The following is a 72089-nucleotide window of genomic DNA, read 5'->3' as shown; positions in this document are numbered from 1 at the left end:
AATCTTTATCTACCTGAACTGAATCTTTTAGGATGGACATTGAAATGCTTCTTTAAGATAGTTAAAATAAGGGTTGGGTTCTGAGATTCTTTTTCCTCTTTTTAGTTGGTGATGCGGTTCTGAGATCCAAGCAAGCCAAAGCAAAAAAGTCCTATGACTTATGTCTTTGAGAAATTGGATGTTTCTCAAGCAAAGTGCACTGCATCTTAGGCAGAAGTTAGATGGTTAGGATAAGGTTTTATTAAGCTGAGTTGTTAAATGACATGCAGAGCTCTTGCTCAGTTCCTCTTCAAATTTTGTGGATCTCAAAGCAATCACTTTGAGTACTATAAAATTGCAACTCTGATTTTGGCTTGATAAGTAATCTGAAAATAGAGTTGATTTTAAATGATTCGTCACATGGGAAGATCAATTGACAATTTGAAGGATTTTCTCTTCAACGGTTTCCCCGTTTGCTCATAAATGTTCCAGATTCTTCTTCCATATATTATGTCCTCTATGATTTGTTGGGTTGAATAGAAGTTTATTCAAGGGATGAGTTATATTTTATTATTTTTATGCGTAATACTAATCCAGGTTCAGAATTTTCATCTAATGCCTCTAACTATTCTTGGAGTAGGCAGCAAGTTATAAGGGCCCAGACCCATCTACTGGATCTTCCTGTCCTCTGTCCCTAGACCCAAGATGCTTCCTTAAAGAAAAAAGTTTTGAAGTTGAGTGCTCCTTTGCTCATTGAATTGGCCTTGATTTCTCTTTAGATAGACTGTTCTATTTGAGTTATTGTTATTTACTTCTTTATACTGCTCTCAATGCTCAAGTTGTCAACCATGGGATAGGATTATTGGAGATACTTGCAACTCGGTTGCAACTAATGTTGATGATGATTCAATGCTGTGAATGCATTTTTTTTATAATTAATGCTGTGAATGCATTTTTTTATAATTAATGCTGTGAATGCATTTTAACTATATGTTATACAGTTAGGTTCAGTTGGCGATTGACATAATGTGCATTATTTCGTTTTGTTTCTTCTTTTCTTCCTTGGATCATGCTCAGCATTTATTTATTACCACCGGATCATACAAGCAGGACATAAAATGACTTATGTGCTTTCTTGTCGAGTTAAGAAATTCTATAACTATAACATGTTGGGTTCGACTATGATATGGAAAAGATATAATATCCAAAAAAACATCTGACCAATCAAGTAGAACAACAAACGTGGTAGCGAATCGGGTGTAATTTACCAAAATTCATTGGTCCAAACTCTTTCTGTACCATATCTTTTCCCCATCATAGATTTTCCCTAACATGTTTTTATCTATTAAGACTAGCGAGGACCCATGTGATGCATGGGATTTGTTAAGAGAAAGCTAAATAATAGAAAATGGTCATTTACTAAAACACCAATTTCATGGATTTACTAAACATTATCCTACAGTTTGTATTTTACTAAAACATCACTTATAATTTACTATGAATTTAATCAATCTATCATTAGGTGACAGTGCAAAATGATAGTGTTGACCCTAATGTTCATTAAAATAAATTTTGTCAAAGGAAAATAAAAATAAAAAATAAAAATACCATTTTTGCCCCTAATAAGAAACAAGCAACCACTCTATTGGCTATATTTAGTCAATTTTGTTTTCTGTACAAAAAAGTGATAAGGGTATTTTTGGAATAAAAAATCATGGCCCTAATGGCAAAACAAACACTCCTTAATGAAAGGTTGATTAAGTAAATAAATTGTAAAATATATGAGATATTTTATTAAAATGAAAACTATAAGGAAAGTTTAAGTAAATATGTAAAACTCTAAGGTGTGTTCTACTAAATGACCCTAATAGAAACACATAAGAGTATACAACTATTTTATATTTTCAAATTTTCAAATAATTAATAATTATTCATATTTTATATACTATTTTTAATAAAATTTTTATAACACAAAAATAACAATAACTAATTTCATTTAGATTTATTCATTAAATTGATGAAACCAACCAACCCGATCAACTTGACCTGACCATATTGGATCATTTTCACTTTGGCCATTTGTAAATCGACCAAAATCGGATAACTTGACCATTGATATATATTAATATTTTATATTTTAAAAATAATTTTTAATATGGAAAAGTGGAAAATTTCCTATATTTCTTAGTCTAAAATGTTTTATACCATAAATTTCATCTTTAAATTTATTTTTTAACAATTGCACTATAATTTTTTAAATTTAATTTTCAAGTTTAAATCTTTTGAACCAATAGATAAACCAAAAAATCGACCCAAACTAATACTTGAGTGGGTCGGTTTTCACAAATGGTCAATCGGTTTCAACTGACCAGGTCAATTTGGTTGGCAAAACAACCTACAACCGAATCAAACCAATTCATGAATATTAATAACTTAAGATAAATTAATAGTCTCATCTTTGATAAATAACAATATTTTAATCTCCAATAATTGCTGAAAATTTATGGCAAAAAATACAATAATATAATCTCTAATAAATATTAATCAATAAGTTATATAAAAAATACAATAAACACAATAAGTACAATAAAAAATTTAAAAGTTTCAATGATAGTAGTTTAATCTCCAATAATTATTGAAAGTTTTTTGATAAATAACAAAACAAAAATAAATTTATACATAATAATATTGAAAATACAATTATCACAAAAAACAATAAATAATTATTGAAATACAATAAATAATAATATTAGAATATATAATTATATAATAAATATATATTAAGAGTTTAAAATTATTATTAATAAATATTAATTTTTATGATAGTTATTTTCTCAAATTATTAATTGATATAAGTGAAAAATTAGTTACTTACAATATTATGTAAAAATATTAAATTATTTAATTATTAATTTTATAAAATATTAAATTATTATTAATTTCAATATTATGTTATATTTATTTTTCTACTTTTTCATATTTTTTAAATTTATTACATCTTTATTTTAACTAATTTAAAATCTAGTTATGTTAAATATTTTGTTATTTAAAATATTTAGTTACTTAACTACTTAAATAATATGTAAAATATTTAAAATTTAAAATATTAATTATTTATTGAATTTAATAATCCATAAAATTATAATTTATACTATTATTACACAATTTTATTATTAATTTTGTAAGATATTGAATTGTTTTTAATTTCACTATTATGCTATAATTACTTTTCTATTTTTAAGAATTTTTTTTAAATATATTACATAATTTGTTATTTTAACTATTTAAAATCTAATTATGTTTGATATTTAGTTATTTAAATAATATGTAAAATATTTAAAATATTTTGTTATTTACTAAATCCACTAAATTATAATTTATACTATTAATACATAATTTCATTGTTAATTTTGTAAGATATTAAATTATTATTAATTTTAATATTATGTTATAATTATTCTTCTACTTTTATACAATTTTTTAAATTTATTACATATTTTCGTTATTTTAACTATTTTAAATCTATTTATGTTAAATATTTAAATAATACATAAAATATTTAATTTTTTGTTATTTGAATTTTATTTATTTAAAGCTATTAGATATTACTAAATATTTTGTTGTATAGTTATTTATATATTTATATTATTTGTTTATTGAAATATTTAAATAAGATTTTATTTTTTATTGTTAAGTTTTTATTATTTGAATAACGTTTAAATTGATAATCCGGAAAAACAGAATTTAAATTATTGGGACATAATTTCGTGATATATTTTGGAAAAATATAAAATTATTATTTTTTGTATTTTTAATAAATATTTTAAAGTTATTATATAATTTTGTTAGAATATTTAAATAATTTCTTTATTTTTTTAACCCAAACTTTGTTTAGATAGATATAGATAAAAAGTTGGGGAGAGGATAAATAGGAATCATGGATAATTTAGGAGAGAAATTCTCTACTAAATTAGAGATAATTTTTGAGAAAGTAGAAACTAGAGATAATTTTGGAGATAGTGGGGGAGGTAGTTTAGGAGAAATTTTAGGAGATGAGATTATTTAGGTTATTAGGAAAGTGCATCTCATTGGTTGTTTCAAAAATGACATGGAATGAAAAAATCAAAAAATAAAAAAAAAATGAAAAATTTTCTTGACCGCTTTGTTTTAATATATATATTCTCAGAAATGTTCAAAACTTCGTTTATATAGCACTCATGTTATATCTCCTTGCATGTGTCAATCCCTAACCAGCTCGGCGCCTGGGCCCAGGCCCGAAACCAACCTGAATGCATCAGATTACATTGTGGGCTGGGCTCGGACTGGGAATATTAGGCTTAACCTCGGACTCAGGCCTTAAACCCAAATCGTAGGGATGGGTCCGAGTTGACCATAATAAGCCTGACCAAACCCGGCCGACTTGCACCCCTAGTTCTGGATAAGCCATTCAGAGTAGCTCATGTCATGATATAGTCTTTCAGTTGGCGCTCTGGCTTTCCGTGTGGGCCCACTTCGGTATAGCAGAAGCCCCTGCCCGAAACCCTCTTAAACGGGCACTTAGATTCTCTTCATCCTGAACTCTGAACTATTCTGCGGTATGGTTTGGTCGTGTTGGGCCTGCGTTCTACTAGTTGTAACTGGAAGTGTAGTAAAAAAAATGGGTTGGTCAGATGTAAACCAGTTACTGTGTACTAATTGCTAAGATCTTAAAGACAATTGGATGGAATGTTAGAAAAAGACACTCAAGGATGAAAACATCTCCGCATCTTCCCTTGGTTTTTCTGAAGGTCACATTCATGAGCATGATCTATCTGAGTTGAAACCAAGCAGCTCGTCGGCCAAATCCCAAATGTGAACTGAATTCTTGACTCTTGTCTTTGTCCTTTGTCTTGCAAACCTGACAATGAAAAGTTACTTTTCCACCAAATCTGTCCTTGGTCTGCAAGACAATTTATTGAATTGTCCAAGCACTCTCTTGTTTGAATACTGGGACTGGAGCCACTAGTCTTTTCATCAATTTCTCAGGTATTTGCTCATCTTAAGCTATTGCATTAAAGTAATCTCTTCCTGTAATATGATAATTAAGTCTCCCCAACAAAAGAACAAAAAAGGTTCAACCCTGTGACCAGAGTGCATTTATTTTGTCCTGCACATGGCATTAACTATCAAGAGAAGACAAGATCAGAGTTCAATTGCAAAGCATAAATCTCTCTTTGATGAATTTAATATCTGTTTCTCCGAGACCCTAAGAAAGGTTTAAGCAACATCACACCAGCATAACTGCCTCAGATTCAGGCGGTTTGTGAGCCATCATTTAAAGGTTTCCAGCTTGTAGAAATTTCGCCCTTCTGTCTTTTTCCATGTATCTTAATTATCAATATGATAATTAATTGATTTAATTCCCTTGATTTGTCATGAATGATCAACTTATTTAAAAGAAAAAAGAAAAGTACTTAGTAAAGACGAAAAGTAATAAGGCTTCCATTTGTCTCGTTCAATCATTTTCAAAATATCCCAATGTATTGTATTTGAACCCATCAAAATGCTATATACAGGGATTTAGGGGGCTTTCTTTATGTCCAAACATTAGAATTTAGAACCCCTTCTCTGAAAAGATAAAAATAATAATAATAATAATAATAATAATAATAATAATAATAATAATAGAAAAAAAGGACTCATCCCTTCCAATTAGGAGATACATAACATATCAATACTTTGAAGAACCATACGTAGAGGTTTCTGTGCAAATACTTTGATTTGGCATAGAACCGAATGATTTGTTATTCAGGGAGATCTCACTGAAACCCACCCCACAAATTTCACTTTTAGTTGATGGAATAGGCATTGACATATAATAGTATGGCGTGGATTCTTGATCTCAATATTTGGCTAGGTTTCCTCATTTAAGTTAAATCACCTCTGTCTCATGGTATTGGTTGGGGTGTGCTCTTCTTTCTCATGGATGACGAAGAAACTAACTTTTTCTAATTTCTATCGCTTTCAAATTTCAATCGCCACGTCACAAACAATAAGTAAAGGAGGAAATAATTTTGAACCCTAAGCTGCTTCTTTGCCATATCAGACAGACGGCTTGACCCGCCATGAAAGAATGAATCCCTACTACTTTTTTTTGCCAAATCTCTTAGGCGGTGGCAATTATTGACTCGGCTTCCAGGTATCAACCCGCCCGGTTTTTTCAACCTCGACACTTCGGCAGCTTTGTTTATTTTCCCAAGTCCTAGCATGACTGCATGGGGGGTTCGGGTTCAGAACCCGGACCCACCACTGATTTGGATTTGGGCACTGATCATCCCGGCATCGCTTTTCTTTTTCAACCCCACACCCATGTGAACTCTCACTGTCTACTCCAGGTTTGATCCGGGTCCGGGTCCATCTCATCCGGCCCACCCATTCTAAATGGGCGTCCAACCCATGGGCCATTCCTTTTAAATAAATAAATATAAGTCTGAGGTAATGTTAGGGCCCTCTTTGTTTGCTGGTATTTATTAGGGTAAGTTGGTCAATCTGGCAATTGATCACGATTTCTGTATTTGTGTATTACTATACTGGGTCCCATGGTAAGCGATTTTTTTCTAAGACTATTAGGATTAGGGGTGATCATGGGTCGGGCTTTGCACTTATGATCACCCCTAATCAGGATGGATTAAATTGTTTACCCATGCATCAATAATCCCATCTTCCCGCCTCTCCCTTTACCCAGGTAACCTGTTAAGGCCAAGAATGCTGGAACCGAATTTAATCGGGCAAGTGAAATATAGAAAACACTTGCCCAGACCCAGATAAATTCACTTATCCACGTAAATGAAAACAAACGGGCTCTAAATGGTTAGGTTCATTTGATTTGGTCAAAATTTGTTAAAGTATCTCAAAGCGGGACCAATTGATTGGAATTCCATACATGGCATGTGTGAAAAGGAGGGTAAACTACCCATGTTGTGGGCCCGCTCTACACACCATCTGGCCCCATCGTCAAGTAGATCTGTTTTACCACTCAACAGGACTGTGATTCGTCAGACGGCTCTGATCGTCCCATCTGGTCTCTTTTGGGCCTGAAAGAAAAAAAAAAAAATTTGATTGTTTGGGTCCTTATGTAATAAATTTCTATGGTCCACAGTGTTCCCAAACGAAGTGAACAAAACATTGGAGCCAAAAAGAAAAGGGTTAAGGGGATCGTCTTTGGGCTAGGAGATTGGGGCCCATGACTTATACGGGTCTGTGTTGGGGCACTTATAACTTGCCAAGTGTCCTATTTCAGAGCATTCAGGTCCCCAAATATAGTTGGGTTCATCGCATAATTTGCTGCCTGTCCCATATTCCAGGGATCTGGGCCCACTTGTAAATGGGCCTGTCCTAGTAACTGATGATTAGATGGCAGCCGGCAGCCTATACTTGGCTCCGCACTTCTCTTTCTGAAGCCGTCTAGCATAGGACTCCAGAGTCTAGTCTAGCTGCCTAGGCGGCTAGGCTAGGTCCCCTTTTAGTAACATTCCAAAAATGTTTTCTGCGTCCACAGTTACACACTTGCACCCGTGATATTGGGCCAATCACGTTGTACCACGTCATCTGGTTGGACTTCAGACGGGCTACAGAATTCCTCCGCGCGGCAGAAAGCAAAGCCGCAGAGGTGGAGTCTAAATCAAAACGGTTGCAGTTTTTACTGTATGAAGCTATTTTTTGGTCTAAATCCATTTTGGTGGGTCCTCATCTCCTTAGAAGACGACATATGGACGGTCGTCGTGATCTCACACTGTTGACTATTCTGTAGCCGAAGCCCAAGTGACATTGCCCACACAAAAGGGAAAAAAGTAAAGCAGAATAAAAAAATAATAATAATCGCCAAAAAAATTTCACGGGAAGAAACTAGAAGTCTTCTAATTGACCGCACGATTGAGGTCGGCGATGCGATGCGACTAATAGATTGACAAATGAAACCACGATGGTGACCCGCCACGCAACCAGGAGATGCCAAGTGCGCGGTGATGGATCTACCACTTTCAATCGGCGGGGCCCATGCCGTATCGCTTTAGGGTGTGTTCTGAAGTCAGAAAACTGCCCTCATTCATTGCCTCTAAAATGACAACAATGCCATTGATTGGTTGGACGGTGGAGCAACAGGACCGTCCTCGGATCGGATTAAAGGGGGCCATATTGGAACAGTGTCGCATCAGGGCCCACCACTAGAGATGATGGGTGGGACCCAAGTGAGATCTCGTTTCCGCATCCTTTATCCATTATCGGCTTACAGTCGGTGCAACGCTCGTTTCAACAGCCTTTACATCGTTGCATTGGAAATATCTCTGTAGCTACGTATTTTATTTCATGCAGAGATATATCTCCGTAGCTACGTATTTTATTTCATGGAGAGATATTCTTAATGTAAGGCTATAAAAAACTATTAGAACGGTGTGAGCATAGACTGCACTGACCGCAGTTCAAGCGCATGTGAGTGTCTGCTTCCACATCTCAAAACCTTGAGGAAAGCGAAAGCATGTTTTGGGAATGGGCTTTCTTCTTGGTAACACAGCAAAGTGGCAAACAACCCAAAAAAAAACCTAAAATGGGAGCAACCGTGGGCCCCCAGCCCACGTGGGGTAAGAAAATTACATTACAACACGTGTAACCAGTTTATTTATTGCAAGTCATGCTCCTCGTTGAATTTACCTGCATTCGAATTACTAAAATACCACCTAGCAGAAAAATATAATTACTAAAATACCCCTTGTCGATTACCACTTTTTCTTTTTTCGCATGCAGCCACAGTGTATATTGACAAAGAATCCAATACCCAAGGCGTATTCTAATCTGATGGTTGTTAAAGGAGGAGTTGCACAATTTTTACGCACGTAGGGCTGCTACCGGATCGGGTTGGATCGGATTACCTATACCCATTTTTTTGGGTATTTTGGTGATACGCCCCAATCTCCAATCTTGATTCATCAATATTCAATAATCAATAATGGGAATTTTTAAATAGCCAAACTGGGATTCAAATCGACTTTCGTATTTCCCTTCTGATATTATTAATAATTTAATGTCAAAATGATTAAAATATTTATATTATAAAAATGAAATAAAAATGACCATCGAAAAAAATAAAATATGTAAACATAAACATATAAAATTAAATACTATGATATAGAATAAAAGATGGATATTAAAAAATATTTTAGTGGGTATTAAATTTGAACAACATGGCTGGTTTTATTTTTGTAAATCGTGTTGCTGAACACTTAACGCCTTTTAATTTAACGATGGGTATAACATCATATGTAACTGAGTGATAAAATAAGATTCATGTATCTAATTCCATATAGTTGGGATAAGGCTTAGATAATAAGGATGGATCTACATCCCGCTCAATTGTAAATTGATTAATGAAAATCAATTTTAACGGGATTAAATTACAATATTTAATGTCTTTAATTCAATTGTGGATATGACATCAAATAGAATTGAGTGATAAAATAAGATTCATGTATCCAATTTCATATAGTTGGGATAAGACTTAGATGATGATGATGATGACCGATAAGGATGGATTTACATCCAACTCAATTGTAAACTGATTAAATTGGGATCAATTTTAACGGGATCAGATTCGAATCCAGATTTGGATGTCTGTGTGCATCCACATACTTTTTAGAGGGATTCCATGCCTGCCTTTTATTTTTAATGTTTTCTTTTTCTATATTTCCCAAAGTTATCTCTTTTGTTCTATTTCTTTTAGGGGAATTGTGTAAAGTAATAAAGGAAATTATGATGGGGAAGGGCAATAAGGCAGGAGAAATATTGCTTTAAGAAAAGAGGAAGGGGGAGGGGAGGAAAAAAACAAAAGCCTTAGAGGTGAAGCAGAAAATAAAAGGTTTTTTCGGTAGCTAACAGAAAAGCAAAGCTAGGGAGTTCTTTACTTTTATATTTATTCAATTATTCTTCTTCCCACTTTCTTCCTTTCCTTTTCTTTTCCCTTTTATGTACACTTACGTGTGGTAGTGCAGCAATTACCAAATGAAGCTAGCTTTCATTTTATATTCCACTTGAATCACCAAATTCTCTTTTTTCCTTTTGAGAGCAAACACTGTAAAATGAAAGAAATAAAATCTTATTATTGGTTAGCATTTCATTTAGCGTAGTGATCCAACAAGCAACCAGTCACATGAGAGGGTAGGGCTGTAAATAGAATGAAGTTGGATTTGATCTGAATTCTATACCATTTGTATTTGGATTTATCATTTGGGTTCAGATTGTACATGGGTTGGGTTTAAATATTATATACCAAATACATAAATAATTAAATAAATAACCAGAATATTATAGTTTATTGATAAAATGAAAATGTGACTTGAATATTATAGAATTAATAAAATAATAAAAATAATTTCCTTGAAACTTGAACTCATGATACTTTAGTGAAAAAAGCAATACTACTTAAAACAAGTTTACCATAAATATGTGCTTATTGTACCAAAAGAAAATACTTTTATTCTATATAGATATATAAACACAATGCGTCTGGGGTAAAATTATTGGATTCAAATCTTAAATGGATTGGATATGAGGTGGGTTTAAATTTGACAAGATCATAAATGGATCTCATTTTCTGATCTAACCGGATCATCTAAAGGATTGATGATACTGTTAGCAATTTGTTCTTGTGTGTTTACCAAAGGAATTCCATCAATGTGAGAATAGCTTATTAGCAATGTGTTGTTGCATCTTTATTTGGGAAGGGGAATTTGTTGGATCCAGGTTTGCCAAAGAATTAAATCTCAATAAAGTCAATTTGGAGCCTGATGCAATTTAACTTCCAAAGATGAATATATATGCCATGGATCAATCATCCATGCTGGGACCGATCAGTGGTGCCCTAGCTAAAATAAGTGGTGTTAACTCGGTCTGAACTGAATAGTTGAACAAATGTGAAATGACCCAGTGACTCAATGAACTTACTGAGTTTTAGTTATGTGATAATTTTTACAGGCTACTGAACAATCCAACCCACCAGTTAATTGGTAAAACCATGGGCCAGTGAGCTTTCTAATTAATTTTCTGTTCTGTCAAATCTGACTACATTGAAAAAAAAAAAAACAATGTTTGCTTATGTTATACATTATTTATCTAGGTCTAATGTGTCTTATGAGATATATTTAAATAACAGAAGTAAGTTCAGTAAACCCTAAGACTTATTTTTTTTTATAGAAATAAGAAATAAAATACCTTCATTAACCAAGAAATTAAAAAAACACCTAATACTTATTTTTTTATAGAAATAAGAAATAAGATACTTAGATACCTTCATTGAACAAGAAGTTAAAAAAAAAACCTTAGGTTACAACTGCATCATATCATATGTGCAATTGCCTGATCCTGGACTAAAAATGACTGCTGTTGTAGTTTGGCGATTTTTCATGGTAACCGTAAGACTGTTATTGTCGTAGCCACAGGACTAAGAATGACTAAATTCCATGAATGTTTTCCATCTTTGGTAGGCCAAGGTTTGATGCTGATATATCTATCTAGCCTTTCTAGCACCTACCTAGCCCCACAAACTTAATAACAAAGCCATATTTTCTACCGCCCCCCCCCCCCCAAAAAAAAAAGAAAAGAAATTAAGCTAATTAGAAAGAAATGTTAGTTGCCAACTAACAAATCTAGGTGATCTAGAGACTAAGAATTATTCTTATCATAATAAGTTAATGCATTTGGTTTTGTACACTTTTGGTTATATATGCTTTCTACTCTCTTGCCTGAAGTTTTCACCTTTATTTATGTGATAATATCCTATTTTAATTATTTATGCAAATAATTGAAATATACCTTCATTAAAAATTCCTCAAAATTGTCAATTTTTAATAGGGATGGCAATTTCCCCCATCATCGAATACTTGACTTCCCCGATAGGGATGGGGATTGCTTTGGCAGGGTAGGGATGGGGAATGAGATCCCCGCCCCATCCCAACCCTGTTAATATATATTAAATATTATTCATATTAAATATATATTATTATTTATATAATATTATATATATATCAAATAATATTTAAAATACTATTTATATTTTAAAATGTTTATTTATTTTAAGTAAATTTATTTTCAAACAATATTATTAACTAAAAAATTTTCAAGATTTGGGTCCCTATGGGGAGCCCATCCCCGCCAGGGGTTGGGGATGGAAGACAGCTTTTATCCTCAACAGAAATTGGGGTCAAAGACGATGATTTATTCCAAAATCGGGGTTGGGTAGGGGAATATGATCCCCGCCACAAACCTGCCCATTGTCATTCCTAATTTCCAATGTAGATATTAGTTATTATATGAAATAAAAGAATGGTTTATCTGGTCAAATAAAAGAAAACTGAATGTGATTGAAATAGTAAGTTTCAAAATATTACTTTATTTATATTAATAAGAGATTTCAAATACACAAAATGCATATAATTTTTTAATCCTATAGGACTAGGATAAACATTCCTCAAAACTGTCTACTCACATTTGCAATAAATAAGGGTGACCATTGAAATGAGACACGACCCTTTGAGGAGGGCATTAGCCTACTAGAGACACCCCATTGACAGAGATGGTTACAACTTACTACACCAACACCTTGTGTGGAAGGTCACAGGTCCAATCAATTGGAATAGCAAGCTCACTTTACTTCTATTGTAACTTGTACCCGATGCCCTAACATTTGCACCTATTGAGTTTGCTTTTGGAGAACATTTTGATGCTAATGACACACCATATGTATGGAAGGTAATTGGTACACCCAAAAGTATTGGTTGTTGAGTGTTTTAATTATTGGGTAACTAAGATGCTCTAATGTCATTAAATAATAATTAACCTTGGGAAATATTTATCAAGTTGGTAGAATCCATTAAAATTTACACAAAAAAAAAAAAACTTGTTTTTGGCAAGAATATTGTTTAGTGTTGTGCACCAATATAAATCAAAAGGAAATAGAAGAAATAAATGATAAAGGGAAGCTCTACCCCAAATAATTTCTTGCATGGAATGTTGTAAACCATATACCCATTTTGATCATAATCTTCTATAAAGGATTGCAAATTGGCAATCACAATGTTTTCAAGTCTTAAGCCTCATCCAAGAGATCTAATAGTCTAATAAATTGAATGATATTAGCTTAACTAGCCATGTCACGTCAAAATTGACTATAGTCCTAGAAAGTTTCGAACATATAAGGCCCACATAAAGTTTATTTCAATGAAAGTGTTATATTAATTGTTTGGAAAATACAAAATGGGTAGTAGTATACCCAGGGTAATTATGCTACCAGACATGCTTGTAGAAATTTTAGTTCAAGAACCCATTGTCCAGCCCTTTATAGAAAGTACTTTTATGGATGAATGCTATTTGTAAATTCAGCCCCAAAGCAAAAATAAAAAATAAAAAAACTTTTTTACTATTTACCTTTTACCAATATAAGAAACAATAATCAGAATTTTCATTTTTATTTTTTCAAGACTGATGACCGGAAAGCAAAGATTTCACCAGAAAATGGTAGTTATAAATGAAATATTTTAGATTGAAAACTTTTCTACTTCTGTGGTGAAACAAATTAATGGATCCTAAATTATTTTTATGCCTAAGAAATTTAAACAAGATAGAATTGCTCATAAAAAAAACAAGCAAGATTTTACTTTGTTCCTTTCTAGTCGTAGAAAGACAATTGGATTGACCCATCGACTACTTGAAGTTTCCATGGAAATGAGAAAAAACAAAAAAGAAAAGAACTAATGTTGTGACTCTAGTCCATATAGCTTTTCCATATTAAATAATATGGTTTGTGGTGTTTGATTCTTTGTGTTGCGTTTGGAAACAATGCAAATAAGTGTGGTTGTAAATATGTAGAGTGTAAAACAGTTCATATAAATTATGAAATTGGGTTAGTTTTGCATCGATAAATTTATCTTATTGCCAAATATATTTTTAACTATAATGGTTGCAAACATGAATTCCAATAAAGCATATATATATATATATATATATATATATATATATATTTTAATCAAAAGCCCACTTAAATGCAAATTTACTTCTTTTTTATTGATGTACTTTTACATCTTATTATCAATGTAAATATGCATTGATCTGTCATTTGTCAATGCATAAATGTAATGTTGCCAAACACATACAAAAATGAACCAGAGTGTAAATTTACCCTGAATCGGGATTTATACTCCATTTGCATCGTTTCCAAACACAGCCTTGGTAATCGGGACTTTGAAACTGTTGCATAGGACAATATCAATCATGTACATCTTTGTAAAACGCTTAGGCTGTGTTTGGATTGTGTGAGCAAAATGGATTTAAAATTTAGGCTTAATTTGAAAGGAGTACAAATATAAATATGTACAATATAAATCCATACAAAAGTAATACAAAATATAAGATTTTACGTTCTACATATTTGTATTTTTGTACTCATGGAGCCTTAGTATTGCTTTGATTCCCAAGACACGAATTAATTAGCCTTCTAGATGGAATTCTATTCTTCTAGAATACTAAATTCAAGGATTTGTGTGTGTGTTTCTCCGATTTACATGACATGGCAAAAAGTGCCAAATATTAACAATGTCTAGACATTCATGAAATTAATAAACAAATCAAGCTTAATTCACTTAAAAAGTGTAGTTGGATTAGAGGGTAATCTTTTCTTATTTTCTATTTTAATAACCGGAGAATTCAAATAACTGTACTTTGCAAAAGGACAGAAATACCCCGCAGGAAGGTTGGTAAAATGCAATACAGTTTAAAGGTGTTTTGAGTGCAAACTCTTCATTGGTCAAGAAGCATTATGATTCTTGGGAAAATATGAGATAAATTTTATCCTCTACCAATCCCAACGGAATGTCATCATCAGCTACATGATTTTTGTTTCTCCATCCACTTCAGGGAGGACCCATATGTTTCTTCAAATTGTGTTGTTTCCTTTGATGATTTGTAGCAATCCAACCCAATTTGCACGGAATCGTGCTTTATTTTATTAACTTCTAATTAATCCCTTCATGCTCAAGATACATAGAGCGCCTCTTAAGCTTCTGCTTTTGGGCTTTTCGCTGCAGAAACAACAATTGAACCAAAAAAATGTTCTGAGTGTTTGACAAAAATTGCTTTTATCTGAAGTGAAAATACTTTTAAGCCCCAAAGCACAAAACCTAAAATTGGGGCTCTGTATTTTAGAGCTTCGCAAACATGGTAGAGAAGGCATTGCAAGGTTCAAATTTTCTTTTAGCTTTTTTTTCTTTTTCAAACTTTCAGGTCCACCCCAAATAAAGGTATTTAACATATAAAACTTTCAGGTATCGGTAGCCTGCCGATACCTAACAAAATTTTGAACGTTGAAAGACAGATGAGAAAATGTTACAAATAACAGCATTGATTGTGAAATTTATTCGGATGACAAAAGGGCAATCGATTGTCATGTATACTAATAAATAGTAATAGTCTCTTTCAAGGACAAATATTAATGAGGATCAACAATTGCACTGCTGAAAATTGATGGGCAAAATTGCAACTGAAGGTGATTTGAAATCCCTTCGGCTATTGATACAAATATAAGAGATGGCAAGAGAAGTGATAAAATTTTATCTGACGGTGTAAAAATGTGGAAATTTCTCTTTTTTACACCATGTTTCATTTCATTGAATACAACATTCTCTCTTGCCATTTCATGGATTCAAGGACAAAAAAGGAAGAACAATACATACATACATGTGGTGGGCCCAAAAGGTATAGATACCCAACAAGTTCATATTATCTAAAAATCAGACATGTATACGCAATAATTCCTTTAATGGGCCCCCAGCCCAGCATGGTCCTTTTTCCAACCACTGGATTTAAGCAGGATGATGGGACATAAAGGCTCAAAAGAATAATAAAAAAAAAGGCTAGCTTCGGCCTTGGGATGGTTACTCATCGTTCCATCCGTGGATTTTTATAGGGCTGCCCAAATTGCAGTCGACAGATGGGGACTGACTTTAGATTGACACGTGTTCCTGACGTTTTCTATCAAGAAATTTTGGTTATGGTGGGACCTAACAATGAGTGCGGCATCTCGTGCCTTTATTTCATTCCCAAAAATCTTTCACGTTTTCATCTGTAATCTCTGTATGGGAGGAATTTATTAAAGTGCAGCCAATGGATGCTACGCCATTTCCTTCTCTTTTTTTTTTTTTTTTTCCTTTATTATTTTCTCACTTGAGGGGTAATAGCCTAACAGGGTGGTAGCTAGCTAGCTAGGGATTTATGGAGAATGTTGCGCCATTATTTATTTATTTTTTTTCAAAAAAGGAACTTAAGCCGATCATAATTGACTTATAGTACCCAACTAAGGAAAAATGGACAAGAAAGAAAACCCATATAATGAAAGTGAAGTTCAACATAAATAATGGTCTGTAACTTTGGGGAAATTTGTAAAATTTCAGTTTCCTATGGATGGTAACCAGAATGAAAAAGTGACAATTTTTGGTTAATTTATTTCAGTTAAATTTCTTGGTTCCTTTTGAAATTTGGGAATTTTGTTACTTAACCCATAAAAAAAAAAAAAAAAAAAATTGGGAGTTTTGTCTGAAAACTAACAAACACCCTAAACTATTAATAAAACAAGTAAAACTTATCCAATTTTTCAACGAAGAAGAAAATTAGTTTAAGGTTTAAAATGGTTGAGATTTCCCGTGACCGTGGTTGCATGCAACCCCAGTGAATAACCAAGTGCTTTAAATCAAATACCAAATGATGTGATGTTTTAATTTTCACATTATTGGATTTTATTGAGGGGGATCAGTAAATTTTGATGATAGCCTATTTCATTGGTTATTACTTTTATGAAGCGGGTTGATAATTTATTTATTTATTTATTTTGTTTTTTGGTATAATGTCTTTTCCAGCATTATAGTCAATCCCGTCCATTACAAATCCCTTGGTAGGATGGTGATGTTTTGATGTTAATATTTATTTATTTTCGCTAGGCCAACAGAACACTTTGATGATAATATATTCTGATTGGACGACTGGGATGACCTTGGTTCCATGTTCCACATAAGGATAATAGGTCAAATAGTGCTGCGACTGCTGTCCTTTGTGTTAGTACCCTTAAATTTTGATCTAAGAATTGGTTGGGGTTGGGGTTGGCACTTCATATTTGAATTTGAAATCCGTGTGCAGTTGAAGGATTTAATATCCAATGGCTCACACAGCAGCTGAACTCTGTGCCCACTATTTACGGTGCACCCCTTTTTTGTGTTGCTGTGGGTTTTTTACACAGGCATAAGAACATGGGTTTTCTACTATAGATTGTTGCTGAGTTTTGATCCTATTGCCGTTTTTATCCGAAACATTTTTGGGTTTGGGTTACTTTTGATTTCACGGGGCTACACAAGAGGGGTAGTTCATCTCCCCTACCCAATACCTACCCTCCAACCATGGTCGCAACGGGGTTTGATCCAAGTTGATGGTGCGAAAGAGCAAGAGAGTTTAGTGCTAAATTGCATATAAAGTGATAGAGTTTATCCGGTTCAAAGCGGGCAGAAAGAAATTATCTCTAGTGTTCCTTTTCGTACGTATTGGTTTGATACAAGTCTCCTTCTCTCTCATTAATTTTATATTTACTCTTATATTTAAATGAATTTCGTTCTCATTAATTAGTTAATTACTCTTACAATTAATGCATAATTTTAAATTTGAATTTCAGTTTTAGCGTCTAATTGGATTCTCTTCTCATTAATTTTGTTAATTAATAACCCTCTTTCTCATTAAATTCGTTTTGTTAGTATAAAACTATAAATTAGCAATAGTAAGATTCGAACCCTAGACACTAAGCTTTAAAAACCAGAGGTTCACCACTAAGCCACGCCCATTTGCTTGCTATTTGTTTATGCATTTTTATTTTTAAGTAATTTTTCTATTTTTCTTAGTATATGCTTATCAATAAATGTTATAATTAATTATTAAAACTTATGTATTAATAAATATTAAGATAAATTATATTGATTATTTAAAACTAATATATATCAATATACATTTTTGTTTTTTCACGTTTTAGTTATTCCATCATTTGTCAATAGTTACTAAGTGTGTCTCGATATCTCGAATTTTATATAGACCATTAAATTACAACTTTTTACTTTTAAATAACTTATTTACAATCATTTAAAACTTGTAACTATTGTTATTAATATATTTTTTAGGATTTATTTAAGCTTTTTAGCATATTTGTGGGTATCTTGGTTTTTCATTCGTATCCAAAGCGTATCCCAATACGTCTTTTAAAATTATCTTTTCGATACACCTTATGTTTCCGATACTTTAAACCTTGCCAAAAAAGTTAAAGCAAATGAGATGTGCTCCAAATGTTTCTGAAGTCATTGCCTACAAAGCGCTGAATTATAATAAGACAATTCTAAAATATATCATTAGAGGAACTCACCAATTGAGCCACCATTTGTGATCTTTAATTTGGGTTGATAAATACAAATCAACATTCAATTATTATTTGACGTTGGTTCTACTTGTAACGGCATACCTTAAAAATATGTGTGTGGATGCTGTTTGTAAAAGCATCAACTTGATGTTTCAAGTTTATTTTGATACTAAGCAGCGGATGATACTAATCTTTTAGCTGAAGTGCCTTTCATATTTGATGCGACAATACATACCTCTGACCAATATGTATGATCAACCCAAAACAACAATACACAACCTTTATTGACCACTAAGCAAATGAAAATTCTTTGGACGGTTGTAATGGGATCAAATTTCATTTTCACCAAGGTTGGGGAGGTGTTTAACTAATAGCTCCTAAATTGTTTTTAATAAATTAAGAAAAGAGATTAGGTATATAAGCCCCAAAAAGATAGTCCAGATGTGTGGTGTAAGATGGATTTACAAGACATACATTATTCAAATTGCCCGACCTTGAGGATTGAATGTTTTAATTTATTTTTTTTATTAATAATCAAATGACATAGATTATATCCATTTATTTGATGGTTAGAAGTATCTAATCAAGCTGCTACAGAGTTCCTTATATAGTTCAGTTTGAAAAGGATTTTCCTTTAGTTATTTTAAGCAAATTAGGTTAAACCACACTTATGGTGATGAATAAGCTGTTCATCCTCCACAAAAATAACAAAAATTTTGAGAGAACTATATTCTTGATTTGCATTTTGAGTGTTTTAGGGAGAGAATTTTGCATTTCGGGTCTGGGACAAGGCGGGGTACATCCTCTCCTGTTGACAATTTTCAATTGGCCACAGGTTGCCCCTCCACCCGGCAATGTTTGAGCTAAAATAAGCAAGAGAGATGGACATAATATAGGCATCTGTAAAAGGAATTTTGGTAGGAAGTTTGAACCCTAACATTATGGAGCAAGTCAAACGATAACAAGGTTTGGTTAAGCTGTCCAACTTGTGGTAGCTAGGATAGTTGGATTCCCACCTTTCTATCTCTTTATATGATTGCCATGCCACCAATGATCACATTTCATGTGTAGTAAATTCCAAGTTAGATGCCCTTTTAACACTTGATATGGTCATGGGAGTGGATTTGCTAGTTGGAATGTATAGATGAGCACCCTTAGTGATTAAGTAATAGTCTATGTGGCAAACTAACTTGGAATTCAAAAAGAATGCTACTATTCCTCTCTCCGCCCTATATTTATGGAGCATTTTAGGGCTCATAATCCCAAGGCATGTTCTTTTTTGAAAGCAAACAATCATCTAAACACCCCCGAGGGCATGACATTTAGTTGATATTGGATTTTGTCCTCACAAATCATGTGTTTTGTCCCGTAAACATTTCGCGATAAGATATTCATCCGTATGCATTGGTATTTATAAAAATGGGTTTTGATTTATATGCACATTAATCATTGGGGGAACCTTCTTTTTAATTCTTCCCCCAATGGTTGAGCATTTATTCCCTAAACCGTTGATGTGGCGCCTACTTATCAATAAATAGTTTATTAGGTACTTTTTTCAGTTTTAAAGATAAATCAAATATGGACGATTATTTAATAAATCAAAGCTATACCAAACACATGGAAAGTTGGTCTTGATGGTGTCATTACAACACTTGATAGTCATGCATTAGGAACATATCGATGCTTGAATGTTTTCATTAATTGGAAGATGTACTCAATGCTCAGCTAAAAGGTTTGTGAGATGATGTCAGGTAGAGGTGCAACTTGGGTGGGCCCAGCCCAAGCCCAAACTGGCCCAACCCAAAATTTTATATAGGTTGGGCTTGGATTTTCGATCCTCGGGATGGGCACAGGCCTAAGAAGCCATGCTTTTTTATTTTTTGGGCCAGGCTCAGGCTTAGCCCTTCGGTAATCCGAACCCGGCCCATATATACATACATATTTGTATATATAACATTTGTATAGATATTTTGTATACATAAATATATGTATATATATTTGCATAAATACATTTATATATGTATAATTTTAGAGTGGGTTCAGAACTTGGCCCATGCCCAAACCCAACCCCAATGCATCAAATTATAGGGCAGACTGGACTCGAGTTAGGAAAATCAAACTTACCTCGGGCTCATGCCTTAAGCCCAAGTTTTAGGGCCAGGCCTCTATTCATCATAAACCTCGTCCAACCCGCCCAACCCGAGTGCATTAAATTCCATCTAATATAGGAAATATCAAATATCTCCCCACACATTTAACGTACTAGTATGGAAGATTTCCATACTATAGACTGTTTATTTGATCTAATTAGGAAACTTAATAATTTCTTTGTAACAATAGAGACTCTTTGATTGTCATGAATTGAAGTCCTATGAACCGAAAAATACCCAATTAAGGTGGTTGACTATATTTATATAAAGGGAAAATTCGCTTCAACTGCTACATTTTAAATTTGTTTTCTGCTCACAGCTTTCTTATTTAATCATCACCTACATCTGCCTTCGGATTGAATTTTTTTGTTGTTAATTTAAACAGCTGATATTGTTTTGAAAAGGCAAAATACCCTTTTATTTTTATCTAAGACTCAATTTGTAAGGAGTAATATAAATACGTAGAGTGTAAAATCTTGTATTTTGTATGTTTTTATAAGATACATGTTTATATTTGGTTTATTTTAGAAAAAGTAATACATATATAACAAAACAAAATACAGGGTTTTACACTCTTCATATTTATATTTTTACCCCCTCCATACTGAGCCTTCTAAGCAACACCAACTAACACCAATATTTGACTGAGTATCATAATATAGCATCACAAACATTTATTCCATCATAAGAGTTGAATTGGCTGAATTACTTAATGTTTTAGTAGATAAATAACAAATATAAAAAATTCAAAGATATAATAATTTACAATCAATCCTATTTCAGCTTTATGGTTATGTCTGATACTTAAATTTTTTATTTTATATTGGTTAAGGGGTTGGGAAAGAGACATCAAACCTTTTAAACATTTGAAAAAAAAAAACTATGTATCAATATATGCAAATGTGTCTGGATGCACCCATGTAACGTATTGATATTTCAAACCTGCAGGCTGCAAGATCAACTTATTATACGTGACGTCTAAACCGGCTGGCTTGAACTTGGATCGGATTGAGTGGTCCAGGCAAATTTCCGGTTAGCATCTCGGAAAGGGATACTTGTATTTGCTTCAGTTCATACGGGCATTATAGTCTTTTTATTGTCGTCCGTTTCAATTCCTGTTTCCAACCGACGGGTAGATTTGTAATTTCATATGCCCATACCCGTCAGTCAGATGCAGCGAAATGCGAAGAAGTGGGACAGACAGGCACACTTTAAAACCCCGTCGGAAAATTCGAGAACCCTAAAAAACAAGAATATTTACTTTATTTATTTATTTAAAATTATTAATTGACGTGTTTTTATCTCCAAATAGTCAAGCGGGGCGGCTGAGCTGAGGTTTCTTTTTTTCTTTTTTTTTTTATATAATTAAATCTAAAATGTTTTTATCTTTATTTTTTTGTCGTTGGTGCTCCACGCCTTTTCCCCTCGATTTGACTCCACATTTAACCAAAATTGACAATCGCCCTGAAGTCCGCTGGTACCCCCGAGCTACGCTCTGATTCGCGGACTTGACCTGCGATTCTAATCCACCATAATCCACCGTGAAACTTACGCTTCTCCCCCGGCTCACCCGGTCACTCTACTCTCTCTACCTCTCCCAGACAATAGTCACCCTCATCTGTAAACAACCGAAGGCGTCGCTACTTTTCACCGGCTAAACCAGTCTCCACTGGTTTGAATTCTCTCTTTCTCGGATTTAACTGTCATATCGAGTGAATTTGGGGTGAATTTCCATGCGAATTTCGTCGCGCGAGCTCGAGTTAATTTACTCAAATTTATCTGCATTTGAGGGTTTCATTTCATTTTAATTTGAAGACGTTTCGAGAAAGAGCTCTCTCTCTCTCTCTCTCTCTCTCGATCAGAACGGCGAGTTTGTCCAACTGAAAAATGTTGATCGGAGCTCTTTGTTTGGGGTCGTCTTCGCGATTCTCTCGTGGTTGTCGCTTGGTCTTCGAGGTGTCTTTCGTTTCTGGTCTTGGTTTCAGTTTATACTTCTCAGATCGGTGAAGATTTTTGTAGAGCTTGTGTGTTTTTCTGTAGATCTGTGGGCAATGGGGTTCTCTATCGTGTCTTAGCTTGTCTGCGTCTCCAGGTTCTGGAAATCGGTAAGTAGGTTGAACCTGCTGCTGCGTCTGATGACCTGTTTAAGTTGCTATTCGACGCTGTTGCCTGTGTTCTGTGTGTAAAAACCCTATTTTGAGCTGGCTGTTCTCAAGTTAATGGAGAACATTGGTTTTTGTGATTTTAAAGCTTCTAGATGATCCAATATACAGGTAAAACTTCTAATATTTTTAAATGCATTTGTTCAAAACTTTAGCTTCTAAACATTATCTGTTATGAAGAATAATTCGTCACAAAAGAATAGGGAGGTGAGGTTTCTTTTTTATTTCTATTTTCAAAATTACTGTTAAATCTTAATATATTATTTTTAATCTAATTACTATGAGAGATTCGAATAATATAGTGTTTTGTTTGGTTTTTGTTTTGAATCAGTGGTTATTTTTGCAATGATCGTTTCCACCGAGTGTACTAGTTCCATTATTCTGATCTTTTCTAGGGATTATTCGCAAGAGAATGAATGGTTGTATATTTCGTTTTTGGAAACAAAAGAGAAGTTTGAGAAGAATAATAGCGGTTTTCTCTTAGAGTTCAGATTTTTCCTTCATGGTTCCTGAACAGATTCTCTATGATCTTATTTTGCCTACATATTCGCCAGATTCCTCTGTCAATTTCTTTGAAGGGCTCTTTTGTCCTTCATCGAAACTGTCCTTGTAGTCTTATTTATTGGAATCTTTTTCAGCGAATAGTTTCTTTCTTGAACTTGTGATTTTTTCGTCTTAATTTGTTCCTATAAATTGCCCAACTTCGTTTTTGTTTCTTAACCTTTACATAACACAAGGACAAATACTTGTCTATAAGTATCTTTCCGGTGGTCTCCCGGCAATTTTCCGGCAAGATATTCTCCGTCTGTACTTCTCTTTGGTTTTGTAGTTCTGGTGTAGGGTTTTGGTTATAAGGAGGCTTTTGCGGTTTTGTTTTATTAGGTGGATTTCCAGTTAATCGAAGTATGTGCGGTGGACCGGAGCAGTTAAAGTCCACGTCGTCGTCGCCACCTCCATCTTCCGAAGAAAGCAAACCCACCATTAAAAGCATGAATCACCTGACTGTAGAAACCGAAGATTCTTTTTCAAGTTTACTTGAGCTTGCAGCCAACAATGACCTCGAAGGTTTTAAGCGTTCGTTAGAGCGTGATGCCTCTGCTGTTGACGAGATTGGTCTCTGGTATGGCCGCCAGAAGGGTTCCAAACAGATGGTACTTGAGCACAGAACTCCATTAATGGTTGCTGCAACTTATGGTAGTATTGATGTCTTGAAGCTAATCCTTACTCTATCCGAGGCTGATGTAAATCGTTCTTGCGGCCCTGATAAGAGCACTGCCCTCCACTGTGCAGCCTCTGGGGGATCTGTAAACGCCTTAGATGTTGTCAAATTACTTCTGATGTCTGGTGCAGATCCAAATTCAGTGGATGCAAATGGCCGCAGACCTGCTGATGTTATCGTTGTTTCTCCGAAGCTCCCCAACATGAAGATTGCTTTGGAGGAACTTCTCAGTAGCAATGGTTCGAGTATTCCCATGGACGAGGAGAGTCTACGTGTCTCGATAAACACATCTAATTCCAATTCACCCCCTTTGTCATCATCGCCGGACAATGGATCTCCATCATCTCCATCAGATTCAACTTCTTCTCCGACGACAATGAAGTTGAGCGATCTTCCTGCTTCAACCTCAGAGAAGAAAGAGTACCCTATTGATCCATCTCTTCCGGATATCAAGAACAGCATCTATGCAACGGATGAGTTCCGCATGTTCTCTTTCAAGGTCCGACCTTGTTCCCGAGCATATTCTCATGATTGGACCGAGTGTCCGTTTGTTCACCCTGGTGAAAACGCTCGCAGGAGAGACCCTAGGAAGTTTCATTACAGCTGTGTTCCTTGCCCTGATTTCAGAAAAGGGGCATGCAGACGCGGAGATATGTGTGAATATGCACATGGAGTCTTCGAGTGCTGGCTTCACCCGGCGCAGTACAGGACTCGACTCTGCAAGGACGGCACAAATTGCATGAGGCGTGTCTGTTTCTTTGCCCACACAGCTGAGGAGATGCGCCCCCTGTACGTCTCCACGGGCTCTGCTGTTCCTTCTCCTCGCTCAACTGCTTCAGCTGCTACTGCCATGGAGATGGCTGCTGCCATGAGCCTCTTGCCTGGTTCACCCTCTTCAGTTTCTGTTATGTCACCGTCCCCTTTCACACCACCCATGTCTCCGTCTGGTAATGGCATTAACCACTCATCCTTGGCCTGGCCACAGCCCAACGTCCCAACCCTGCTTCTTCCTGGTAGTAGTCTTCAATCTAGTCGCCTGAGATCTTCTCTCAATGCAAGAGACATCCCAGCGGAGGACTTGAACTTGTTGCAGGATTTTGAAGCCCAGCAGCAGCAACTCCTTAATGAACTATCCTGTTATTCGCAGCCACGCCTCGGTACTTCCTCGGTGAACCGATCTGGTCGATCCAAGGCCCTAACTCCTTCCAATCTGGAAGAGCTTTTTACCGCAGAAATATCATCATCTCCTCGGTATTCGGATCAGGCTTCAACTGTTTTCTCCCCGTCTCACAAGTCAGCTGTATTGAACCAGTTCCAGCAACAGCAGAGCATGTTATCGCCGATCAACACAAGCATGTTCTCCCCAAAGAACGTTGACCATCCCCTCTTGCAAGCACCCTTTGGAGTTCCTTCTCCGGGAAGGTCACCTCGGGGTGTGGAGCCTCTCTCTCCAATGAGCTCACGACTATCTGCATTTGCTCAACGTGAGAAGCAGCATCAACTACGCAGCCTTAGCTCTCGAGAGCTTGGATCCGGTGTAAATGGTGTCGTTGGATCTCCCGTGAATTCTTGGACCAAATGGGGTTCACCAAATGGGAAATTGGATTGGGCTGTTCATGGAGACGAACTGGGGCAGTTCAAGAGATCATCTTCCTTCGAATTAGGCACCAATGGAGAGGAGCCCGATTTGTCATGGGTTCAGTCGTTGGTGAAGGAATCACCACCTGAGATCAAAGAGAAGCTAGCTATTCCAACCTCGGCCACAGCTGCATCTTCTTCTGAGGCTTCGAAATCGAACTCTCAGGTTGAAGCCATTGATCACTCTGTTTTGGGAGCTTGGCTGGAACAGATGCAGCTAGATCAGCTTGTAGCTTAGTAAAAATGAAATTTTTACTGAGCCATGTGGTTAGTAAAACAGGAATCGATTTTAGTAAATAATATAATATTTTTTTGGGTTTGTTGGTGGAGAGGTACGAGGTAAGGGTAACAGCGAAGGAGGGGAGGAGGGCACAAGAAAGTAAGAAAAAAAGATTTCAGTAAGAAAATTCATTTTCACCATTTATTACAGGTTATAACAGAAGCCAGAAAGGTGAAAAAAAAAGGCTCTATCTGGGTTAAATATTTCAATGACCCAGCCCAGGTTAGGTAAAACGTTTTTACTCAATATGGTGGAAATTTAGTTCTTTTTTTTCCGTTTTTATTAACCTTTTCTTCTTGAAAAGAGCCTCTTATGTTTCATCAAAAAATGGAACAAAAATGCTTTTTCCTCGTTGTCTTTTTAATTTTTTTAACATTTTCCCTTCATTAATTTATTTATCTTTTGCAAATTAGTATCTTGGGATGAACAGCAAATGTGGTGGTGGGGGTTAATGGGGGGTAATTTTTTTTCCTGTTTTGAGGGCATTCAGTGTAATATTCGAGCAGAAATCAACAATGCCGAGGTGCCCCATTAAAGAAAGAATTGTATGGTCATTCGATTATGTAATATTGAATTGAAGTTTTATTACTATTGTTATTATTTCAATATCTTTATTTTTTCCTTATTCTCTCTCTCTTGATATTGATGGTTTTTCAGTTCTTTTTCATGGATTCTGAAGAATAACGTCTTGGGTTTCTATAGGGGATCCAATTATATTCTGAATTTGATGTTCATAGAAGATTGCCCTTCAAGGTTTATTGGTCACCTTCATGAATGAGTCCATGGGTATCATATTCCATTGGCTACATTAATCGCAACTGTGTTAATGTGGGGGTCGAGTCGGTGGGGACCTCTGTCGTAACTGGGTGTTTCCTTCTTGCGTATACGTGTTTGATTGTTGATTGGTTGGGCAAAAGTTAGGTGTTTTGGTATCTGACAGAGTTAATTCTGGTTTCCAATGTGAGAGTACGAGGTGACTTGTTAACTGCTGATTGCCTGAAACGGCACACTGTTCGGGTCAATTTGTGGTCACCCATGCTTTCTTGTGCCCAAATTCTTGGCCATGTGACTGATCACAACCACTCGTTTTAGGCCTGTTTTTATGAATAGACTGCCTGTGCAAGTTGGGGCAGTCGGAGGTTGGCACATCATCCAAAACGCGTCAAGTCTTTTCTCTTTTGGGTTTCGAAGGGTTTTCGAAGTTAATTCTAGATATAATCTCCCAAAATTTGGATTAGTTCTCCTAATTTAGTTGTATCAATGTTGATGGAGATGGTTACATAGTTTCTATGTATAATGTGTCAAGCCCACAAGTGAAAGAGACTAACCTTAGAATAGGCAAGAATATATATTAAGAGTTAACACCCTTTTAGGTTTGGAAACTATATATTTGATCTAGCATGTTGGATCAATTTATTATTTAGCATTTTGGATGTTGACGTTCCAAAAGGTTTTCTATTTTCTGAATATTAAACCAGCTTACTAGGTGGGTGTCCTGGGTTTTTTATTTTTTAGATCTCTATCCGATGCCCACTGTTGTAATGGGTTGGGTCAGATTGTGCATGCGCATTCACTGTGTTTGTCTTCATTAGTTTGGGTTATTGCCTTTGCCTGGTTAGTGGTATAACCCTATCCCGAATTGAATGGAGGGATGCATTTTATTGATAAGATTGACGCTTGGCTCCTTGATTTCTTAAATGGGGTTATAGATCTGTGATGGATTTTTCATGTTTTTCTTTTCTTTCTGGGTTCTAGTGTCGGTTTACATAATAATTCTTTATTGAGCAATTGTTTGACGAGCTGTGTAGCTTGGTGGGACTGGTCACTTTTCACTGGTGCCTAATCAAACTATCCCATTTATAGGAATCAATACTCAGCTCAAATGGGTTGTTGTCTTTCTTATTAAAAAGAAAAGCATGATTCTTCCTGTCACATCTTTGATATTGCATTTGCATGTTCCATCCCACATTCTCCAACCCGAAACCAACATTTGCTGAATCATGGTCTGAAAGAGCTTCAGAGACCCAATTCCATATTTGAATATGGGGAGGTTGCTTATTTCGATTCAGTGTCGTCCCTGGGAGATGTTGCCCCACTTGGAACTGGATGCCTAACAGCAAAACGTGTGACCTAGATAGTTTTTTTTTTTTTGAAATAATGACCAACATAATTTTTGAATAATTAAAAGAATATTGATTATATTATGAAATCAACGCATAGATGATGGTGATGCTTAAATCATTAGTACTTGAGCCAATTTTGATCATCATCAAATATTTCCCTCAAGTGTTCCTCAATTTAATCCAAACTGTGTCTCTATCAACAACCAGTCTTTAAATTTGTTTTGAGAGAGAGAGATAAGGGATAATCAAGGTTCAAAGTATCAACCTGTATTGGCTCATATTGACCGATATGTATTATGTCGATGGCTTTCTGATATTGCCCCTACAGGGGTCATATCGGGTCAGACCATGGTTCAGAGGGTAGCTGCGACTTAAACTGATCCCTCTGAACTGGTTTTAAAAAAATAAATAAAACATAAAAAAAGCTTCGACACAGGCCGATATACCCTATCGGCGTATCAAAACCTTGAGGGAGAAAATAAGATTATTAACTACAACTAAAATTATCAAAAACCTTAAGGGAGGTTCTTGGAAATTTAGCTTCTTTCTTTCTTGGTGAGTTAGTTTAGACCAACCAATGACCAGAACTTGTGTCCTCTCCATAACCATGAGCACCGTGTCCTAACCCAATAACCTTTTCAGAGCTCAAGTTATTTATTTTTAGGTTTTGGTGGCCAAGTTCATGGATGTTGAATTGGTGGAGGTTAGATTGGAGTTGATGAACATATCTGTTTTCGGGGTTATATTATTTGATTGCAATGGTGTCACTTAATCTTGGCATGGTAGCATTGTTTTACATGCAACCTTCATCATTCTTTACTCTATTTCTCTTGTTTTGCCCTAATTTTTCTTAGGGTACATATTCCTTTTTTGAGTTTTCCTTTTGTTAAATACATATTCCTTTTTTGTGGTTGCACACAGAAATTGGATTTTCATGATATCATCATGTTGCTTGTCACTACCACCATTAGAGTGGTTGTTACATTGCGTGGTCAATCTGGAGAAAGTGAACATAGAACTGCACTGTTTATCTAACAAATGTAATCCCTCTCCAAAAGCTTGTTTGGTTAGTTGAAAAGAAAACAACAAACTAATTTAATACTTGGGATAACATAATTCTGGTGGATGTCCCTGATACTTTGTTTTATTGGGAATGATAAAGCTTTCATGATTTATTTATTTAGGTCTCCTGAGAACTACAGAAGTTAGGTTTACCAAATATGACCTCATTCAAATGGGGGCATGCCCTTATATCTGTATCTCTCTATTAATTGTTAGGTTGGTGTCAGAGGAGAAGAGAAGTGTTTTGTACTTATTTTTAAGCCCATCAAATCATGCAATTGTGTCATCTATAAAAAAAAAATCCTGTAATTGTGAATCCAAATGTAAGATTCCAATCCAATATAGTAACACCTTGAAAAATTAATCATCTAGGATTGGCAACAAAATGAAGAGCCATTGTCCAATGTTGGTCCTGACCTATCCCTTCCCTTGCCAAGGATGGATACCTAACATTGAGTGACTGGATTTGCCACCTACAAGAGGCTACAGCCACACATCCGGAATATGCTTCATACTTGTAATGTCGGTCATTGATGACCCATCCATGCCATGGTTTTCAAAACCAGACTGTACCGGACGGTCAGACTGGAAAAACTGGGAACCGGTTATTTAACCGGTTCTATTTTCTCTCAAAACTGCTTTTTTTTTTCAAAATTATTAATTTTGGTTAGCAAATCACTGAATCGGCCGGTTAGTCATTTGAACCATTCGAACTAGTAACTGGACTCCTGACCAATTCGGTCACTGGTTTGTTTTTAAAAACCATGATCCATACCCTTGCCAAGGATGAATACCTAACATTGGGTTACTGGATTTACTACCCACAAAAGGCTACAGCCATAGAGTATGTTTCATACCTGTATATTGTCATTGATGGGAACTGATTCTGGATGTAGAATTATAGGCTCAGTTTGAAAGGAGTACAAATACAAATACAGAGTGCAAAATCTTATATTTTGTATTATTTTTCATGTATTTGCACTGTTAGATATTTGTATTTGTACTCTTTCCAAACTGACCGATAAAGTCTTGTGGTAGCATATGCAGACTCAACGAATAGGCATTTTTTTGCTCCTCTGAGAACCTTCTCACACTCATCAGCCCGAGATATTGTCATTGCACCAAACAACAGCCCTGTTTTGATGTAATTAAATGGTTTAAATAACATAAAGTGAATTAAATTGGGGTCTGCTACATGAATCCTGTTCATCTATTCTCCTGTGTTCTGTGCCATATATATTATTAAATTCTGAGCTCTCAAATCATTTCTCACTACTTCAGACCAAGTCTTTTTTATCTATCTTGTCTCTTGTTCTTCTAGATCCCTCTCTGCAGGTGACCAAGCAAAAGAGGTGCCCGGAGGCCAGACAATGAGATCCTTTGTTTCATTTCAGCATAGAGGGTCCTTTCTAGCCCAGTTTACTGTCAGGACCGCCATGTGGCTAGGGGTTTCATAGTCCTTAAGGGGTTGTACCGAGCTTGGACCCTCCCTTTCAGTTTTCAGGTCCAGAAAACTTGGACCATCTTCAGCCCTCAAACATCAGCATCCAAGCCCAACTCGACTTTGATCGGGTCCACACGAAGTCCAGAAGGACCAGAACCCTAACATCCACGTACCCGATTCCCAACTCTCAAGGCCAAAATAACAGAAGTTTTGAGAACTATAATGAAGCGGCCAGTTGGTCCGTGTTCAAAAGAGACCGGGGTCCCTTTTCCGGGTCATAGTGAAAAGTGAAATCTGGAGACTAAAACCAGACTCTCTAAGATTTAAACTGCTGGTTGAACTGTGTTTGCTCTTTGCATAATCACTGAACATAGTGGTTAAAATTACGAACGACCAGATGCTACGTGTATAAATTATAGAAAAAAGGACATACAAACATAGGAAAGTATGTAATCTATGACAATATATGCTAAAATGTTTATTTGTATCATATATCAAAACAAACTAAACTGATACAAGCAACACAAGAAGATCTACAATTTCCATATAGGAAAGAATCAAGGAGACTGTGCAATCTTAAAGGGGAAACAATTAGAGGAATTCACATCCGCCCCCCCCCCCCCCCACACACACACAAAGCACCCCAAAAACGTCCCACAGCACATCCCAACCGTGTATTGGGAACATCTCCCAATTAGAGAGGCAATGTATCTCAACCACAGAAAGGCACCAATCAGTTCCTTAGAAAGTGCCAAGGTCCTGTTCCAGTCCCTACCCTGCAAATGTAGTTCAATATATTAAGCTACAACTTAAAATCTTTGGCTTTTGAGTTAACAAAAGCAATATATCCATTGCTTGTCAAGGAATTCCTCACTAAACCTTTCGTTGTTGATATTGGGTTCTTTAAAATTCTGAGTTTAAGCACACTGCTTTGGTTGCTTATTCAATAGACCTTAACCTTGTTCCACCCTGCCAATTAATTATCAGTGTGGTTGTTTGTTCTCTGTAAGGCTCATCTTTGTGGGGGCAGAGTCCAGACCCTTGAATAAGATAAAAATTGATTTATAAAATATTGAAGTTTCCTTCTTTTTTTAGAGAGTTCTTTGTTGTAGACAAGGGAAATTACCTCCAAACTCCAGCAAGAGCTCTCAGAGTCATATAGATGGTTAAAGCAACCCAGATTCCTACAAAACCATTACTAGAAGATAGAACAAACAAGCAAGGGATGCTCATCATAGCCACCACTACCTGAAGAAGAAACAAAAATTCCGAGCAAACATTAGTACACAGACAAGACTGAAAAATGGGCAAAGCAAGCCAACTGGTCTTCATGGTTTTATCCCAACAGACTGACCATGGAGTAAGCACAATATGCAAAATCAGATAATCCAAAGTTGACACCATCAAGAACAAATGCCAATGTATTGATGGGTTGAGTAGCTGCAACAAACTGATGGATAGTGGAAAATATATTTTAGTTCTCGTTTTGTCTTGATCAACTGCACTGTAACAAGATAGACATTGAGTAGTAAATGGTAATCTTCTATTTATTGTTTTTGTTTATACACAGAAGGAGATACCGGGGTGCCTATGATTATCAGGTGAAGAACATTATTGTCCTTTGTAAATAGCCTTGCTGCAAATGGCAAGCCAATTCCAAGACCGACTGCAAGCACCAATCCTAGAACCAAACCCAACTGCCAGAGTAGATCCATTCACGACTTTTGAGTAGTTCTTAGCAGCACAAAATTGTATAAAGTTGTTTAGTCCAAAAATCAATATTGTACCTGCAACACCCTGGACGTAGCAGCTATTGCCTTTCTGTAATCCTTTCTAGCAAATGCACTTGCAAGTATTGACTGAAAGAATATGGATAAGAAAACCACAAGCAGAGAAAAGCAGTGGAGTCCAGCTTAAACTACTTCTGTTTGGTTACTTTTGGGGAAGAACTAAGAAAAGCAGTGGAGTGCAGCTTCAATGTTTATGTGAAACATCTAACCATGAAAATTGCATCTGGTTATAGTAAGAATAACTCAGTTCTTAATTACCAGTGCACAACAGCCAATCCATCAGAAAGAAGAGATGTGGCCAACCAAATCTCATAACAGACCTGGAAAGCGGCCATGGGTGTTGATCCATGGCGTGCAGACAGTGATGCTGCCAGGGTCTGACAGAATGTTACAGCTATTACCCTAGCTAGCAATAGCCCTCCTGAATCCAGATGCATAGTATACATCAAAGATCAATCTAGAGCATTTGAAACGTGTATTGGCAACTAAGAGATATAGGAATATATTACTGTATTCTAAATATGAAACCAAAATAGTCATCTTGCGGCCAGAAACTGTTAACACCAAAATCGATTGAGGTTCATGAAAAGACAGATTGATCTAGCTAGTTACAAAGAAAAATTCAAACATCATCGGGTTTGTGTATAGAATTTGAAGAAAACAATGCCAGAAACCATCTTTAGCCAACATCCATACAGTAATCAATAAAGGTTTTGTCATCTGCATTCCCATTTATTACTGTTAATGCTTCTTTGTTAATGTAGGCATCTGAGTTGCCTAAATGATCTGAACTCGGCAATATAATCAAACTCCAACAATATGGGATCGGTCTGTTTCACCATAACAACTTCAACTCTTGAAATGCATCCAGCTCTCTCAGAGTGCCTAAGTTGGAATCACCAAGTTAAATCTCTCATTGCTTCATATATACAACAGACTTTCTATTTGTAAGCTCATACATCATCTATGCCCAACCTAGACCTCGTGACATACAAGATAATGGATAAACTTATTTCTTGTTATATGGCTTTGCTTCTGGCTTTGAATGCTTCAGCAGATTTTTAACAGTTGACCACTTCAAATGAGTCCAGTTCCTCTAAACCATATCCCTTGCCAGAATACTAACTGTGCACATAGAAGGAAAGGCTTTTGCTGGAGTGGATAAAGGCTAGCTAGAGGATCTTCACATTTCCCTAGAGGCTATGTTGAGTGTTGAAGTGGATGTTTAATTCACTGCTTCCACAGACAAGATACATATTTCGGGTGGATTTGTCACCAGACACTAAAAGGATGTAGAAATTATTTACTTTGGTATCAGTGAAATTCTTGAAGAAATCCAGCAATGGAGCTGGTATGTGAAAGCCTTGTATCGAGGATGCAAGTAGATATTTAAGATTCCATATTCATGCAGTAAGGTGAAAGCAGGATTCTGTGTGACTGCAAATAGTTTAGATGAAGCTTGTTTGAATTGGACTGAGTTGAGTTTCGTACTGCTGCATCTGTTACTAATAAGTACTAACTAGTATTTTGGTAATCCTCCATGAAATTCATATGTGCAACTATATCATGAAGTCCTGAATTTCTATCAGATATTAGCAACTAGTTGTCCATATAGGGAGTTTGTCTGATGCAAATATTAGGTGTTTGTTTAGTAAAAATGTGCATTTATTGGCTTAAGCAGTGGTCCTATATGATTGGAAATTAAGCAGGCTAAATGCAAAGATTAGACACCTTACCATTTTTTCGTGGAACTCCTCTAAATGACATGGAAACATGAAATTTATATTTAGGCATTTTAGTGATGCAAAGACTTTTTTTTTGGTAATCAGTGGTGCAAAGACTAGACACCTTACCATTTTTAAGAAATCTACTAAACTGCAGATCTTTGATACTTGGAGGCAAGAGTTCCACTTTTTGCATTAATCTCCACAACAGTATGACTGAAATTAGATACCTAAAACACCAAGAATTAATTACATGAGACCCCAAGTGGGAGAAATATTAACAACTCAAATAAGTCTTTAACTATAAAGATACAACACCACAGAAACAGAAAATAGTGATAATTCAAATAGCAGTAAGATAAACTTAACTGAGAAATAACATGGGCAATGGCTGCACCACTAACACCCATGTGGAAAACGAACATAAAAACTGGGTCTAAAATGATATTTGAAACATCTCCTGCCACTATATAAAATCACAAAAGAAAAAAAAAAGAAAATGTGGGGTTAGATAGATAGATAAATAGAAGAGAGAGAGAGAGAGAGAGAGAGAGAGAACTATATATACTAAATAACTACTTACCAGTAGCATATAAAGGAGTTTTTGTATCTTTAAATCCTCGAAAGACTCCTTGCATGGCTAAAGAAAGAAGAATAACAGGAGCACCAAGCGACCTCAATGTTAAGTACTGTCTCGCCGGCCTAAGCATAGGGGAATCCTGTTTCACTTTTAAAACAGAGATGTTCTGATGTTGTTATTTTTCATTTAATAATAAACTTAGCGTTGGATGAAGCATGGCAAAAGTAGGAGCTATAATGCCTTCATATCCAAAATCACTAGATCATTAATTCATTACCACTATAATCACCAATTTTCTGAATATATGTCACAGAATGACTAAAAAAAGATGACAGAAAATTCAATGCCCTCTGAGGTTCCAAATGAAGCCACTTACTGAATGGACACCCATGAACTTCAGGAGAGGTTTTGCTGCAAATATGGGAAGCATGGTTTGAAGAAGGCCAAGAACCCCACCAACCACTAAGGCCGTGGATGCCGATGGAATGTTCTTCCTCTTATTCTCACATTTTGACATGCTTGAGTTTCCACTAGTAGTGGATGGTGGGTTGTCCACAGTTCTATCAGAATCTGATGAAGAGTTTAGCAAACTTGTTAATTAACTTTATAACTGATCGAACTATTCAGGTTGCTACATGTAACAACAGATCAACAATTTGAAGTTCATTGAAATGTACAACTCTTAAGAGTCAATACAATCTACTGCCACAATGTATGAATCCTTATAAACAAGAAATAGAAAAAGAACATACCAAACTGAGAATCTTTTCTGTCATTGCTTACGACTAAATCCTTGTCCAAGTTTTCATTTTCTTGTTCTTGAACGTTCACTTGTTTTCCACTAGTATTTTCATAGGTCATTTCACTGTTTATGGTGTGGGTTTCTACGTTATGATCACTTTCTTGTTCCTCGACTCTCACTGTTGTTTCAGTATCTATTGTGCTGCTTTGATAGTTGTTAGCTAAACGCTTTTCCAAGTCTTGACCTTCTTTTTCAACTGTCACTTCTTCCACAGCATCTTCCTCCGCAACAGAGGAAGTTGTGACGCAGACTATTGGAAATACTGTAATCCTTGATACTTGATTAAACAAAGCAATAGAAACCCCCACAGCAGCAATTTGCACTGGACCTGTAACTTTAAAGATCAAAATAGAAACTTCGGATTGGAATCGGAATGGTCTATTAGTCTGTTTGGTTCAGACAGGAATGAGAATGGAAATTGGAATAAGCTGAAAAAGATTTCATTCCCAAGGGAGAGAAAGGGAATGGTCATTCATGGGAGAATGGCATGGGAGTGGGGTCCTGATACCGCCCAACCAAACAGTCATTTCAATTCCGATTCTACGCCACTATTCTTACGAATTAACCAAACGTGCCCTTAGTTTCTGTTAGTAGGGTATACTGTTTTCTGTTCTTTTTAAAACAGCTTTACTAGCAGAATTTGTACTATATACATCCATTATTGGCACAGTTTAATAGTTACCGTTTCAACTGACAAAAGGAAAGATCTATCAAAAAAACTGACAAAGGAAATTGTGTCTAATAGGCCAGCTGCTAGCTTCTGCTACCGTTTAATTATTATTCTTGGCAGTGTCAAGTTTGCACCAATTTTGGTGGTTAAGTTCAAGGTTTTAAACTTAGGCTATTGATGAAGCTTTTACAAATGAGGTAGATTATACAAGAACCCATATTGATCCGACTAGAAATCTTTTAGCAAACTACTAAAAGAAGCATGGTAATACAAAACATTTTTTTCAGGGTAGGGTAGCTTTTACTTATATGCTTTTAGGGCTATAACAAAGACCCCATTAACTTTGGGGTAGTGGCAATTACCCCATTAAATTTCATTTGCAACAAAGACCTTCTTCAACTCTCAGAGATCCTCTCACTTGGCATTCAGTTGGCTAACTTTGAAAAAGATTTTCATGTGATTATTTATTTATTTTTTTTAAATCTCTAAATTACCCTTTTTCCAAAGATTTTTTAATGTTTTTTTTTTCAATTTCCATTTGTTATGATTTTTTAGTGTGTTTTTTTTTTTTAATTTCCATTTGTTACTGGTTTAGTTGATATTAATTACATATTGTGTTTGTTGAAATTGCAAGTTTTCATAAAAGTTTCTTGCTTTTTTTTTGTTGCAATTTTAATTTTATATAAGTTTCTTGAGTGGGTATTTTGGTAAATTAACTTTTTCCCGTTACTCAACTTAACGGAAAGGGGTGTTTGTTGGAAAAAGTTCAGGGCAAATGAAAGTTGAGGTGGGTAATTGCCACTAAGTAGATAGTAGTAATTTACCTTTTTTTTTAAAAAAACTTCATCCAACCCCTACACTTTGTTTAATTCAATAAATTTATTTCTTTAAACTTATTTTTTTAATATACTTTTGTTCATCAAAATGGCTGAAAATTAAAGGTTATAATTAAGTTCATTATTAGTAATTAGGTTGATGATTTTAATAGCTCTTTCTTTATGCCTCTTTTTTTTTTTCTTTGGTAGATAAATAGTTATACGCCTCTTAGAATTACTAAAAGCAAATATTGAAGCAATATTAATCCTTGAACAAAAATAGTAAAACGAAGGATTATACCTTAATTAATGAGAATATTTTTATCCATCTTACTCCTTTAATTGATTCTTTTAGACTTTTTCATGCTAAACAGTTCTCTACCTGATAGTTTATCCATGGTATGTACTGAGTTATGTCAAACTTTCTTATCAAATATATCAAATTTGGATCATTTTATTGTATTGATTTTTGGTGTACCTATTAGAAGATGAGTCCTTGACCAAATTAAGAAGAAAGAAAATAGATAGTGGGTTTGATTTTCTTATTTATTGGAGAGTTGGCAACTTAATTAAAGGGCACCTCATGATTGCTGAGTTTCCCTCGAATGGAGCAAATGATAATGTTTTCCATATCTTTCAGTGGCTTCATGTAGAAACTTAATTTGAGGAGGGTCTCTATGATGAAGAAAGAGATCGAAACAATTCCTTTTGGCTCAAGAATGAAGATGTCTTAGAAGATGGCATAGAAAGCATAGTACGGTTGTGTTTGGAAGTGATGTAAATCAAGATTGATATAAATATTTATGTTGTTTTTTTTTTTGTCGGTGTTTAGAAGGAGTGTAAATCAAGATCAACGTAAAATTCCACTACTCGATGTAAAACTCCATACTTCTAGAAGCTCAATGGTCACTTTTTTATGGTTCAATGTAAAACCTTATCTATCTACTTTTACACTGATGACATTTTACATCGATTCCAAACGCAGCATAAGCTACAAATATTGTACACCAAGGCTAATAAATTAATATGATATCCATTACAATGAATAGAATTTAATATTTAATGTTATATAAGAAATTATTAGAAAGCGAATAATAAGGAGTTAAATTACCTAAGTGGCCAATAACAGCAGTGTCAATAAGGGAAGCAATAGGATCAGCAGCTAAAGCCAGTGCAGCAGGAATTGCAATACGCGCTATCTCCTTTCCAAGATCATCCTTCTTGAATACAAGACTGCCCATGAGATTAACTATATAATTACTACAACTACTCTTATCTTGTAAACGCAATTCTTGGTAATTAAGTGAAGTGATCTCCATTGAATATCTCAGGTTTAAGGGAAAATTCTCAATTAGTGCCTTATATTTTGGGTCTAATGTTACTTTGGTCTTTGAACTTTAAAATACGATAATTCAGTGTCTAAATTTTCAAAAGTGACAATCTAATACTTGCCGTTAATTAGATGTTTACCTACCATTAAGTGATATTTGAAAAAAAACATAAATGCTCTTCAAATGCCATTTAATTTTCTTTATCTACCATCTAACCGTTGACAAAAAATTAACAGTCCAAAATCCTTGCCTGTTCCATTCAAGAAAGTTGGCGTTACGTTTGTGTGGATATTCTGGTGACCCCAACTTTCTTGAATAGAAGAGACAAGGATTTGCGACTGTTAATTTTTTGTCAATGTTTGGATGATTGATAAAGAAAATTAGGTAACACTTAAAAGACATTTGTGTCTTTTTCAAATGTCACTTAACAACTAGTTAACAACAAGCACTAAGTTGTTACGTTTTGAAAAATATCGATCATATTCTCTTATAAAATTAAACCAATAAGTAAATTAAAGTAATACTTGCGTCCTTTAAAAAAATGAAAATAGGCATCCTTGGCCCTGCTTATAGATGGACTTGAATGGGCATCCTCCATATTTAATTCGGTACCTCTAGCTCTTGCTATATATCACTTCATATATGCTCCGTGAAACCGATATGGATCTCTAGGACTAAACGCCAACAAATTGCACAAGCAGCATCGACACTTGTTAGGCTTATTTGTGCCAAATATGCATGATCGATCAAATGCTAAGATTAAGAAAATGCAAACTCGACAGTCATCTGGCCATGAAATTATTACAGATTATCCAAAGAAGAACTTGCGCATCAAAATTAAACAAGAAATCTCTGGAGATACAAGAAGAGGTCATAATTAATGCTACACATGTAGGAAGAAAAACATTAAGCAAACAGAAACAGAAAAAAACATGAAATATATTAATATGCATGCATGTATAATTCAGTAAAGAAGCGAAGAACTGCAAATGAAGCTCATCAATATTTTGGAAACTATGAACGAATTCCAAGACAAGGGTATGGTATGAACTATATAAACTACCTTTTTTTTTTTTCTACAGAAACCAACAAATCTTCTAACTTGATGATGCCACACACTGTACTTAATAAATAACTCATGTGGTATATATAAGCCGAGCTAGCTGCTAGTCTGCAGCTACTTAAGATAAAGGTGACCCATTTCATTTAGACAAATTAATTAAACCAGACAGTTCGACCAGTTGCAGGTAGAAACAACTTGGGAAAACCATGTGTTGATTGTTGAATAAACTCAGTCAACAAATACATACACCAAGAGGAGAGGAATATACTTTCATCCACTGATAGATCTAGTCCCATTATCCATCTTTACTGGTAATGGGTCTCTTTTAAAACATTATATCCATGGATCAGAAGGGGGGGGGGGGGTCTCCTCCACCACAAGACATGAATGGATTGGTGTGAGAATGAGATGGAATTGTAGTTAATATTTATATTAAATTGCAATCTCATTCAAAAGTGGGCGTTTATATATATGTTTATGATCAGGCTCATCAATCTTTTCATCTTTGTGGGTGTTGAGTAGACCCCATGCTCATATGAAGTGAAGGAACATCTCCTCACGTTAACAATTCATTTGTGCAATTAATTCAGAGATTAATTTAATTGATCCAAATTCCAAACTATATATGAATCTCCTTAGTTTCTTGACTATGTGCTCATTGAATCACATCATATATAAACAAGTAGTTAAGTAGTACAGATTGAATTGTCTTCTCCGTATGTGCATGCGACATGCGGCGGAGAGTTATTAAACAAAAAAAAAGCAAATGAGGCAACGATTGTCCTTCTCTTTTATTGGATTGGAACTTTTCGGTTGGGAAATTAGTATAATAGTAATACCATTGGACTGCACACAGATCGCGGCCATGCAATGGATCGGGTTGACCCGATTCCTGATTTCGGTATACCCGCATTTAAAGTGTTTTGATGCTCAGTCTCTCAGACCAGTGCTACAATTGGACCCAAATATGAAAACAGGCTGGCATGTTTGAAGACATTTTTATAAGATCCAACCTGAATGAAAAAAATGGGTCAGACATAACTTCAACCATTCTGCACTCCAGATCGATCCATTTCCCCACCTGATGAAGATCCGCATCCGCTCCAGACCCACCTGTTTCATTCTGAGGTTTGTATATATCTATTTTAGAACAATTTGCTGGATATGGTTAAGCCATGACCTGTCTTCATGAAAGCCACTGAAACTGAAACTCGTCAGATTATTAAAGCATAATCTTTTTGTAGTTTTTGGTTGGTACGTTGCATTAACAAGTGCGCCCTTCTTATATTCTTGAAAAAAGCAAAAGCAATCTCAGTGGCACCTGGCTGGATGTTGTTAATATGAGGGCACCCTCATTAAAAATTTCCTCCTTAGAATCCTGTAAACGCAACTATACTTATTGCTGATACCTTGAGTTGTTTTTAGTTTGTGAGACTACTTCACTCTTCTCTTTTTCACCCTAGCACATAAAATCAGAGGATACAGAGATTCATGTGGTTGAATAATGGATATTGCTGTTTTGATTAATTCAATTGTAGTACAACAAGAGAGCTTTCTTCTTCAGACTTCACTAATTAAGAATATATATATATGCAACTTAATGGAGTCTCGATTAATAATCAGGACGGTTCTGGGTCTTAATACTTGGTTCAGGACTCGTATAGACAGCCCCACCCCTCCCACCCATTAAGTCATATTTGTAGTTTCAAAAATTAAAAACCCGGATTGACTCAGACCCTGTTTGGGAGGGCCAAAGCTTTGGTTGGGCCATTCTGAAAAAGTCAATTAGAGATGCTTGCCATGTAAGGAAGGATCAAAATTTCTTTAGGCTCAATTTGGAAGGAGTATTAGAATACAAAATCTTGTATTTTGTATACGTTTACACTGTACATATTTGTATTTGTATTCCTTCCAAACTGAGTCTTAGGTATTGGATCATATTGGCCGATACGTATTGGTAGGTCATTGATATGCTTATTTTACATTTTTTTAAACAATTGTTTAAATTTTAAATAACCTTATTTCCCACCTCTGATATTTTGAAAAGAAAAAAAAATAAACGTGTTAGGTTCAGAGTACTGATACACCCCCCTCCGGCATATTGGACTGTATGGATATTTTCAACCTTGCATGTAAGTGGCTGAAAACCAAACATCCCCTTTCTACTTTGCAATTGCTTTACTTATTGCTACTGGTTCTCTTAGATGAAAACATAAAATAACTCTTTTTTGACCATAATGCTTGCTTGGACAAAATAATTAAAAGGAAAGAAATAACCAAAATGTTGATGTGTAATAACATAAAATAAAAAAAATAAAAAATTAATAGAAAAAATAAAAGAAAATAAAAAATAAAAATAGAAAATAAAAAATATTTTTTTTTCTATTATTGTCTATTTTACTTCTATTCTTTTATTTCTGTTGTCTTCCTTTATTTTGTTTTAACTTTTGTGTTTTAGTTTTTTCCTATTACCTTTTGTTTTAGAAATAAAATAATACCAGGGGAGGGATTGTCTCTAAAATGGTGATATGAGACCTTTTACAGGTATTTTCAGAATAAAAAAGGGGTTTTTGACTGTTCAGTTCAGTCCATTCCAACAAATTTTAACTCCACCATACAGTTGGGTAGGTATTAGCTCCAACAAATTTTAACTCCACCATACAGTTGGGTAGGTATTAGCTCGGAATTGATGCCAATACATAAGTGAGTATTGGTGTGATAGGTGGAATTATTTAAAATTTTAAATTATTATAGGTCTATAATAGAATTCAAAATTCTGAGAAAAAACCACTCCAAAATAGATATATAAACCTAAGGGTGAAACTTGGGTGGGCACAGTTTGAATTTTTTTTGGTCAAATCTTGAATGAGACAGGCCCTAAGACTCAACTCAAGCCCGAAATAGTGTAAAATACTAACATGGACCAACCCGATTGCACCCTACAAACAACGGAAGGTGCACCTGCATTAATTAAAACAGTTGCAAAATAGTGGGTGGGTGCTTTAATAATACGCAAACTGTAGGATGGGTTTTAGTATTTATAAAAAACTATATAATAGATGTTATTCTTTATAAATAACCCATGATTTAATTGCTCTACTACCCATTGGAGCTAATGGACATGGGACTTTTGCCCCTTTTCGGTATATATATATATATATAAACCCAAACCTGTCCCAAATCCTATAGGGTTTTAATCTAAAATCTCAAATCTCAAAGTTTTGATAAACAGGTCTTATTAAGGCCGGACAGGTTGGATATCCGAAAATTCTCAGGGTTTTAATCTAAAATCCTAAACCCGTCTCAAACCCTTTGATAAAGGGGTCCTATTGGGATCGGACAGATTAGATACCCAAAAATTCCCACGAAATTGCTATCCCTAACTGGGTCTTAAGACGAGCCGATTCAAATTGTCTGAATAAAATTCTATGGGTTTTCACCACGTAAAGGCATGGCAAATCTAGAATTTCATATTAGTCATCTGGGAAGAAGACCCCCTGGATTCCTAATGTACCTTATGCTGTCTAAACTATGGTGGACGAAGATGAACAATAGGTAAAGTCCTATTGAGCTAGATGGGCTGAGCTAAGAAGAGCTGTGGAAGATGAGTTATGCAAGACGAGTTAGAAAATCGATGACTTGCAAGAAGCCGAAGTCAGAGAACTCAAAATAGCTAGAGAAGAACGCTCCAATGCTCAAATCAGTAATCAAGAGAGAGGAGATAGGTTAAGCCAAATTGTTAAGGATGAACTGGTCTTAGCTGAATAAAGTTAAAAGGAGAAAGAGAGCAAGAGGGCTAGAATTTCGAAAGAGTGGAAGAAACAGGATACCTCATATGTCGTACCCTTAAATACTCACTGGAGGGCACCATGGTGTTCCTCACTTTTCAGGATGCGTGGCATGCATTAGGATGGCCTTCTGCCAAGGTCTTGGGACCATTCCTCATCATAGGGGCCATGTGGAGATCGTTGTTCACCACATGTCGCTCTCAGCCTGAGGTTTTTGTTATGCATCACGGCTGTTGCTTCTGACGTGTGATGGTGCCCCACATTGTCAACCCAGTCGAGTTCGTGGCCAGCTCCTCATCCACATCATTGCCCACGTGGCGGTCCAACCGGGCTGGGATGCGACCCCATCAGTACCCTTGGAAGTTGATACTCGTATATATTGATTCAGATGGGTGGATCTTTTGGCCATATAAAAGAGAGGACTATTTAGTTGAAATTCGCAACATTGGTAAAACTTAAAAGGTGACTAAAACGTATGAATCCATTTAATTTTCCACCGTGGCTGCCACATGTTTTAACCTTGTATAAACAGGATTTCAAGTCTGTTGGCAGAAAATTTGAGATGAACGGGAGCAAATACCATGCCAATAAATGTCTATAGGTTGAACTTGGTAAGTTCCATAATGGAATGGAAATGGAGATTCAAAATACTGAAACTGAACAGTTTATAAGATCATATCCCTTCTAGCTTTTTTTCAATTATAGACCAACTCTTACGAGCAATTCCTTGTCTCTATATGTATACATTGAGTGACTTTGTCTTTCGAGGCATTTGCATCATGCCTGAAAATATATTCAACTATGTGCCACAGAAATACTTGTTAAGGACACTAAAGAAGCAAGAGCAACCGGAGATGAGATTTTGAATGAGCAGAAATTTTTCATAGAAAAAAAATTATGGAAAATTAAACCCTTGTAAGAAAAACTCTGATGCCGGTATGTTCTCACTCCCAGCCACAAAAAGGCAACAATTAGCTCCTGAGAAAGCTCCAAGGTCCTGTTCCAGTCCCTATTCTGCAAATAAAAGGGGCAAAAATGTTGGAAAAAGCTCAGATTCTAAATTCTCCATCAGTAAGTACTAAGTAGTTCATGGGAGTTTTATAAGGAGGTCTCATCTAACTCTTAATTATGTTGTCATGGATTCCCAAAATATATAGTTTAAAGGATCTTCCTTCTAGGAACAGGCTTCTTAGCACTTCCCCTAATGGATACGTTTGGAAATCATAAAACATATCTGACTATAAGTCATACCCATCCAGTCAACAGGCAGTGAGCTCTTAACTTGCTTTGTTCTTGATGAGGTTTCATTAAATGTATGGGCATAAAGGGCAATTACCCAATATTGGTCTGGACTGTTTGCGGTCTTGGGAACGGGTAGGCTGGTATGGACCTAACCTCTGGCATTTTTTTTTCCACCAAGTGCCCGCTCTCAGACTTGAGCCCAAATTCTAACGCTTGTCAGTCCAATATCAGTCCAGTATTTTAGCATTGCACCAGGCAATACCAGCTGAGTAAACATTTTGACATACTGGTCTGTAAATAATAGGATGATTTCTAGCATTTAATGTGAAAGACCTTTTCAAAAGGGGGTTCTAATTTTCAGTATTTTGCAAAAAGGATTATATACTAGGCGTAATGTAATTACCTCCAAAAGCCAGCAAATGTTCGCAGACTCATGTAGATGGTCAAAGCTACCCAGATTCCAATAAAACCATAAGCCGAAGAGAGAATAAACAAGCATAGTATGCTGACAATTGCTACCAGAACCTGAAGAAAGAGAATTTTCACAAGGATATTTTTTAATTTATATCAAATAGAAGGTAAAGAAAGATAGATTTCCAATTTTTTTCTTCCCTAAACATATAATGCAGGTGGGTTGTTAAATTCTTGAGGCTACAGAACTTACCATGGAACAAGCAGAATATGCAAAATCAGATGCTCCAAAGTTGACCCCATCAAAAACAAAGGCTAAGGCATTTATGGGTTGAGTAGCTGCAACAAACTGATGGGTAAAGAAGAGATGTTTCAGTTCCATAGTTATCTGAAGCATTTTTTCTTTTTCTTTTTTTTTTTTTTTGGGGGGGGGGGATAGTAGTAATCTTCTACTGTAGAAAAGATATACCGGTACTCCAATGCTTATAAGGTGAAGAACATTGATGTCCTTTGTAAATAATCTAGATGCAAACTGCAAGCCAAATCCAAGGATGATAGAAAGAAACGCCCCTAACACCAGTCCTAACTGCAAAATAGATCCATTGACAACTTTCAGAGGAAATCTCAACAGACAGGGTAAAGCATGGTGTATTTTTTCTGTTAAAAAGAGATATACCTGCAATACACGGGATGCAGTGGCTATTGCCTTGTCATAATCATATCTAGCAAATGCACTTGCAAGTATTGCCTGAAAAGACTCTGAAACCATGAGTGCATGTTATGGCTAAGAGATTCAGAAAAATATAAGAATACATTAAATACACTATCCCAAAATTAAAGGAACTCTGTGAATCACATCCCTTTTTAATTGATCACTTAAAGATTTGAAATGGTAAGAACAATTCTGGGTTCAAGTAAGACAGATGGAGAGCACAAGAAAAATGATTAATAAATTGAATATACTAGCTTAGAAGATACTGTAGACATTGAGAGGGAATTATAAATTCAAATCCACTGTCTAAATAGAATGTCGAGCGCCTATATTTTACTTTTTGTAACAATTAGAAGCATGTGCCACTTGAATGTGACAGGATTAGAAACCAAATTTGGGCTCTAAATTTGCAAATTCGTGGAAAACTTAATAATTATATTTTTGTAATTAAGATATTGCACTACATAACTTCCTCTTTGGTGAAAGAATGGTTACTATGCAATTCTTTTATTATCACATATACCTTTATTGAAAGAAGGGGAACTTTTTTTGTTCCCCAAAATCATTATTTTTATTTTTATTCATGATGTTTGAATTTTATTCATCAGCAATAGAGAAATGAATTGTATTGTGTAAAACAAGGGTGCAACAGTACATTGATAAAACTTTCCTTTTAATTGTAAACATAGGATAAGATAAAATAGGAAATCTTTACATGCAATACATGAATTTACCATTATAAGCAATAGTTCTTCATTGAATCTGTAGAAGGTGAAAAATGTAAATTATTCCTGTGGATATATCCTGAAGATGATAAACTCAAGGATAAAAATTTTGCAATGTATCGGACTGTATCAGCAGGTCACCGATTTGTTGTGTAGAGAGACTGGGCTGAATGGGCCTTTATCTTCTGTTTTGTTTTTGTAAGTGTATTGCTGATGTGGATGCCTACTTAAGGGCCTCCTTGTAAATTATGTAACTTAAGTAAGTTTAATAAAATATTAGAGTTGGGGAAAGAGGAGACTATCGAACTCCTCCTTTCTTTCTCCTTTCTTCTCCATTTTTCCTCCTTGCTGTCTTCCTCTTCTTCCTTCCATCTTTCTGCTCTAATCCAAATATTTTTGTTAATTTTATTGGTCTGAATCACATCTTGGTATCAGAGTAGGTCTTCCTTTGTTTTCTCCTTTTTTTTTTTCTTTTTTTTCCCATACACTTTTTTTTCTAATCGAAAGGTGTATAAAGAGATAAATTGCTGATCAATTAGAGATCTTGTTTGCCTAGTTGGTAGAGGGTTTGGAGAGTCAGAAGTTGACCGAAGATTGCCAAGAAAGTGGGACTGCAGAATTTTTCCCAAAACCCTAGCCGACTAGAGAGTTTCTAGTTACGGGTTGAAGAGGCTGTTTGGGTGTGGTGCTCAAGGCTTAGAGGGTTCCTTTTTATCTCCAAAAGTGGGCGGCTTCAGTTGGAAGTGGTTTGGATTGCTCTGGTTTGAGCGGCTACCTTTTCTCTCTTTCTCCTCGGAGGCCAGGTACGATGAAACCCTAGTTTTGGGACTTTTGAGTGTTTGACTGACCTTAGTTAGGTCTATAAAGGTTGAAAACATTGTTTTTTGATTTTCGTTTGATTGATAGAGCAATCTGGAAGTGAGATGAAGCAGATCCTAGTGTCGGGGGTCCCGCAGATTCCATTATGACAGGAGTGATTACAATTAAACTTGACGGAACAAATTACCTTGCTTGGGCACAATCTATTAATATCCATGCCTGTAGTAGAGGTAAACTAGGGTTTCTCATGGGTAGTAAGGTGATGCCGGAAGAGACTGATCCTACATATGAGAAATGGATGCAGGATAACTACACAGTTATTGGGTGGTTGGTAAATTCTATGCAGCCCCACATAAGTCAACACTATCTGTGGATGACTTCAGCCAAGGAGATTTGGGATAGTGTTACAGAAACATACTCTCAGAAATTAAATGTTGCGAGGGCCTACAAACTGAAGAATGATGTGAAAAATTTTAAACAGGGGGAGAAGAGTGTGCTGTCTACTATTCGATGTTGAAGTCACTATGGCAGGAGATAGATGTTATGGAAGTATTCGTATGGGAAAGCACCAAAGATGCAGAAACTTTTAGAAAATTTGTGGAAAGAAACAGAGTGTTTGAATTCCTTACAAGACTCAATCCTGAATTTGATATTACAAGGCAAAATATTTTGGCCAAGGATGAAGTGTCACTTGCTCAGGCATACTTTATGGTGAGCAGTGAAGAGAGTAGGAGACAGGTACAACTATAGACCCCACCTCCCCCAGAACATTTTGCACACGCTGGATTAAAACCAAAGGGGGTAAATGAAAAAAAGGAGGTGATATGTGAATATTGCAAGAAGCTGAAACATACAAAGGATTCTTGTTGGAAATTTCATCCAGATCTTCTTCCAGAAAGGTTTCGGAACAACAACAATTTTAAGAAGGGTGATCAGTCTGAAAAACCCAAGAATGCAAATGTTGCTACAATATCTGAAAGTGAAGAAAAATCTGCTGTGGAACAGCTGGTAGCAGTGAAGGCAGAATTTGAGAGATATGGGAAGTTGACACATCACTTGGAGTCTACTGTTGCATCTTGCTCCTCAGGCACCCCCTCTACATCCGCCTTTGCCCATTCAGGTATTCGTGCTTCTACAAATCATGCTACAACCTCAGGTTATCGTAGAATTCCTTGTATCATAGATTCTGGTGCATCGGACCATATGACTAGCTTATCCAAACTTTTTGTTCATACCAGCTCCTCTCGGGTAGAGAGAAGATTTCTCTTGACGATGGACCTCTTGCTCCCATCTCTGGAAAGGGGGATGTTAGAGCCTATGACTCACTTGTATTATCCTCTGTCCTTCATGTTCCCAAACTTAGCACTAACCTTTTATCTGTTAGTAGTTTAACAAAATCAATGAACTGCAACATAACCTTCTTTCCTACTTATTGTGTTTTTCAGGACCTAAAGTCTCAGCGGACGATTGGGAATGGCCATGAGGCGAATGGGATATACTTGTTGGATGTCTCTGATCAAAGTTTTGGGTTACCTATGGAGTTTGTTCTATCAGAGTCAGTTGATAGAGTCATGATATGTCATTTCAGATTTGGTCATTTGTCTTTTTCAGCTTTGAGTCATTTGTTTCCAGAAATGTTTAAGGGAATATCCCTATCGAGTCTTCATTGTGAGTCATGTGAACTTGCAAAACATTGTGGATAATCTTTTTCAGTGAGTAATAAAAGATCTATTTCTCTTTTCCATATTGTGCACTCTGATGTGTGGGGGCCATATCATTTACCTGCTATGGGGGTTACAAATATTTCATTCTTTTCATTGACGATTTCTCTCGTTACACCTGGATTTACCTCATGAAATCCCGAGATGAAGTACCAAATATTGTACAAAGATTTCATGAATTTATACTTACCCAGTTTAACACTTGGATCCAAATATTCTAATCTGATAATGCAAAGGAATATTTTGAGGAGCCTTTCCTCCCATTTTGATACCTTTGGAGTTATTCATCAAAGTTCCTATTCCTACACTCCTCAACAAATGGAGTGGCGGAAAGGAAGAACAGACATGTGGTTGAGGTTGCAAGGAGCCTCCTTTTTGCTTCCCATGTTCCTGTTAAGTTTTGGGGGGATGTTGTCCTTACAGATACATACTTGATAAACCGAATGCCTTCCCGGTTTCTGGGGTTTAAAACTCCCTTCAGCTTGCTTTTCCCAAATGAGGATCTCTTCTCTCTTCCTCTCAAAGTGTTTGGGTGCACTTGCTATGTTCATGTTCACAGTCATCAAAGACATAAGTTTGAGCCTAAAGCACACAAGTGTGTCTTTTTGGGATATGCCTCAACATAGAAATGATCCTGTTATTTTGATCCAGTTCGTGGCACTAGCTTTGTTTCCAAAGATGTCACATTTGCAAAGTTTGTTCCTTTCTTTGGTACTTCTCCTGAGGGGGAGCATTCAGAGGAGTTGTTTACATTGTCACCATCTATTCCTCTTCCACTTCCCATTGAATCGAGTCTTCTATTGGCTCTTCTTCTCATGTTCCTGCTCCCCCTCCTCCTCCTGCTCATCCTCCCACATTTCCTTCCCATCCTATTATCCAAAGGTGGTACTAGAGACAGAGACTCAGAGACATGCAAGTTGATTCCACGCCTTCAGATGTGCCTCTTGCTCCTCCCATCACTACTGAGGTAATAGGTCAGCCCTCTTCTACCACTTCGGATACCTTACCTGACCTTGATCTCCCTATTGCCCTTTGCAAAGGCAAACAGAAATGTACATCTCATTGCATTTCCAAACACCTGTCCTACAACCTTCTTTCCCCTTCCTACTATTCCTTCCTTGCCTTTGTTTCCACACATGTGACTTCCAGATCTGTCCCAGAAGCCTTGTCCAAATCAGAATAGAGGGATGCTATGATGACTGAACTAGATGCTTTGCATAAGAACAATACCTAGAAAATTGTGGATTTGCCTGAGGGAAATGAACCGATTGGTTATAAGTGGGTGTTTACTATTAAGTATCATTTTGATGGTACTGTTGAAAGATATAAGGCCCATTTGGTTGCTAAAGGGTATACTCAGATGTATGGTATTGACTATTTGGAAACTTTTGCCCTAGTAGCCAAGATGACTTCAGTTCGAGTTTTACTATTTTTAGCTACTGCTTTTGATTGGCCTCCAGGGGTGTATGGGAAGGAGATGCAAGGAAAGGTCTGTAAATTGAAGAAGTCCCTTTATGGCCTTAAGCAATCTCCTCGAGCCTAGTTTGACAGATTTCGGGCTGCTCTTGTTGCTTTTGGGTACACATAGACTCAGTCGGATCATGCCTTGTTTGTTAAGAGGAGAGATTCCTTAGGGACCCTTCTGATTGTCTATGTTGATGATATTGTGGTTACTGGTAATGACACCCAGGAAATTGTTCATCTCAAAAGTTTTCTTAACACTGAGTTTGAAATTAAAGACTTGGGGGAACTCAGATATTTCTTGGGAATTGAAGTTGCCAGATTTAAGGATGGTCTCTTCTTTTCTCAACGGAAGTATGCTCTTGATCTTCTTGCAGATACTAGTAAACTGGGTGCTCGACCTACTTCTATTCCTATAGACCTAAATCATTAGCTGTCAGCTATTGATAAGAAAGTGCTCCAGAGATTGATAAGGGAGTGTTCCAGAGATTGGTTGGGAAGTTATTATACCTCTGTATGACTCGGCCAGATATTTCCTATGCAGTTAGTGTAATTAGCTAGTTCATGCATTCTCCCAGAGATGCACATTTAGTAGCTGATGAGAGGGTTCTATGCTACCTAAAAGGGACTCTAGGGAAAGGTATCTTGTTTGCTAAGCATGGACACATGAAGCTGGAAGCATACACTGATGTTGACTGGGTCGGATGTATTGATAATAGGAGGTCCACTTCAGGTTATTGTGCTATGGTAGCAGGGAACATTGTATCATGGAGGAGTAAGAAGCAGTCTATAGTGGCAAGATCCTCAGTTGAAGCGGAGTACACGACAATGGCACATGGAATTTCTGAACCTTTGTAGTTGATATCACTTTTAGAAGAACTGGTATACACTATGAGAAGCCAATGATGTTATATTGTAACAACCAGATTGCTATCAACATTGCACATAATCCTGTTCAACATGACAGAATTAAGCACATTGAAGTTGACAGGCATTTTATACGAGAGAGAAAGTTGCCTCAGGAGAAGTCTGCCTACCATTTGTTGCTTCTGAAGAACAGCTAGCTGATGTTTTGACAAAAGGTGTTCCTAAAGTCAAGCTGATTCACTATATAAGCAAGTTGGGCATGGTTGATATCTATGCTCAGCTTGAGAGGGAGTGTAGAGAGACTGGGCCGAATGAGCCCTAGTCCTTTAGTGTCATTCTTATTAGTTCCTTCTTGTTATGTTTTCTTATTGGGCCTTGTTTCTTTATGGGCCTTTAGCTTCTGTTTTGTTTTTTTAAGTATATTGCTGATGTGGACACCTACTTAAGGGCCTCCTTGTAAATTATGTAACTTAAGTAAGTTTAATAAAAGATTAGAGTTGGGGAAAGAGGAGATTATCGAACTCCTCCTTTCTTTCTCCTTTCTTCTCCATTTTTCCTTCTTCTTCTTGCTGTCTTCCTCTTCTTCCTTCCTTCTTTCTACTCTAATCCAAATATTTCTATTAATTTTATTGGTCTGAATCACATCTTGTTTCTTTTAAGGAATTTTTGAGAACCGTTTTTAAACGTTAAACATTAATACTCCCTCCCCTCTCCCGAATTTTGATGAAAAACTAAAAGAAAGGTTAGTGTGAGGTTCAAAGTAGTGATACACACCATCCACCATATCTGGGTGTATCAATACTTTAAACTTTAAATAAACTCCTAAACATGTTCATTGTTTGCAACAAGAAATTGCATCTGTTACCTGTCCAGCAACAGCCAATCCATCAGCAAGGAGAGATGTTGCCAACCAAATTTGCAGACAGACCTGGAATGCAGCCATGGATGTTGATCCCTGGTGTGCGGCCATTGATGCTGCTAGAGTCACGCAGAATGTCACAGCTATTACCCTTGCTAGCAATAGAAAACCTGAGTCCAGATGTGAAAGTGTTAAACATCACAAACTAGAGCATTTGAAAATATTGTTAATTAACGGTAGAAATAGAAAAAAGATGTAATATGAAAAGAAATAGGATGAGAAACCAAGATCTCTCAAGGTAGCTATATTATATTAATACAATTACTTGGTAATCCAACCATGCATGACTGAGGTTAGAATTTCAAATATATATCAAGAGAAGTGTGAAGGTCTATATCAACAAAATTTTTACTAATAACCAGCATTAATATGCTTGACAATTATTTCTAATATTCCAATACTCTTTCAAAATGGATTTCACAAAAGACTCAACCAGGATAGCCAATAACCTGTAAAATCTCATGAAGAAATAGTTTTGCTTGATTTTCAGCATTTGATGTCACACATGATCTGTGTTAAATTAATCAACTCAGGTGACTTATTTTAGGTTCTTGTAATTGCATAATGGAATAAAAAATCACTAACAGGGAGGTGTTTGTTTAAAACCAGTATTGTGCTGGTATGGGGTACACCCTATTGATTCTTTTTTCTTTGTTTTCTTTCTTTCCTTTTTTTTAGAAAGAAGGTAAAGTATGGTTTTGAATTATAAAGCAAAAAAGTCATGTACAACAAGTTGCTGTACCCAAGGCTTACAAAAGCTTCCCCTGCAGCACTATGACCCCAACCCCTGGTTTACAGAAAGATTTCCATATACAAAGAAGGGATCATGATTTGTATTACAGCTTGTGCATAGCTAGCCATTAAAACATCTTTCCCAAAGCCTTCTGAAATGTAGAGTCCACAGAACTGCTTTTGCCTACTTTGCATTCCTCTCCTGCCATAGACACCCTATTGATTCTTGAGGGACACTTCCATGTAACATTTTCTTTCTCTCCTTATTTGACATAAATGAACAGCTAATGTACGCATCATCATCATCATCCAAGCCTTATCCCAACTATATGGTTCAGCTAGCTAATGTACACAGTGATGCTATTTTTCCTAGAAAACATTATTAAGTAACAAAGATAAACTTTTTACACCTTTTTATGTATACAATGTTAGAATTCAAAACATATGGACTATTTTAATACTTCATACTTTTTTGTAGATGTTCCCCATTAGTCCTTGTTTTTTGTCTTGTTGTCAAATTGTCAAAACTTAAGGACACATATCGGATTCTGATTCCTGTGCCCATGTTCATAGAACACTGTTTATAATGCATTACTTTTGGAATGGTCATGCATTATTCCTCCACCAAAGAAAAAGCAATGACAATAGTAGGATTCTTACAGAAAGAGAAAATCCAGACTGAAAAAATGGAGAGAAGAATTTAGATAATCCAAATATCCAATATGCCAATTGACAAGATAAGTGCATGTGCAACCATCCATTCTTCTTTGAGCATGCAGACATTTGAGTTTCTTCAACTCTTGGAATGAATTCAGTTGGCTCAGAGAGCCAGTAACGAAATATAAACATTGCAAAATGTAAACCTGCAACTCTTGCTTCTGACCTGGCTCACCAGAAGTGTTTATAACATTTGGTATTAATTCGTAGGTCCCTATCCTCATTTCCAAGTTGCCTGATTCTTTCTTATTTCGCTTGTGAGGCTGGCCCATGGGTGGACGATAACAAGGTCTTCATGAAGGGAACTGGAGATCTTTTTTGTTCCTTAGGACTTTGCCAGGTTGACATCATTTGTTTTTTGTGCACTAGTTAGTGCCAATAAGTTGAACTAGAAAACTTTCTAATGCTGTGGACCATACTGCATATCTATCCTTGGATTTGAACATTAGCCAACAGTTCCCAAGATCAAGATGATGCATTATCAAGAAAAAGTGTACATCATTATCACATAGTATGGAAGATGTCCTCCTTAGTACTCTTTAAATGACAACGTTGAATGGTTGATGATAAAGAAAATAATTGGACAAATAAAGTTGGATTATATAAATATTTTCTAGATCAGGTCATATGCATCTAAGTTCTTTCATACATTTTCTTAGTTGGCTGCAAGCCAATTGAACAATATATGATTTAGTAATATAAATATTTTTTATGGATAACAGAAACAATTTCATTAATATAAAAGAGTAGATATTACAAGAAATCAGTCGCCCCAAAGATTGAGATAACCAATACCCGTAAGTAAACAGCGAAAGAACTACCACCCTTATCCAAATTACAACGGACTAAAGACCCATCCCCCAAAAAAGATTTTTTCTCTCGACCCCTTGTTTGGTAACCCATCTGCAATTCCATTGGTAATAATGTAATATAAATTCTTCTAATGATAAAAAAGTAGAAATATTCTTTTAACAAGCTTGTGCTGTAGTCCAAGAGTCTGTATTTCCCATATTCTATTCACTTATACTATGCATTCCCTCTCCCTCATAGATTGCTTCCCAGGAGCATCCATAGTTTCTGGAACTACTACTAAATATCATTCACAAATGCTCATTTCCTTTTAGAATAGTGTACGGATTTTCCCGGTAGACTCTGAGCAAAACCCCCAGATTAAGATATTAATTTATTTTCATTGTTGTCTTCTAAGTTTAAAACACAAGAGGCCTGCAACTTTCTCCTTTATTTGTCAGAAAATAAAATAAAATTAGGAAATCAGCAGCTGCAGAAATGACTCTTTTCTTGTGTTGACTGTTGGTACAAACAGTAGTACAATGCTAAAAAGAATCCTACTACCTGAAAATATATGTAGTGTAGAATACAACGCCAAAAATTATATCTTATCCATTGCTCATGCAGAGAGCATTAAACTCTCTGATTTGACAGGATTATTCTCATATATCCTAGTAAGTGGGTAAAATATGAGGAAGTGGAAGTTAGTTCTTTGGCCAACTTTGATTTGTTAAGGTCAGTGTTTCAGAAAATAAGAATTCTTTTTTCTTTTCCTTCATTCCCTTTTTTTTGTCCTTTCTTTTCGGGGGGGGGGGGGGGGTTCAGAATTCTGGACCATAGGTAAAAAGGACTTCCTTACTCCAATAAGTTTTCTTTTTTATGAGTGACTAGCATTGGGATGGATTCAATATTATTGTTGGTTAAGCCAAGTTGGTTTCTGAATTTGGAATGGAAGAAGCTATTTCCATTAAGATCTAAAAATGAATCCTATGATGTTTATGTAATTATGCATCAATTTTTTGATTACAAGATTTATTTAACCTTCCTAGTTGAAGTCAGGTCGAAATATCAGCCTCAGTGACGGCTTCCGTATATTACTGTCCCTTCTAGTCTTTCTAACCTTTTATATCCATCTTTCCTTTTAAATATTGTTTGTTAGGGGAGAAGGAAATGTATAGAAATCTCAACAATAAATGTACAATGGCATTAAAATGCATTAGGACGGGGAATACAAAAATAACAGATTTTTTTATCATTAGAAGATAAAAGTGACAGATTATCAAGTGCATTTTGACTAGTTAGGTCCATCTATGCACATTTTCACTCAGAACTTGTATCTCTTTTGAGAACTCTCACTGTCTCACATAAGCTGCATATGTCTCTACCCAACAAAGAATGTCCATTCAATTTCTCTAAGACATATTAAATGAATTAATCTTTGTCCTTATCCTTCAGCAAAGTACTAATTCAAAACTGGAAAACCTTTACATGATAATTGACGAGGCAATATAAAGTATAACAACAAAGTGGCTAGTTGCATTTAGCAGACATGCCCTTACCATTTTTAAGAAACCTACTAAATTGCAGATCTTTGATACTGGGAGGTAAGAGGTCAACTTGTTCGATTAATCTCCATAACAGTATTAGTGAAATTAAGTACCTAAAAGGCCATATTGAATATGAGAAATCAATAAAATGCCAAAAAGTATCAAGGCATGAATGTATTCTGTAACTAAGCAAAACATACTACACATTAAACAATTTGAATACCAAGATACAACTTACTGAGAAATAACATGAGCGATGGCTGCACCACTGACACCCAAACGGAAAACAAATATAAGTATTGGGTCTAAGACGATATTTGTTACATCTCCCGCAACTAAATTGAATCCAAGAAAATGAAAAGCTAGAGTTAGATACAATGTATACTAAAAATGTAAAAAAAGGTCATATTTTAGCTTTCACAAAATTCAGGAAATCCACCTCAAATGCAGGCACATGCATCAGCATACACAAAAACACATGCAAGCAAGAAACTGCACCACTCTTACTAGAAATGTACAGGCACAGACAAGACATATTTTGTTATTAGCAAAAGGAAAGTGAATGTAATAATAGTTACCAGTAGCGTATAAGGGAGTTTTTGTATCCTTAAAACCTCGAAAAACCCCTTGCATGGCCAATGAGAGAAGAACTGCAGGAGCACCAAGCGACCTCAATGTCAAGTATTGTCGAGCTGGGTTTAGCATAGGGGAATCCTATTGAGACACAAATGCCCTGTTACCATTGTGTTTACCAACATTTTAATGAAAAAGACAACCAATCCAGATGATGTAAAATGCACATTCTGGTTAAAATTACTAGATCGTACCAATAATACACACACATTCTTGACTAAACAAAATTACAGAATCAGAATCCCTTTAACTTGTTTCAATAATCCAACATCCACAAGAAAATTAACCAAAAGAAAGAGCCATGAGAATTAAATGTGGTAATTGATAGTATACCATCTCTTTGGAACTTCATAGGTAAAGCTAATATCCCCATGGGCCATTTCATCAATGGATGTTGCACATATAGTTATAGAGTAAACTGTTTTTTCTCGTACCATACCTTTTGTACTTAGAACTCCCAAAATTTTAGTATCTTCCCTGTCAGTAAAAATATATAAGTGCTATGATACCCAGATAAGGATACTAACATGGCCACGGGTAGGGAAATGGAGATGGAACTCTGTATTTCCTAAAATTCTGTACATGGATAAAGGTACAGTTATCTCATAAATAAGATTATATCATGATTCTATGTTTAGTTTTGAAGCTAAGTGTCATTTCTCAAGACTTATGTCTTGCCAAATTTAATTAGATTTCAGAAAAATACAGATTTTTATAGTGTGATTTGTAAATTCTGTACATGGATAAAGGTACAGTTATCTCATAAATAAGATTATATCATGATTCTATGTTTAGTTTTGAAGCTAAGTGTCATTTCTCAAGACTTATGTCTTGCCAAATTTAATTAGATTTCAGAAAAATACAGATTTTTATAGTGTGATTTGTTAACATTTTTTTTTGAAAATTTGTGAATTGTTAACATATGGTGCCAATAATTTAACAATGGATATGGCATTAAACAGAATGGACTGGTGAAACAGGATCTGTAGCCAACCCCATATAGTTGGGATAAGGCTTCAATGATGATGATGATTTGTTAACATGTCATTTATATATTTTTGAATTGTTAATGGTACTGAGTATATTTAGAAGTGTCCATGCAACATCCAGTGTCATATGAGGCTCCTGCCATGTCCAAGACCGGTACATTAAGCCTGTACAAGTATCTGATATCACAGTATAAATGGTCTGCCTTAGTAAATGATATATTTTATCAAAAATACATAAGTTGTACATTTTAATAAATGGTACATTTTACCCAACATTTTGATAAAAACTTCAGACATTAAAATGTTCACTGAAATTTTGTGAATTATTGAATAAAATACTTGGTTTAAAAACTAAGGTTGTACATGGATTATGGTGGAAAAGGAAAGTGAATCCACTACACTACTTTCCAGAATCTGTGCTTTGGATCCAAAAATAAAGCATTGTTGATTCCAGAAAGGAGTAGAGTTCCATACTCTTGGGGGCTAGTCATTCTAACCCCCCCCCCCCCCCCCCCGCCCCCCCAATCCTGAGGGAATTTACACTTCTGTCCCACTTTTCACAGGGATAGCAAGCATGCTACTGGCATATTGTATGGCAGCTATCATTTGAATTTCTGAGAATGAAGAACTCTAACATGTTTCCCATAACATTTGTCACATCTGTAAGGTATATCAATTATTGGCTATCAGTAGGCATGTCAATGACTGTAGCTTCAATGGCACGATTAGTCTGGCATCCCTACAATCTCCTATCTATAGTAGATAATCCAGGGCCAGCTTTGAGTGACAAAATTCTATTAAAATGGAACTCTATATTGCTTGATCAAACAGGGCAATGAGGTCTAATATCCTACTTCCAAACTACTGAACTATGTGGGAACAAATGAAAAGCAACAAATTGTATTCTATGGTTATGTTTATCACATAGGTTCAGAATTAGATAGCTGAAGAAAGTTTGATTTGAACAGGAACACATTAAGTGCCCTGATCTTCCATGCACCTAACTTACAATATGTTCCTGAGATCAATATCTTGTCTAGCATGAGTCCTCTCTAGAGCTTCACTCAATTCAAATGGAGTTAACTTTGGCTGTTGGCCCCTAACAGCTTATGCTGTTGAGAGTGTTTTTAGGCTGGGCACGTTCACCAATTCAAGCCCATGTCTATGATTATGGTTAAAAAGAAATAGGGTGCAATTACTATTTTACCCCACTCTATGGTAACGTGGCATTCCCAAAAATGTTCTCAACAGCAGAGGCCAACAGCCAAAGTTTTTCCATTTAAATGGTTCCTTCAAGAGTTTTCAATTGTGAACCAACAAGGAACACAACCCATATATCACCAGAATAGCAAAGATACATTCATGCTACTTTGCAGCCAGCATCCCCCACAATAAGGTATTCTCTTGCATCTTTCTTTTGATCAATAAGGTATTCTCTTGCATCCAAACTGCTTCATTAGACATTTCTTATTTTTGATAAAAAGGGGAAAGGAGCTGCAGGTCTTACAGATTTGATGCCTTCATGCTCAATTTTCCAGTATCAATATCCTGAGATGGCATAGCCCAAACCCTTCCTTACAGATTCTTTTTTTGGTAACAAATTAAAATTTATTGAGAAAAAAAAAGAAGATACAAGGAAGGTGACCAGCAGTAAACCCCTCCTTACAGGTTCCTTTGTACCCTTTGTTTTAGAAAGAAAAATTGGAAGGAAAGGTGAGCTCAAGCGAACCTATCATCCATAATTAGGATTCAAGATCAGGTAGGATCCCAATTCCACCAAAACATTAATCTTATTGTTAAAGTTGACAGATAACCATGACCTAAGAGCATGGATTAATAGTAAATGTTTGTTCAAGTACAGCACAGTGTTTTAAAATGCAGAGGCGTGACGCAAGGCGTTCCACTACCCAGAGGCGTGAGGCGTAAGCCTCCCGAATACAATTAAGAGGAGGATGAAAAGGAAGGGGGGATCTCATTTTTTCTTTATTTTTAATAAAAATCTTTTATATTAAGAAGAATAAAGATGCATAACAGTAGTTCAAAGGGGGGGTCTTGTCAAAGGGGGCCTCTTGCACCTGATGCGTACGCCTAAGAAGTGTCAGCGCCTCTGGCATATGCCTCAGGGCATTTTGGGAGCGCCTCCAGGCGTATGCCTCCCACGCCTTTTAAAACACTGGCACAGCATTAGTATAAATATCACAAGAACTTCAATATATCAAATAATTTACTCAGGAAACAAAGAGAAAAATTAAATAATGAAGTAAGTTTAACCAAATGGTCTTAATAAAGATACTTACAGAATTTACACCCATGAAATTCAAGAGAGGTTTTGCTCCAGAAATTAGGAATATGGCTTGGAGAAGACCAAGTATCCCCCCAATAACCAATGCAGATGACGCTGATGGAATATGTCTCTTCCCATTCTCACACTTGGACATATTTGAATTATCAGCACTTCTGGATGGCGACTGGTGTACAGTTCTATTAGAATCTGATAAAGAGATTATCAGGGAATTCAAAATATTTTAGTTTCTCAAATGATTGAGCTTTTTAGGAAGCAAAATACCAAACAGAACTCTATTGTGTTGAAATGCGTTTTTCTAAAGCAATTCATACAGTCCCTGAATCAACAAAATAACATACCAGAATGTTGAATCAACTCTTTCATCTCGCTCTGTATAGCTAAACCCTTTTCCACATTTTCACCTTCTACTTCTTCAATGCTTACTCTTCCAATAGTATCTTCCTCCGCAACAAAAGAAGTTGTGACACTAACAAGTGGGAATATTGCAATCCTTGATACTTGATTAAACAGAGCAATAGAAACTCCCACAGCAGCAAGTTCCACTGGACCTAGAATTTACAAGTCAGAACAGAAAAGTCAAAATATGTAACACTTCATAGCTCAATGGCCAATATTTACTCTTTCTTTTTGATAAGTAAAAGAAAAAATTCATTAAAAAAAATCATGTGATTAAGAATATATTCATGATTGTTTAGCATAGGATTTCTTAAACCGACTTCATAATAGATGGTGACAAGGCATGTGATTAAGAATATATTCAATTATTCAGTCAATCAAATAAAGGTTGACCATAGAATTTTTTTTGCATTGAATCTAGGGTGTGGTCTAGCACAGAAATTACAGGCATAGTGCAAAATTTAAAGAAACCCTTGAGAAGTTGTATTCCCAAGAAGTTGCTATATTGTTGTCATGTTTTTCATGAGAGAAGCCATCCTCAAGCAGGCAGAGATGGGACTGTTCCACAGTGCAGGTGCACACCATAAAACTATCATCAAAATCCTGTATGGGCTGTATTTGGACAGGTACATGTCCACCTTAAGTTGCTATATTGTTGTCATGTTTTTCATGAGAGAAGCCATCCTCAAGCAGGCAGAGATGGGACTGTTCCACAGTGCAGGTGCACACCATAAAACCATCATCAAAATCCTGTATGGGTTGTATTTGGACAGGTACAAGTCCACCTTAAAATGCCTTCTAACCTAGATGAAGAAAACTGCAAGAAAAAAATTGGCCTCTTTATTCACATGGATGTAACAAAGCCTACATTGCCACATTCAGAGACATATGTACACTATCTAATCATACATGGCATAAATTGTTTTTAGCTTGTAATCTGCCAAGATATAAGAGTTCCCGGACATGGGTGAAACCACAATCACTGCCATTGAGTAATTTTCATGTTGAGAAATGAGTTTAGCCATGACCAAGGGCATCTAATTTTGTTCTCAGTGAGGGACAAACTTTAAAATATGCTCTTAAAAACTCAAACATTTGCAAAATTCCCTATTGTTTTTTCCTAGTTGCTTTATAGCTACCAAGATATTCCAATCTATTTACTTATAAAAACACATGAGAAATTCAGATTCAATAATGGGAAATATAATATAGATAAAGGCAGCTTTGATCTATCTATCTATCTATCTATCTATCTATCTATCTATCTATATATATATATATATATATATATATATTCAAAAAATGACTTTTGCCTAAAATGAGGAATAGATTCCTCAGTCTACCCTGTACTTTTTCCAGCAAGATGGACAATTAAGTCAATTAAGCATTAAACAGCATACCGCAGAATAAACTAGTACCAGACAGCAGGAATGTTGCCATATAATCTTTACATGTGTGGAAATCAAATAGTTGTTTCCATTTGCCAGAAAAGAAAGACATGCCATACAGATAAAGATAGAAAACATAAAGAAAATACCTATTTGGCCAATGAATGCTGTGTCAATTAGAGAAGCAATGGGGTCAGCTGTTAAAGCCAGTGCTGCAGGAAATGCAATCTGTGCTATCTCCAAACCAAGTTCATCCAATGCAAAGGCATACCTGGCCATATGATTAAGGAATGTAATGGCAGCCCTTGTAAACATTTATTTAGAAAGAAACTGTTTCATTTTCTTCCTTAGCAATAGCGAAGAACATGGAGAGTCCTTGTTAAACATGAAACAATGTAAGTGCAACTGAATGAAATGGTACCTTGAATTCATGAAGAAAATGCCAAGAGGCAATTTTCTCTTTTTTCCAGATGGATAGGAATCAGAATCCAGGGCCATGAAATGGAACCACAAATTCACGTGAATGTGCAACTGACCACTCTCACATGCAAGTCTTCCACAAGCAGCAACCTCAATCAAGTTTTTTATGCCAAATTGGAAGCTCAAAACAACAAAAGACAAGCATCACAATATGCAGATTCCACAATCACCTGGATCATAGCCAATTGATCGATCAATCAGAAATCTAAATTCCAAATACCCAATTTCAATAACCATGGTAACCAATACAAATTTAAGTGTTAAATTTAAGAAAATAATCAAATTCTCGCAAAGAGATCAAAGAAAACTCACATTCCTTAAGTAGGGAATTAAATTTGTATGACAAAACAAGTGTTGCTTAACAACCAAGTTTTTGGAGCACGGTTAAACAATGAAAAGAAAAAAACTTCCATGAGAGACTGCATAAACCTTCCTCAGTTCACCAATCATCAAATACTCAAGGTTGTAGTTGTTAGACATTAGTTTGTAACTAGTAATATGGTATGTGAAGAGTCAATCAGAGAGAAACAGAAAGTTGAGGGAAAGCACTAAAGAATTTTGTGAAATTCCTTAAGAACCTCCCTTCAATTTTCTGTTTCTCTCTTATTTACTACCAAAGCAAACACCGTGCCCAATGAGAGTATCAGGGAGTCCATGACTTTATTAGCTAGCAATAAATTGTGCCATAAATATGGTACTTCATTTGGTGGAGTCCGGATGAGCTGCACTTGATAGCTGTGTTAGGGGCTGTTTAAGTGTTTAAGCAATAATAACGTCCCATGACAGCCATCAAGTGTGTATGCCCCATAACCACTCCAATCTCTCACTTTGTGTGCATGGCTGACATGGGGCATTCTTATTGATTAAACAGAGCTCCTAACATAACTATTAAGTGCAGCTCATCCAGTCTCAATTTGGTGCCCTTTTGAGAACACACAGCGGCGTCTGGCTTAAGGCAGGTCCCACACAGAAAGCCTAGAAGCCATGTTTGGTGAAAAGCCCAGAAAGCCCCAATATGTTTTCATTCAGCAAAGAACACAACTTTTTGGTGAAGCTAGTTTTAGTAGCTTCTTCAAAGCGGCTCAATCAAAACTGAAGCCCCAAACGGCCCATAAACACAACTCAAATTTTCTCGTGTATTTGCAGCCTTTTTTTTTCCTACTATTGTGATCAGGTGTATCTCAGCCAATTTACTTCCACTGCCCTAATAGTAGCCTGTAAATCATGGTTTAGACAAACTCAAACCTGTAACTTCTTGGGATGGAGAGACCCATTGAGATACAGAGGGGGTCGAAAGGAGGGGAGGAAGTTAACGCTCTTTTGCTTTCGTGGATTTCCCAAGATGGTAGCACACTTGGAATTCCTTGGGCCTTACTTTTGGCTGAGGAGTTGAGATATACTAAAGACAACTGCCTCAAAAGGCAGTAACGATGAGCATGCAAGGAAGAACAAGCATTAAAACCAGAAACAGAAACACAGCGAAAGGAATAGCCAAATGTTAACCACTACTCAATCTACTTTTACACGTAAACAAAAGAAACCGTCTGTTTAACTACGAGTAGAAAAGTAAAACCATTAAACCCGAATTTCGATTTTAGCTACTTACAAAGGATCAGTGAAGAAGAAAAAAACATATTCACAGATGAAACTGTCCAGGGAATTCCAAGGCAAGATGGAATTCTGTTTTTGATTAAACAATTTACCTACTTCCTCCTACATTTAGTGGCCAGGAACGAGGAAAACGTCAGAAACTATCATTGACATTGACTGAATCCCATTTCAACAAACCATGGAAGTCGGACTTGCGCTTCCCTTGTTAGAGACGCCTAACATCTGAACTGTAACGTGACTCCACACCTAAATTGTAACGTCACTCCATTCCAAGTCACTGTGAAGCTGAAAACGATAAAAGCTGTCACCCGAGCTTGAAAATGCCTTTGACGGATTATTATTTCTCGAGAAAAGAAGCCAATATGCCCGTAGTATCGATGACTTCATCAACTAATGAGTGATTCGGAACAGATTTCACATTCCATTGTTAATCATCGGGAATCTGGTTCCACAGTTCTGACTTTTCTTTTTCTCTTTTTCCTTTTTTTCCTTTCCCCCAGGTTTTCTGGAAGGATTGACTGTGTAACCCACCGAAAATTAACCAAAATCTGACAAGAGCAAATACGCAACAAATTGAGGTTCATTTCACCATGAACTTTTCTTCCTTGAGTGATCTTTCGAGGAAATTTTGCTGTAATTGCGGTAAGAGGTCATTAAAACTGCTTTCTATTTTCAGGAAACACCATCGATTATCCATACTACCATTTCCGAGGGGACACAACAACACAATCGGAAGTCCCCGGAAAGGTCTGAAAAGTGTATACAGATACCAAGTTTCATTCCTCTATTAATTGTTTTTCTTCACTGCTCTTCGGTTATCTGCCTCCTCACCATCATTCTCGTTTCAAAGCAAGACTGAACCACGAGGTCCAGGATTTTCCCGGGAATCAAGAATGCCGATTCCCTCTTTTTTTCCAACAAAAACTGCTGTTCAAGTACCGGAAAAACCTAATTCAAAGCATACTTCAAGCAGAAATCTATGCGAAGTTGATGGACAGACAGACCAGAGATCAGAGATCTGAAGCCAATAATCGGACCGTGGTTTGGAGCTTCAACGGACCGATACGAAACCGAATCTCTTCCGGGTCACGAGTCAAACCGCTGATCGCAGAAAATTCGCTGGGTCAGTGAAATCTGAATGGTTTTCAACGGTTTCCATTGGGCTTTGATGGATTTATCCGTTTTTCAGAAATTGGAAAATGTCGAGTATCAAAAAACTGGAATTATTAGGTTTTACGGTCGGACTGTATAATCCGGTTTTCATTAAACCGAAATTGGCTACGAATCATTAGAGTTAGGGGTGCAAGTGGGCCAGGTTAGGTTGGGTTGAAGTCAACCCTAACTCAACCCGAGACTATGAACCAACCCTAACCCTAACCCAATCCAATCTTCTCCCATCCTTCTAAAAATCTCTCGAATTATCTTACTATTTGATTAAGAGATCTAAACTTATATATGCTTTTTTTTTATTTTGTATTTGCTTTTGATGTTTTTATTGATTCTTTTAATGAAAAAAATTAAAAAAAAAATGTTTTGGACGATTAGAGTTACTGGGAATCATAAAATCATCTATAATGAAAATTTATAGTAGTATGCGATGGGACTATAATATATAGGGAAAATTTATAATACCGGAAAATATAATACTTGAAATTCGGAATGGCTTTGACCAATCATAGTCCCATGTGAATTTTGATAAAAATCAATCTGATTGGTTATCACTTTTATAATGCTGGTTGGTTGGTTGTAAGTTTCCCCGGTATCATGTCTTCTGGCATCATAATTGAACCCTTATATATATGTACAATAGCAATGGTAAAGTCAAGTTCAGGTTGAGTTGGGTTGCTGTTCGAGTTAGCAAAACTCGAATCTAATTCTAACCCGAGAATCAACTCAACCCAAGTTAGGATTGGATTTGGGCTAACCCGGCCCAACCTAGAATCAGAATTAGCGGGATCCGCAAATCTCAAAACGAGGGAAATCATACATTTGACAGTCTGGAAATGTTTCTTGTTCAAAACTTTTGGACCGGGTCGTGCCTAACCTCGAAGTTCGAGATCATATTCCCGGTCCACGGGCGGGATCACGTGAACGTGAACGTGAAGCGAGCAAATGCGGGCCGTATGGGCTGGGCCTGTGAGAGAAAGCCTGGAGCTCGCATTTAGGGCCATAAATTTGCCATTTGATATTAAGATTGGACCCACCATCCAAAAATTTGATTGCAGATTGTATTGATTCTATAAAATAGGATCTGGGGGTGGAGAATATTTGTGATTTCGTGTGGATCCTAATTAGGTGGGGGCCCATAATTTATACTTTTATTGATATACAAAAAATAGAAAAGAAACCCTTGACTGATGGGAGTGGAATGGTGAACAAAAGTTAGGCAGTGGAACCCCAAATAATTGGAAATTTAGAATTGGAATAAGAACAACTGGTCTCAAACAAAAGAGATTGGTTGATTGGTGGAAAATGAGAGGTTGATTGCAATCAGATGTGACTTGGGCGGTTGATTCTAACCAGTAACCATTGCTGGTTAATCACCACCTTTAGTTCTGCTTTGGAGGTTTCTAGAACAGTTTTATGAAGCTAAAGGTCAGCAATCAAATGGGTTTAATTCCTTCCATCTCTGTTAATAAAAAATATTATTTTTATGGTGAAAAAAGGAAGGGTCCAATTCAAGAAAAAACAACGAAACATGAAAAGTAGACGGGGAAGGCCCGGAAGGGCCCATTAGTGGAATAAGATATCACTAGAGGGGGCCCACCTTTTCAACAGTCTTAGGCAATGGACCAAGTGTCAAGTGTGTGGCTTGGCTCTCATCCACGACACCCAAAAGGGGCACTGCTTAACCATGTCTGGTTGCAGGGGAGATACTGAAATTATAAAGAAGCAAAAGAAGCCAATGGTTGTTTTAAGAAAAGGGAAAGAAGAAAGAGTGAAGGAAAAAGGAAAAGGGGGTTGGTGGGTTGGTGCTTCCAGCCCAGCTCGGCCCACTCCACCCAATCTTTGAATGGCATCAAATATGATAATATGCCAAGATCTTTAGAATCAAAGGATTAATTCCTCTACTATGTGTGGTTTCAAAAAATTCCCTCACTGCAATTTATTAAATTTTCAATCAAGAATTATTGACTGAAATTACAATTACTCCTCTTCCTCCTGTCTCTGGCATCATGGCATCATTCAGTGTTGAATGAAAACCTTGCAGAGTTATAATTGAGATGTTGTTATGATGATGCAAATGATTCTATTCCCGTATAGATTCCACAGTAATGGCCACTACTGTTGTCATAAAGATGGTTATATTCTTTGGATGAATAATGGGTGACACAGAATGACAGAATAAGAGAGAGAGAGAGAGGTCTTCCACTGTGAAAAGCAAATAAACTTAAGCAGATGAAAGTAAGTGATTGTCCTCAAATGGATCAAAATTTCCAAATATGGTTGTGTATTTGGGGTTCTTCTTTTGGGATCTCACATGTAATAATATAATGTAGAAGAAACTATTGATCAGGGAATCAAGCTCAACATCATGGAGCTATCTCCACAAGTGTCTGGTTTCTCATTCATGTGCACATCTCTCTCTCTCTCTCTCTGTTATCTATCTATCTCTCAAACTTTGGCAACTTAGAAGGTAAAATACAGAAACCAGAAGAACCCACTAGAAGAACTGCAATCAAACACAGAAAACTAATGAAAAAGAGAAGATGGTATAATACCTCTTAGTTCCTCCTGAGAATGTGTGAGCTAGAGGTTCGTCTCAGTCCCACTGCAGCTTCCTTCCCCTCTTCCTCATAAATCATAAGCCCAATTTTACCCTGTACTCAATAACTTCAGGTGGTGGTGATGCTGCTTCCTTTGTCACATCCCCAAACCCCCATTCGTCCATAAATAGCTGAAAAAAAATCCACCACCATCTTAGCCACCATTGCTTTTTCTAGTTTCTTTTATCCAATTTCTATTGAACAGCCAATAGCACTGCACTATTAGCAGTTCTGGTGCAGTTATGGACCACGTAGGATTCCTAATTAAGCTGTAGTAGGCAGTAGCTTAGTGGTCCAAATTCCAAAATGTATTGCATGGAACCCACCTAACCCAGATTCATACCCGCTTTTTACATATTATTTTAAGTATTAGGGTTTCAACTTTCAACTAGCATGGTTAGGTCATGCTAGGTCTAGGTTGAGTCACAAAGTTGTGAAAAAAAAATAGTTTGTTTTATTAGGTGATGGTAAATCTGGCTTGACCGGATGTTAGGGTCGGGTATGTTCAGCTTTTGATTCTTTAACCTGAATTTGGGTTCGGGTTTTGGCTGGCCCAACTCATACGGTCATGATATGCTGCATATATGATATATATAGGGTATTTTTGTAATTTTGTAATTTTTAATTTGATTTTTTCTTTTTCTAATGTAAAAAAAGTAACACCTTTAAGAACCTATAACACAGATTCCGACTTAATTAATGGCTTTTAGGTTTTCAAAATGTATTATAAAAAATATAATTGAAAGGCTGTGAATTGGGTTGGTATTAGGTTGAACCTTACATGATTGAGTCGGTTCAGGTTCAGGTTCAGGTGAGGACATTTGAATGTTAGGTTAGGATTGAGGCAAACCGATGCCAAACCCGGCTTTTTTGACATCCCTATTAGCTATAAATGGAAGGCAAGCCTGATTTACATTTTCTAGTTTCAACTAGACTTTTTATCAAGGTAGTATCATTTTTTTTTTTTTATCTTCAAGTTAGAAATGGAAAACTCGTCCAGTTGTCTGTATCAAGATATTTGTTTGATATTCAAAATTTGATATAGTTCTTTAAAACGTTATTCATTCTTTATTCTAACAAGTAACAAACTTCAAATTGAAATTTCTTTTTTTTTTTTCTTTCTTTTTGTTTACTCATCTGTTAAATCATCCATTCTAGACCGAGTATTAATGTGTTTGTAGATGGAAAGAAGGTTGTTTTTCTCTTAAAATGGAAAATAGAGATTTACTGTGAGAAGTCTTAAATATTTCTTTTTATTTTAGATTTTTTAATTTATGCCAATAGTGAAGAATAAAAAAATTATCATCCAATTTATAGCAATTATGATCTAATGACTAATAAAATCTCTGTTTATAGTTAGTTACACTATGATTATTAATTATTAAAATGATTAATGCTTTGGTCTCTTGATGAGAATTAATATTTATATGGAAATTGAAGGTTTCTTTTTTTTTCTGTATTTGGAATGTGGGCTTTCTATAATCTACTTTTCCCTTATTGCTCAGTTTGGAGGGAGTACGAATACAAATGTGTAAAGTGCAACCTTGCATTTTGTAGTATTTTGTGTCTTTACACTGTACATATTTGTATTTGTACTCTTTCCAAACTGAGGAAGGAGTGCAAATGCAAATATGTAAAGGGCAAAATCTTGTATTTTATATTATTTTGTTTGTATTTGTATTATACATATTTGCATTTGCATTCCTTCCAAACTAAGCCTATGGGATTACATTAGAAAATAAAAAATTAGACCTCACCTAACAATTTAAGTTTTTAAGTAATGGTTCCTTGACATGAAACCAGATCCTCTTTGACCATGCGATTTAGTGTTCAATTCTCATTGCCTCTATTATAATTAATTAAATTTCGGTAAAAATTAAGCTTGGCTCGATAGTTCAGCTATATTTATGCAGGTCTGGGTTGACAAGGAATCCTTTTCATGGTATTATGCTCTTTAATTTGGTTTTTAAAAGGGGAGGCCTTGTCTAGGAATGGAAATAGGGTGGGCTCGGGGTGGGGGCCATATTCCCCATCCTCGACCTTGATTTTGTAAGAAATCCCCGTCCTTGACTTTGATCCTTGCCGAGGATAAAAATGATCCTCCATCCCCGATCCTTAATGGAGATGGGTTCCCCATCAGTAACCTGAATCCCCAAAATGTTTAAATTAAAATTATTTTTAAAAATAGATTTACTTAAAAATAAAAGAATTTTTTAAAACATAAAATATTTTAAATATTTTTTTATATAAATAATATCATATATATATATATATTTAATAAATAATACATTTTTAACATATATAATTAGGGTCGGGGTGGGGCAAGGAATTCACCCCCATCCCTGATTGGGTATCACTATCAATCCCCGTCCTATCTCTGTCCTCGCCAAAGTATCCGACTGGAACGGGGAAAATTACCATATGTAACCTTGCCCCCCAACTGCTACCATGTAAGCTTTGGGCCAAGAATAGGGATTATACCTTGATATAGTTTATCTTCTCCTAAACCCTTGTTGTCAAGGCTTTGGGGTTTGGTTTTCGGTTCCGTGTTATGTTTTAAGAGCCTTGCTTGTTGAGGTTGATCTCTGTTGGAGGCAGTTGGACCTCCTCCCTGGCATTTTAAATATCTTACGCCATTTGTAGAGGCCCTACAAGCTTTAGTGTGGAAGGAGTACAAATAAATATGTACAGTGCAAATACATACAAAATAGAAGGTTTTATATATTTGCATTTGTAATCCTTCCAAACAGAGCCTTAGTGTTACTTCATTTCTTTTTGCTGTTGAGATTTATGAATGAACTTTGCCTTCTCAGGCTTAGAAAAATAGAGTTTATTTTTTTGAACATGTGGTTGGTATTTAATAAAACTCGTTCCTCACCTACTACTCCTTAGGTCCCATCGAATAGAAAGTTAGAAACCCATCGGCCAAAAGCTCCCCTTCTTGTGAGTGGCCACTTACTTTATACATAAAGCAAGTCATTCTTTTCCTATTTTACTAGTAATTAAGTACATGTGTTGTAGGTGATAAATTAATTACTTGAATTTTAGATATATCATAGTTAAGATAAAAATTGAAAATTAAAAAACGTAACAATATGATTAAAAATAAACATAAATATTTATTATTCAATTATGACATCTTGCGTTTTTTTTTTAAAAGTTGGATCATTGACCCACCATCTGGATAAAAAAAATAGCATTGCTTTTGGATTAGTTTTAAATTAGGGAAAATTATAATCAGAGTTGGTTGTACATTTAAAATTTGGATACAAATTGGCCCATAAACCAACAAAACTCTAACAAATGACTCTACATTTCAAGTTATAAAAATCCTTGCCATGTCATCGGAGGGTTATATGGTTATTGCCAACATGAGACTCTTAATCCATATTGGACACAATAAAAAGCTTATACTTAATTGCCCTTTAATGTTGGGTGATTGGAAAATAAAAAAGGGCTTTTAGTGTTTATCTCTCTCTCTCTCTCTCTCTCACACACACACACACACACTCACTCACTCACTCTTTCACTCACACTCATCTTTATTTGCTCAATGACTATGCGATTTGAAAATAAATAAAAATGGTTTTTGGTTTCTGCATTTACGTTCTCTATATCAATTTCTCTCATTCACTCTTTCTACCTATCGTTCTCCCTCAATCTCTTTCTCGGTCGATCTCTCATTCTCCCTTAATTTCTATCGTTCTCCCTCAGTTTCTCTCCCTCTCCCTCTCCCTCTCTCATTTTTTTTATTTTTTTATTTTATTGTTTTCTTATTTTTTTACACACTTATATGGTATTAATCAGATCGTATAAAAGAACATGAGACCAACTTGGTATGGCTCAAAAATTATTACACTAAATTGATAAAATTCACAAGAAACTCTTGGCTATGAAATTTACACCAATTGGAGAATGATAGAGATTAAGGGAGAATGAGATTTTGATCGAGAGGGAGAAGAATGAGAAAGATTGAGAAAGAAAAATAGAGAGAGAGAGGTTTTGATTTGGCTACAAACCGAAGCAGAGAGAGTGGGGGAGATAGAGGGAGCGGGAGATCGAGAGATGACTGTGAGAGTAAGAAAGAAGGGAAGGAAATCAAGAGACATAGGGAGTGGGAGAGAAACTGAAAACCTATTTTTGATATATGTTTTCTGTTGTGTCCAACATGGAATAAGAGTCCCATGTTGGCAAGCGCCACATAAGCCTCTGATGACATGGCGAGGGTTTTTATAATTTGAAATGTAGAGCCGGTTTTCAAAGTTTGTTTGGTTTTTGGACCAACCTACAACCTAATTTTAAATGTACAACCGACTTTGACTATAATTTTCCCTTTAAATTATATATTTCATTTACATTATATAAAATATTTTTTACTTATCACACTTAATTTTTGTTTGTCTTTAATATCATTTTACTCAAACCACTAACCCACCATCTAAAAATAAAAATTGTTTGATTTCTAGGTTGACATTAAATTTTGTATTACATTTCCATCATTGATAAAATTATTTCTTTTTTATAAAACTTATTTTTGTTCAATATAATGAATGTAAAATATTAGAGATGTACTCAATATTTTATTTTTTATAAATATATAACATTAGATATGTGCCCAAAATTTTCTCTTATCTTTTTTTTTCTGATTCTTTGTATTTTCTATTATTAAAAAACTTATTATTTGACTATGGCATCATTTAATTTCTATGTAGATTTTGAAATTGGCTTTCCATTTTCATCATTAATAAAAATACTTCTTAGATTTTATAGTTATTTAT

General features: G+C 35.8%; 3 protein-coding genes across 7 annotated transcripts; 1 reads left to right on the top strand and 2 right to left on the bottom strand.

The window, feature by feature from the left end:
- The first annotated feature begins 22294 nt into the window (after positions 1–22294).
- Positions 22295–26494, top strand: LOC104597421 (zinc finger CCCH domain-containing protein 30-like). 2 transcript variants are annotated; one of them, XM_010258939.3, is made up of 2 exons: positions 22295–22694; positions 23634–26494. In XM_010258939.3, exon 2 carries the CDS (start codon positions 23657–23659, stop codon positions 25844–25846), a length of 2190 nt encoding a protein of 729 aa, XP_010257241.1. In that variant the 5' UTR covers positions 22295–22694; positions 23634–23656; the 3' UTR covers positions 25847–26494. The 2 variants fall into 2 exon arrangements, with proteins under 2 accessions (XP_010257241.1, XP_010257240.1); XM_010258938.2 differs by having other exon boundaries at positions 22425–22862.
- Positions 26495–30862: 4368 nt separating this feature from the next.
- On the bottom strand, positions 30863–38139 carry LOC104597422 (protein DETOXIFICATION 42-like). The gene is made up of 13 exons (XM_088891463.1): positions 38010–38139; positions 37867–37889; positions 35364–35799; positions 34988–35181; positions 34615–34750; positions 34401–34497; positions 34161–34261; positions 32574–32728; positions 32305–32376; positions 32098–32214; positions 31872–31967; positions 31644–31765; positions 30863–31293 (listed from the first exon to the last, which is right to left on the bottom strand). The coding sequence occupies exons 1-13, from the start codon at positions 38137–38139 to the stop codon at positions 31251–31253; spliced, it is 1722 nt and encodes a 573-aa protein (XP_088747589.1). The 3' UTR covers positions 30863–31250.
- A 5605-nt stretch (positions 38140–43744) lies between these two features.
- Positions 43745–67545, bottom strand: LOC104597423 (protein DETOXIFICATION 42). 4 transcript variants are annotated; one of them, XM_010258941.3, is made up of 14 exons: positions 67267–67545; positions 61875–62103; positions 61603–61724; positions 60008–60217; positions 59662–59855; positions 56321–56456; positions 55981–56077; positions 55755–55855; positions 51904–52067; positions 45410–45481; positions 45203–45319; positions 44987–45082; positions 44726–44847; positions 43745–44094 (listed from the first exon to the last, which is right to left on the bottom strand). In XM_010258941.3, exons 2-14 carry the CDS (start codon positions 61949–61951, stop codon positions 44052–44054), a joined length of 1551 nt encoding a protein of 516 aa, XP_010257243.1. In that variant the 5' UTR covers positions 61952–62103; positions 67267–67545; the 3' UTR covers positions 43745–44051. The 4 variants fall into 4 exon arrangements, with proteins under 4 accessions (XP_010257243.1, XP_088748326.1, XP_088748325.1 ...); XM_088892200.1 differs by lacking the exon at positions 67267–67545 and adding an exon at positions 63637–63886; XM_088892199.1 differs by lacking the exon at positions 67267–67545 and adding an exon at positions 63179–63398.
- Between the last annotated feature and the right edge of the window lie 4544 nt (positions 67546–72089).

Source organism: Nelumbo nucifera, chromosome 7, assembly GCF_055504915.1.
Source record: "Nelumbo nucifera cultivar China Antique chromosome 7, China Antique-T2T, whole genome shotgun sequence".
NCBI classification, from domain to species: Eukaryota; Viridiplantae; Streptophyta; class Magnoliopsida; order Proteales; family Nelumbonaceae; genus Nelumbo; species Nelumbo nucifera.
This window is presented reverse-complemented; position numbering and strand designations above follow the sequence as displayed.

Bases quoted from the DNA above. Each gene is read 5' to 3' on its own strand.
- LOC104597422 (XM_088891463.1), bottom strand. From the start codon at position 38,139: ATGGGCAGTCTTGTATTCAAGAAGGATGATCTTGGAAAGGAGATAGCG. The intron at 35,182-35,363 runs GTATGTTCTTTT...ACTCTTCATCAG, and splicing joins CAGAAAAGATTCTCAGTTTG to ATTCTGATAGAACTGTGGAC. The intron at 31,766-31,871 runs GTCAGTCTGTTG...TTTCTTCTTCAG, and splicing joins CATATTGTGCTTACTCCATG to GTAGTGGTGGCTATGATGAG.
- LOC104597423 (XM_010258941.3), bottom strand. From the start codon at position 61,951: ATGGCCCTGGATTCTGATTCCTATCCATCTGGAAAAAAGAGAAAATTG. The intron at 59,856-60,007 runs GTATGTTATTTT...TCTCTTTATCAG, and splicing joins AGAGTTGATTCAACATTCTG to ATTCTAATAGAACTGTACAC. The intron at 56,457-59,661 runs GTAAGTATCTTT...GTGTCTCAATAG, and splicing joins ATTTCATGGGTGTAAATTCT to GATTCCCCTATGCTAAACCC.